The following is a 72,085-nucleotide window of genomic DNA, read 5'->3' as shown; positions in this document are numbered from 1 at the left end:
TACCATTTAGTTTTATTTTTTAAAAGTTGTAATATTTAGTAAGGCATAATAAAAGTGGTTGTTGGCTTGCATGCAAATTAATAAGCCACTAACTTGATTAAATTTTGTCAATGGAAGTCACATTATGAATAGGGACTCTTGGTATGCCTTTGGACTCCTATATGCATCTCACAAAGTTATGAACATTTGGATGAAATAAGAAATTAGCTCTGTACTAAGTGAGAGGGTGGTTCTTGTCTAGAATCCTAAATTCTTATCAAAGAATTTCTATTCTTTGTGATGAATTCTCCTCAACTTATGAGTCCCTAGGGATTGTGGTGGTATTCCTTTCCACTTTGTGCCTCAATTCAATTGTTCCTTTTCTTCTACAAAATTTACCTTTAATTTTGGGTCTATTGAAATGATGAAATTTGATTCATGAAAGGGAATTTTATCAGTAAGACTAACTGATAAGTTAACTAAGATTATCTAGATATAAAAAACTAGTTAAACCAAAAAAATCTAAAAAAATATATTATAGCAATTGAACTATTGTGAAACATCAAAGAAAAAGTCATATTTAGTTGTTAAATAAAAATATACCGATAAATGAAGAGGTGAAAGAAAGAGAGAAAATATAATAATGGTATAGAATTCTAATATGTAAAGGTCAATGGGTTATCTCATAAAAGGTAGTGTAATAAAGCATTAATCTAAATTAAGTCATATTTATACATGAATTAATTTATAACGTAAACACATTAAAAGTTCTAATCAATAAAAATTGAGATATTGATTAACAAAAAAACAAATCAATATTTTAAAAATTATTAATTTTTAGACATAAGAAAGGATCCATTGTCAAATTCAGACCTAACCATTAATTGATAAGTGATGAGAACAATAAAACCTACAAATACTCAAGACTTTCTTAAAAACAAATCTTAATGATTCATTAGGTGGGATGGCGGAAGAAACCAAAAGGCAATTTTTAGGAGTTACACTTTATACATTACATCTTAATTTGATAATAAAAGAGTAAATATTTGAAAGAGTAAATATCTGCTTAGAATTTGATTTTATTGAATTGTTTATTTCTTCCAATTCTATTTATTCTTTCTAATAATAAAAATATTCTAATAACTAACAATAAAAATAAAAATAAAGATTCATTAAAAAATTATAAAATAACAAATAATATAACAAAACAACATTCTTTAGTTACATACGCATAACAAAAGTTGTTTGATAAGAAGACATATTCAATTCTATATCAAAACAAGATATAAATTTTTTGAATACATTCTATGAAATCTTATAAAATCTCGCTATTCAAGTATCTTATCTTAAAGCAAGGACCGTCTCCACCTTTTTTCTTCGCTCAAACTTGCACCTTTAACGAGAAAATTATTTTGATATATATACATTAACTAAAGTCTACATTCTCAACTACATCTAGTAAACCTATTAATGATGAAACTCTTTGTAAACTGAGATAACTCTTTGGGCACACATTCCCAATTCATAGTCAATTGGCCAGGAATAATCTTGTGGCTCTTTGGCTCCAATCAACTACAATATTGATTGCACTGCCAAGACAACCAATTGAAGGAAATTGTGTTCTTCCATAAAATGCAACATTAAATTAAACCTCGGTTTTCTTCTAATTTTGTTTTTTCTATACTCCTCTATTCAAAGACAAAAGATTTATATTTGCATTTTTCGATTAATAGAGGCAAAAAGGAGAGAGAGAAGGACAAGAGAAGAGGAAAGATGTAGAGCAGCACCAACAACGAGAAAGGGAAAATTTTGTTCACTATGCGATGTGGCGATTGCTCTCCATAGCGTCATAGTGTAACAATTCACTGTGTAAATCGTTCGTAGTGAAACTCTGTTTTTCGATTTGTAAATGGGATCCACTTGGATCTTCTCTACATTACTTGGGTAAGACTCTACTTCGCTTGATTCATCTCTCCTTTGTTTTTCGATGAATCATTTTGAATTTATTATATGGTTGTTTATTTTTTTAATTGGATTTGACTCCATTTGAAGAGAGATGAGAAGGAGCAAATTGATGAGTGGTGACAGGTGATGATAGAAAGGTACCACACCTGGAATTTGGTGAGGTTGGATTTGTTTTCACCTTCTTAGGTAATTGTTCTCTTTGGATTTAAATTGTTATTGGGTTTACTTGACTCTTAACATTGTTTATTTTTTCATAGTTGAGATTTTTTTGTTCTTCAAATTCCAAAGTTATAGGTTTGAAAAAAATTACAATTTACTTAAATATTGAGTATGGTCTAAGGACACCAAAATATTTTTTATTTTAATTTCTAAATTGTTGTTTATATAAGTTAATTATTTTGTTGATGATAATGTTCTGAATTTTGTTTTCAGATAGTTATGTGCAGTCCCAGTAGCTCCTTGAAAGGGATTATAATGATTTGAAGAGCAAACTTCGAAAAGAGTATCAATCCAATAAGAATTGGGGTACGATTGACTTAAAGAGGTATGGTTGGCATATTAATTTTAATTTGTGGAAAAAATGTGGCAACCTGTTCTTTCTATCTTCACATTGTTCCTTTAAGTGAAAATTTTCTTCTTTCATATGTAACAGCGTTGTTATTTAATCCTCAAAAGGTATGGTCTTGATTGTTTTTGTGATTTAAATTTTCATAAAAATTTGTTGTATCTCTCTATTGTCATTTTATTTTATTAAAATTGCTCCTTTCATTTATATCAATGTTGTCATTTGGTCCTCAAAAAGGTATGGTTTTGATACTACTTTTTAAAAATAAAAATTGTGCTTTTTAAATATACAATGTAACACTCTATGTGATTTAAAAACTATCAACAAAGATACAATTATTTCTATTTTATTGTAGACAGTTCTAGGAAATCCTGCACCATAGGAATTGGCTTTAACAATGGTTGCCAAATACGAATAATACCAAAAGCGATGAATGTTTTGTCAACAAAATGGATCATATGGTCGGATTCGTTGGCATCCTTTCCTTTCGATTCTCTTTTTAGTGGGTTTACAATTTAAAGATGTCAAAATAATTTTTTTTTTCTTTTTTGTATTAAATTTTAACATTTTTAGAACTCCTTAATCACAGTTAGATGAAGAGTTTAAATATTTTAGTTTTTTGCTCTTCGAATTAATGCATTGAGTTTAACCTATTAAATAACTGAAATGATTATGTTGTAATGTGACATTAGCAAAATTCTTATCATTTGTTTTTTTCAAATGTAGTTGTTGATAATTGTTTTTTTGATATCGTAAGTATTGTGCAGATCATATCCTATTAAAGTTATTCTACCTTTCAAAAAATAATTAACGCTTAACATGAGTAAGTTAATTATTTGAGACTAAAAGAGTATTATCACTACTACAAAAAGCGGATTCAACATCGGTTGTTAAAAAAACCGATGTTAACATATGCGCGGTGGTATAATTGTAAATATCGTGTATACGTTAATATCGATTTTGTGAAAAACCAATGTTAACGAAGTTCATTAACATCGGTTATTGGAGAACCGATGTTAACATTTATTAATTAACATCGGTTTTTTAATAACCGATGTTAACATATGTTTATTAACATCGGGTTTTTAGAAAACCGATGTTAACGTTTGATATGTTAACATCGGTTTTTTCCAGAAAACCGAATATCGATTTTGTGAAAAATCGATGTTAACGAAGTTCATTAACATCGGTTATTGGAGAACCGATGTTAACATTTATTAATTAACATCGGTTTTTTAATAACCGATGTTAACATATGTTTATTAACATCGGGTTTTTAGAAAACCGATGTTAACATTTGATATGTTAACATCGGTTTTTTCCAGAAAACCGATGTTAACCTTAACATCATTTTGTTAACATCGGTTTTTTTTAAAAAAATCGATGTTAAACTTATATTTTAAAAAATATGGTGAGTCCTAAGAAGCTCGCGCTCTGTCTTCTTCTCCATCTAAGCTTTCGCGCTCTCTTCTTCTTCTAATCTCCGTCTAACTTCAAGGTCTCTGTCTACATTTGAGCATCGTGTTCGTCGCACTCGAGCATCGTCTTCATCGCACTCGAGCATCGTCACAAGTCTCTGCTTCTTCTCCTTCGCCACCATACCTAGGTATGTTTCGTCTCCTTCGCGTTGTCTTCTCCTTCTCTCTGTCTTCTTCTTCATCTAAGATTTCTTGCTCTCTTTGTTCTCCATCTACCTTGAAGCTGTATGTTCTCCATTTGACCATCGTTTTATCTAAGGTCGAGCATCGTGTTCGTCGCACTCGAACATCGTCAGAAGTCAGTGCTTCTTCTCCTTCGCCACCTCACGTAGGTATGTTTAGTCTAATCCTGTATAAATATTTGATTGCATTCATGTATCGCACAATTAGTGAACTAAACATGGCAAGGGTATCTCATATTTAACTAGAGCATCGTGACAACTCTGGGCTTCTTCTCCTTAGTGAAGTTTCTCTTACCCTTATTGTGTTCTTGTAACAGTTTAAGTGGATCTGTTACTGCCAACCTCTTGAGCAACCTCTTGAGCTTGTTCTTTATACACACAATAGCAACCTCTTAAGCTTGTTCTTTATACACAAAGAAAAGTGATTATGAATATAAAGAAGCTATGTTGATGGTCTGTACTTTAGTTTAGCTTATGATAAACTCGAATCATGGTTATAGGTATGTTGAAAAACTAAAAATTCAGGGTTGAGAATTGCACTTTGTATTTTAGGTTTATTGGACCACCATGTGTCATTTGTAGAGTAGGTGTTGTTTAATTTGAGAGAAAGTTAAGAATGCTATTGTGACATTTAGTAATTAGTATAGGCAAAACTATGCCACAACTAAGATTATACATATCTAGCATACCTTTGTTTGCTGTGCCTTTTTTGTCCTGTGTGTGGGTACATTACCCTTATAATTTTTTATTGATTTGGTAGGAGGATTTGTTGTACTTTGTTTCTAAAAGCACTACTGAATTGTGTGTGTCTCACTGCCTCATGATTGCAGGATTATAGGAATGTTGAACGAGTAATTTGGATTACTGTTAACTTGCCAGATGGTCGTCTCATTAGTTGTATCTTTTCCAAAAGAGAAAAACTTGAGGTATAATTAGTATGATTTTGGATATTGTGTATTTTACATTACTGTGAAAGGTTGCATACATGGCTAACCAATTGTCATTTTGTTACCTTGGTAGGAAGTGTTTGGGTTCGTAAGCATTGTTGGATTAGGAGAACCTTTGTCTAAGGCCTATAGACTTGTGAGTGCCTCTTTCCCTATCCACTTGATTTCTGGATTGAACCTTCATGTTTTTTTTTTGCACAGCAAAAATCAGATAATATTATAAATGATTCAGTACTAAGTGTACTGAAGATAAGCTGAAATAGATACAAAGGCAGAGAACTGCCGAACCCAACTACATAGGATAAAAGCATAGTAGCTGGAGGGTTAAGTCGATAGAATAATTCTGCTGAGTACTCACTTGGTACATAATGGGGTATTTGTCTTGGAGGGTTAAGTCATCCTCCCTCCACTTATCCTTGCCTACTTGATTTTGACCCCATCACTAGTTAGGAAACCTGACCAATTGATGAAAGAATTATATGTCTCATTCTTCCTCTCTCTTGTTTTTTTTTTTTTTGCACAGCAAATATCAATATATTATATATGAAATTCAGTACTAGGTGTACTGAAAATACAATGATAAAAACAAGGCTTATACAGTCTAAACCCCACTAGGACGAATCAATAGACAGGCCACAATACAATACAAACCCAGCCCCTCTAGGAAAAAGCATCCTTCAAGTTAGATGACCAGAAATTAAAATGCAGTTGGAAGCCCTTCTCCACACACTTAAGCCAAGACCAAGTGTGGAATAAGGCATCATCCATGACCTTTTCAGGATTAAAAGGCTGGTTATTGAAAACCATGTCATTTCTGTGATGCCAAATGGACAAAGACAGAGCTATCCATAGTAATTCCCATCTCTTGGTTGTAGAACTTTGCCTATTCCACTGAGAGAATTGCAAAAAGTGATTCTTTGGGTCTGTGGGGAGAGGACCCACTCTATTAACCCATCTCATTGGCTCCCACCAAAGACTCCTAGTCTGAGAGCAGTTGAACATAAGATGATTGACTGATTCTTCTTCATGCTCACATAGAGGGCAGCTGTATGAAGGCAATGTCACTTGCCTCCTTCTGAGATTATCCCTAGTAGGGAGCCTGTTCTTGAATAGTCTCCAAGAAAAAGCACTCACTCTTGGGGGAATTTTCAGTCTCCACATAATCTTGGAGGCCCTGTCTTCATCAGCATTATTATGAGCCTCCTGGAGTACTTTGTAGGCAAACTTTGTTGAAAATAGACCATTAGGGTCAGGCTTCCACCAAAGGAAATCCCTGCTGGATTGATGGATGTGGCCAGACTCAATCTCAACTAGGAGAGCAACTACATTGTCAATTTCATGATAAAAAAAATTCCTTCTCCATGTTAATTTCCATTCTCATCTGTCCTCCACAAAATCCCCCATGGAATTGATTGAAAAAGTCTGTTGTTTACTTATTAAATAATGATTAGGATATTTTGCTTGGAGATTACAATTGTCCCCCAGCCACTTATCCTTCCAGAAACTGATTTTGGAGCCACATCCCACCCTCCACTTTAGGTTATGAAGAAAGCAATTGTTGTGTTGCTGCTAAAAGATAGCCTTTAGGTCCTGCCACCATTGAGAAGAGAATTTACTCTTTCCACCAGAGATCAGCTCCTTCCACCCACCATATTTGGAGATTAAAATTCTAGTCCAAGGTTGATTGTGATTATTAGCCAGCTCCCACCCCCATTTGCCAAGTAGAGCCTCATTAAATTTAGATAAATCTTTAATCCTTATGCCCCCTTTGTTCTTAGGAAGGCAAACTATGTTCCACTTAACCCAAGGAATCTTACTGGCCTCTTGATGACTTCACCAAAGGAAATTTCTCTGGATGGAAAGAATCTTGTGCACCACTTTCTTGGGAATCTTAAAGAAAGATAGTAAGTAGATAGATAAGGCTGATAAGACTGAATTAATGAGAGTGATTCTGCCCCCCATAGATAAACTTCTTTGCTTCCATTTTGCAAGTTTGGCTTCAAACTTCCTTATAATAGGCTGCCACATGATCCAGCTCTTAGAAGACACCCCTTAGACATCTCTTTGGAGCAAATTCCTTAGAAGGGCTTCCATTAATTAGGATGGATATGGTTGCAGTGGACAGACAACCATTAATCCATTTCCTCCACCTTTCACAAAAGCTCATCCTCATGAGCATGTAGTCAAGAAAACCCCATGAAACCAAATCATATGCCTTTTCAAAATCCGCTTTGAAGACCATGCAAGGTTTATTTCTAGCCTTGGCCTCAGCTAAAGCCTCATTGGCAATCAAAACTCCATGAAGAATGTGCCTCCCCTTCATAAAAGCCGTCTGCCTTTCATCTATAAGATGAGGTAACACAAGGGCCAACCTCTTGGCCAAAACTTAAGCCACAATTTTATAGACACACCCTATAAGGGAGATGGGTCTATAATCATTGAAAGATTGAGGGTCATTAAGTTTTGGGATGAGGGCTATGAATGAAGCATTGGTTCTTGTTGGAAAGGATCCATTGATATAAAATTCACCCATGAACCTGATGAAATCTGGTTTCAAAATCTCCCAGAAATGCTTAATCAAATTGAAATTTAAGCCATCCGGGCCAGGACTTTTGTCCCCCCCCCACAATCCCAAACTGCTGATTTGATCTCCAATTCAGAAAATCTAGACACACGGCTTTCTTTATCTCTTAGATCAAGAGAAGAGAACTGGACACCATCCAAGGTTGGTCTACTAGAACATTCCTCCGAAAATTTGTTCTTGAAATAGAGGATAGCTGCATTTTTAACACTGCAAGGTTCATGTACCCACACACCATCTATGGAGATACCTTGAATAGCATTTTTTCTTCTTCTATGATTGATCAATCTATGGAAATAGGTAGAGTTGCTGTCCCCTTCTTTTAACCACTTAACTCTAGCCTTTTGTCTCAACATAGATTCATATGCATAAGTTGCATCCCACTATTGGACTTGAAGGGATTTCTTAAGAGTCACTTCCACTTGAGATAGAGGTCTGTCATTTAATCCGGTCTCCAAAGCATTCAGCTCCTTTTTAATATTCTGGACTTTTCTAGCATTAACTGCACCATTTGATCAGCTCCACTGCATTAACTTTCTAATAGCTGACCTTTTGACACCACTACCCAGCCCCCTAGAATTGAAAGATAAAATATTCATGAGGCAATATTATCCTTTCCCATCATAGTTGGTGAAGTTGCTGCATTCTCACTGATATCCTTGACAAACTTCGTGTTATCAGAAGAGGGCTTGTGCTCATCAAAGGACAGACCCAAATGTCTGGCTAATTCCTGGTGGAAGTCCTCCTCAGCCGATAAAAAAAACTTTGTTAAAACTGCTTGAAGGAGTGAGGCTGAGACAGGGTTGGACCTGATTTGGAGCCACCTCAGCTGCATCCACACCCCCTAACACGTCATCTTCCTTATGTATAGTGTCACTAACTGCAAGGTCCAGAGGTGGTGGCTTGTTGTCGTCCCTACTGGTCTTAGAAGCTCGTATTTTATTTATATGGGCCAAAGAATTTCCATCCTTTCTTCTAGAGTAAAATTTTAAGTTACAAGCATTTTCCTCTCTTGTTCTTGATGTCTATTCTCTAGTGGCATTGCTACTTCTAAACCTTTTATTTATCCTTGAAGTAGTTTAATTTTTTTTATTTGTGTTCAACTAGTGAAGAGTAAAAGGCTGAAGTTGTTCTGTCAGACTCATTGATTTTCCTTTCATTTCGACGGAAGCCTAAGCAATACACTGTCACTGAATTGCCAGTAAGAAAAATTGGTCATGAAACACACACACACACACACACACAAACCCTAATGGCACACACACACACAAACCCTAATGACACACACACACACACACGTATGATAGAAACACACAGACACACACTGATGACACACACACACACACTCATCATACAAACACACACACACACACACAAGTTTGATAACAAATTTGTTCAATTATACATGCAGAAATTTGTTCAGTTCTTACTTGTTAGCTGTGACAAGGTAGCTGGCCTCTTCATAAGGTACTTATCTAAGTTTAACTTAAATTCTACTGCAGTGGTGATGACTTACTAATATTAGTGAAAACAAATTTGCCTATTGTACCTTAGTTAATTTGTTCACAGTTGTAAAAAATGAATTGGTTTTAACTTGAGTTATTCGTATTTTAAGTTTTCAAATATGCTTGCATAATTGTATTTGTATGAGGATTATATTCTTTTTTATATAAATTTGGCAAGCTGAACAGTTGTTAGTGTAATGTTGGTATTTTTATTTTTTTTTAAAACAGCAAAAGTATATTTTATAGATAAAAGTACCAGAGGTACTAAAGATACAAGATAGTTATAGTTTTAAATAGACTAATAGCTATAAAAAAAATCAGGCTATATATCAGTCTGATCAGTCCAGAATTCTCAACATCCAATACAACACCTTGCCCCACAGGTTTTTGTTTCCTAATTACAAAAACCATCTATTAGGTTGCTAGACCACTAATTATAGTGCATAGAAAAATCTTTCTCCATAGCTCTGAGCCACGTCCAGTGCAAAAACACAGCATCCTCCAGCAGCTTGATTCCATTGAATTGTGCATTATGGAAAATGACCTCATTCCGATGCTTCCATATAGACCAAGTTAAGGCTATCCACCAAGTCTTCCATCAGTTATACCTCTGCGATCCTGGCTTCCCATGTACCTCTGCGATCCTGGCTTCCCCTGCAGCAATTTATATACAGTCCTAGTCGAATAAAGTCCATTAGGCTCATGTTTCCATACCCATCTATCAGGTACTTGTTATTCGTAAAAACATGGTCTATATTTACTTCTAAGATTGTTAGGGGTAAAAAAGACCATGTCCATAAGCCATAGCCTTATACTATTTATATTTACATATTAGCAAAAGGAAATAATAAAATCTGAAGGACAAATAGTTAAGAAAGTTGTTCATTAGCTGCAAATATCCTTCCCTCCTCAAGTGCAAGCTTCTTGCGTAGCCGCTCTTGGTGCTCAGAAAATCCCAAAGATAAATCCCTCTTATAACAAGCTATTTTGAATTCTTTAGTTCCTGAATGTACAACCTTCAAATTGTTGCTCGTTCCCCTCTTTGTTTTCTGCGAAAAAGAAAATCGATATCAAAGAAAACATGGATGAAGTCCTAAGGATGCCATGTACATGTGTATTTATGAAGATATAGTATTTATATTCCATCAAGCATACATTGACTGTTGATTACATGTAATAGACTTTTTATAACATGGTTGCCCCAAATCACAATTAAAAAGCACAACTACCAATCTTTCGGAGTCCTTTGGTTGATTTGTCTTGTCTCTTTCTGTGGTGGGGTTTTGTTTAATAATATTATACTTTTGCCTTCCAAAAAAAACTTATGACTGATCCTCTTTTCATTAATCCTATTTTGTATGTTATTGTATAAAAGATCATGGGTTCTCCACCTGCCTCCACTCCTCCTCTTCCTCCTCCTCCTCCTCCTCCTTCGGACGTAACGACTTCGCCATCTGCCGTGAAGCGGACATGCAAAGCCTCACGTCTACAATCGTTGTCCACTAGAACACCTGGTGCTGAGAGACCAGTGGTGCATGTTGATCCTGCTACCGGGAAGGCCGACGGTCCGCACAGGAAGAAATTAAGAACATATTTGGGGATTGTGGCGCGTGATAAGGTGGACATCACCTACGAGAACTGGAACGAGGTCCCTACTGCTCAGAAGGACCTGATTTGGGAGGATATTCAGGTATTTCTCTTTTCTTATTTGATTTTGTTTAATTAATAGCCAAAAAATACATTATTGTAACAAATAAACTTTATTTGATGTTGTCAGGCAGAATTTGATTTCCCAGAGGCTTCTGATAGTAGGACGAAAAGGAAGTTACTACAGACCGTGGGGGAGAGATGGAGGCAGTTTAAATCATACCTCACGAGGAAATGGGCCCTTGCAGCCGATCAGGACGGTGTCGAGGACACTGTCTGTGAGAAATACGGCATCAGCAAGGAAAAGTGGGCCTAGTTTTGCCAGACTTGTAGAGACCCTTCTAGGGAGGTATGTTCCTTACCATTTAAGTTGTTTTTCATATTAAACATGATGTTGTTATACTTCATTCTACCTATTTCAAACATTATTGTTTAATTTTTTCAGGATGTGCGCATCAAGGCACAGGCCATCCAGAAGCAGAATACTGCCCCCCACGTTATGTCTCGTGGGGGTTATGATTATTTGGAGCAGAAGCTCCAGGCTGAGAAGACGAAGAAGAAGCTGGAGGAAGCTGCACAGTCAGGAAGCGTTGATGGCGTCATCGACCCTCTATCCCCGGTCAGACGCCACGTGAAGTGGAAGATGACCCGCACGAAGAAGACAGAGGAGATGACGACTGAGGCCGCAAAGGAAATTGCTGAGAAGATTGTAAGTCATTTTCAACTAACCATTACAATTATGTTTCAATATTTTGAGAATTCCATGTACCACTGTGTGTTTTCTGTGCAGGATTCGTTTGAGGAGCAGGGCCACACAGGGATCGTCCGTCCCCTATGGACGTCAGGATGTTCTCGCCGCTGCTATTGGACGTCCAGAGCACCCTGGACGTGTCCGTGCTGCTGGAGCCGGTGTCACCATCAAACAATACTTTGGATCGGCTCCACGGATGTCCCGCAGTGCTTCCTCCCTGCCTCCTGACGAATTACAGCAGCTGACCCAACAGATCAGGGACCAGCTAGAGGAGTCCATCACAGAGAAAGTGACGAGGCAGGTCATGACATCCTTCAGCCAGCTTCAGTCGCAGATGCAATCTCAGGGACTTGCAGTGCCTCCTGAGCCTCTGGTTGGTCCCTCCGGTCCTCGAGTGAGCACGAAGGGGAGTTGTGCTGATCCCTTAGGAAACAATCCTAAGACGGGTGACTTTGACAGGTGCGGCTTGTACATAGAAGCAGATCCTGCCCGCCTGGTTGCCATGGGGAGAGTTTATGAGGGATCCACTGTTGTTCATAACACTCCTTTGTTGCCTAGCCAAGTAAAGGTGAGTGTGGAGGAGGTTAAAGATGCAGATGTTCCAGTTCCTGTACCCACTGATGAGGTTTCCTTAGTGGGGTAGGCACTTCACACCTTCCTTGCTTGACCGACACATCTGGTCAAGTCTTTATCACAGCAGGTACTTATTGTCCTTACTATATGTTTCTTCTTTTTAAATTAATTCATTAAGCATGCCTCAAATTAGGCTATTTAACTTTGTTTCATGAACAGGTAGCTGTGTCTCCGGCAAAACCACCTCCGAAGCCCGATCCGAGGTCGATGATCCGCTTTATCTGATGACATTGACCATCCTAGAGTTTTTCTTGAGGCCTTATCAGGTTAGATGGGATGCCACCGTGTTCGGGGTCTTTAATCCAGATTTCCCCCTCTACATAAAGCATGAAGACCTCTTCGAAATCGCACACGGTGGTCAATGTCTCAGTATATCAGTGTTACAATTGTGGATTCTGTAAGTCTTTATATAAAAGGCTTTTAATTACCTAAGTTATGGCTTTCAATTCATAAATATTTAACTTTGACTTAACATAAACAGGCATCTCACTGAAACATGTATGCGAGGGGGGAATTCTGATATCTATGGATTCCTCGAGCCATAGTCCATTCAGAGGTCTGGGCAATCGCAGTTTGAGTCTGAAAGTTACATAAAGAGTTGGATGCAGAGTTCACAACGCGATGTCTATCTTGGAGCCTACCTAAATGGGTAAGTCACAAAATAACTAAATTTAATTAATGTTTACTAATGTACTAACCCATTTTAGGTTCCACTGCAGCGGACACTAGCAGATGGTGGTCATCCTACCCAAGGAACACCTAGTTGTCAGGTTTTGTTCATTGCATAACAGGCCAGACAACTACCTTAAGGGGATTATTAACAGGTTAGCGTTCTTTTCAATAAATTTGCATTGTAATACCTCAACGTACAACACCAGTTTTTAATTGTTACTCATATGGAACAGTGCTATCAAGGGTCTTGATGATGCTCCACAGCCTAAATCAAAGGCTTCTGCTAGGTGGATTGTCGTCAAGGTATGTCATTTACATAAAACTTCCACTTATATATATTTCTTTATGTGTCTGTACACTAGTTGTTTAATTAATATCCAAATTTCATTATGTATTTAGTGTAATAGACAAAAAGGAAGTACTGAGTGCGACTACTATGTGATGCACTAGATGTCCACCATCATTTTAGGAACTTTTAGGAATAATTGGGAAGCGGTAAGTTTATTTCAAACAAAATCGATTTATTTATAATTTGTATTACATTATTAACTTATTATGATTTATTTCATCATGCAGTATTTTAACGATCCTAGACCATTGGAGCCAGAGAGATTAAAAGCATTGCGAATCCAGTGGGCACAGTTTTATCTCCGAGTTAGACATCAGGCCTAGGATTTAGGGACATTATCTTTAGCTTTAGTTTACTTTGGTTTAACATTTTTTACATTTTCTATGTAACATGAACATTGAATTCATTTGATAATTGTTCTTTATGATAAATCAATTATTTGATGTTTATTATCATTATAACTGCTTGAAAGCAGAATAAAATGTTTATTTACTGTGAATTGGGCCTGGAATTGCATTTGACAGGTACAATTTTGGGTTTACTGTAAAAACAAAAAATATATATAAAAAAAATACTTGAAAACAACATCGGTTATTAACAAAAACCGATGTTAATATCATAAACAACATCAGTTATTTACAAAAACCGATGTCGATATGAACCTTAACATCGGTTGTAATAGAAAACCGATGTTAACGTTTGTATATTAACATCGGTTATTTGTGTATAACCGATGTCAGCGTTTGTATTTTAACATCAGTTATCTGTAGATAACCGATGTCAACTCTTGTACATTAACATCGGTTAGTTATAAATAACCGATGTGAACATTTGAATATTAACATTGGTTATGTACACATAACCGATGTTATACACAAAGAACTACACCAAATAAGTGTATGCATCATCAACGCTGGCATCGGTTTTCTAGCAAAACCGATGTTAATGGAACATATTAACATCGGTTTTACTGGAAAACCGATATCAACGTTCATCATGCATACACTTTTTTTGTTGTTGTTCATTGTGTTTAACATCGAGTATTTAGAGAACCGATGTTGTCATATACATGTTAACATCGGTTTTCCAAAACCGATGTTAACATTGATACATTCAACATCGGCACTTTCAACATCGATTTTAGAACCGATGTAGAATGTTCTAAATAACCGATGTTGAAAGTGTATTTTCTAATAGTGACATGCAATAATGGAAATGATGCATTAGTTTAGATTTCTGAAAGCCAAATGGCGATCAATATAAAAGAAAATACGATGGGGAAGTGAATCATGTAACACCCTATCTATGCTACTAAGGTTTTCTACTAAATTCTAACTCCACTAAAACTCTTATTTAATTTATTATGAAATTATGAGTATTTTTTTTTCAAAAAATAATTGTAAATTGAAGAGATACATTAACATATGAATAATTTTAACAAGTCATGCACTAGATAAAAACACTAGATGAAACAACATCTACCTCATTTTTATCTAGATATAATGCAAGTTATGGTTATAAAAATATCTCAAAAGAAAAGTTAGGTGAAATGTGTGAAACCATCAATAGTGTACCCACTACCTATTGTAATACATCCAGAACAGGGAAGGGGATACATTATGCACTCACTATGTTGGTCGTACATTAATCCCAAAACATAAACATCGAGGGAGTTATAGAGAAATCTCCTCTACCATCAAACTCTAGAGATAGAAGACACCCGATATCATTCGAATAACTGTTGTAACCTCTTTGTCAGCATTTTCTCTTATACTACCATATGTCATCAAGCTAGACCAAAGACTCGAAAGTACTCATAGATTTGAAGTCCTTCACGTGAAGATGAAACCTCCTCTTGAGATACATATGTGACGAGTATGCCTCTTGTTTGTTGACCATCTCTCGTGGCAACATCTTGATACATTTGACCATTGATGAATGAGCAAATTGAGTATAATCGAAGAATAACCAAGGGTGGATCTTGAATCTCGTCCATCTACTCCCACAAATGCATTTTCCAAGATCATCACAAGCACAAAATCACATGTTCAATAATGCAACAAAAAACACCATAAAGCATGCCTAACCCACACAAGGTAGCTTTCCTTATGGGTTTCTCCTTAGCCAACTCAAACTAGCAACAAGCACAAGGTGGAAATGACCTCCTTTTGGCTTCTACTTCACTTAACCTCAACTAACCACGAGAGAATGGAAACATGAAAGCTTAGATAAAAAAATAAAGAGTCACTTGAGGTGTTAAAATGAAAAGGAAAAAGTAGGAATCAAGAGGAAATTGAGAGATTCAAGAGGAAATGAAAACTAGATCTAGGGTTTTCAACTTACCCTTCTTCCTTCTCTTCTTCTCTCTACACTTTGAGCTTGGAATTGAAATGAAATGAAATGGAAAGTGTGTGTGTGTGCGCCCAAACCACACATATAAGGGGAGAAAAGTGAGGGTAATTTAGGTAATAGCGTAATATTTTAAATTCTAAACCGAAAATATTGCTTAAAAACATTTTAATTTAATTTATTTTATAAATACGTGTCTTATTTCTTTTTTTAAAATGACTGCTACTTACAAATAATAAAAACATCTTCCTATATGTGATCAAGCACAAGAAAGGTAAGTCTAATGTGGTAGTGGATGCACTCTTAAGAAGGTATGCTTTGTTCTCTACTCCTGAAACTAAGTTCATTGGCTTTGAGCATATTAAGGAATTGTATGAACATAATCCAAATTTCTCTTCTAAATATCTTGCATGTGTGCATACTGCTCAAAATGGATACTTTAGGCATGATGATTATTTGTTCAAAGAAAAAAGGTTATCTGTGCCTAAAGGATCCATAACATAATTGCTTGTGAGAGAGGCACATGAAGGGGGTTTAATGGGAAATTCATGGATACAAAATACTTTAGATATGTTGCAAGAACATTTTTATTGGCCACACATGAAACATGATGTACATAGGTTTTGTGAACAATGAATTGTTTGTAAGAAGTATAAGGTAATGTCTCATGGACTTTATTCTCCTTTGCCTATTCCAGAGTTTCCCTGGATTGACTTGTCTTTGGACTTTGTTGTAGGATTTCCTCAGACAAGGAATGACAAGGATTCCATCTTTGTGGTGGTGGACAGGTTCTCTAAGATGGCACACTTCATACCATGTGTCATACCCTAATTTCGTTCGGGGACAATTGTTTGTCGACATGTGGATGTTTGCTGGTCACATTGAATTGCTTAAAGCCAATTGTCACGCAATCCGTAAGATTTTGTGACGTTTCAACAGGAAATGAGCAAAAAACTCAAAATGAGGGTGAACTGACCAACTTAGGGGGTGCCCTTCAGCATTGGGCCCATCTAGGCCCATCAAGAAGCTTCAACATGAAGCAACCAACTTGCCTGAGCGAGCTGAGCTTGCTTGGGTGAGCATGTTGCTTCTGGAGGAAGCCTCCAGCAAGCCTGGGAGAGCTGGGCAGCAACGTCCTCCCCTATTTTTTCTATAAATGGACATTGGAGGTTGAGGGGAATGGGTTCAACAAGCTGGGTATTCAGATTTCACTTAAAATTAGTGAAGAGAAGAAGAAAGGAGAAAATCAAGGCCGAGGCGCTTCTGTAATACTTCCGTGACATTTCCATGATCAAATTCCATGAACGTTCTTCGTCCGTTCTTCATCGTTCGTCGATCCTCAATGTATTAGTTTTTGATTTTGAAGTTTTGAATTCATTCTATGCACCGTTAGGGGTCCATTCTTGCCTTGTATGTCTTCATCTTCATCTCGTCTACTTTTGATATTCTTTTGCTTTGTTTTAAGCGAGTTTCGACCGATCGTTTAAGTCGTAATCTCACATAATAAATGTTAAAACGAATTTCGACCGATCGTTTGTGTTGTAAACTCATTTAATCGCCTTTAAAACAAAATTCAACTGATTGTTTATGTTGTAACCTCGGTTAATCATCAAAAAGGCAAGTTTCAATTAGATATTTACTTTGAAAGTTCTCTTTAAATGAGTTGAGAAATAACCAAGTGAAACTAAGGCAAAAATCAACTCGCAAATCCAACTTTGTTCGCAAAAAGGTCATTTGAGACCATTTCAAGGTCCAACACCTTAAACGGTCCTGTTACTTTTATCGGTTAAAATAAACCATTTTAAAAGTCTAAAATCAACACCTCGCGTAATTTTCTTGCTTTCTCAAAGAACTATGTAGGTCAGAGTTCCTCATCGCAATTGAGGATATTTAGGAGCAAAAGCCTCGCTTTTGTCGACCCCAAAAGATAAAAAACATAAAAAAGGAAAGATAAAATAAATTAAAAGTCATGATTTTGCACATTAGATTAAAGGTTGTCGTCCCTTGTGACGAACGCGTGGGGTGCTAATATCTTCCCCGTGCATAAAAACAACTCCTGAACCTTTTATTCTTAAAGTTTGTAGACCCGTGTTCGAACCTGGCAAGTGCATCGGATCGCACAAGTTGTATAAAACAGTAAGAACCGAGTATCGAACTCTCGGGGAACTTGTGTTACTTGGTAAAGCTATATTCAGTTAATAGGTGTCTTGTATGAAAAGATATGTGTGGACTATGAACAGGTATGTAAACTAACTATTAAAAAAGAAAATCACGTGAGTAATGATGTGTAAAGACAAGTAGACAACATGTTGGTCTTTCTATTAGGTGTCTAATGTTATAAGGATATTCTCTATTTAACAATGCTCATGTGTTCTATGGTGTCTCCTAAAATACTAAACCCTGATCCCTCGTGATAGTCTAGCCTAATCCTGATCAAGCATCATCCTCAGATTCCTCTTGTTGGACTAAACTTGACCAGAATTGCATTAAGACATACATACAAACAACTAGGTTACCATACCCCGATCCCTCGTGATGATACGATAAACTAGCCCTGTCCTATATCAAGTTCTAAGAATCAGACCAGTTCCCACTATTGAATGATCCTAACAAAGCATGCATCTACGTGATCAAGGCAAAAGCATACTAAAATGATATATTGATAGCACAGAGAACACATAAAACATCATTAAATAGATATAAAGGTATTTACATCAAGTACCTACAAGGAAGAACCAACAGAGGATTTAACTCTCCGTATCTGGGAAGTTTCCTTTACAACAAAGAGAAGAGAAAAATGAAGGATTGAAGAAATACAAGTAGTGGGGATGTCTCCTCCACCTTTAGAACCTCACAATCACTCATAGACTCATCTCATGCTCTCAGGATGGCTTCCCTTTCAAGCTCAGTTCTCTGCCAATCTTTGCACAACAAAAGTTCTCAAAACTCTCTCGAACTTGGACCTTTCTCTCTCTAGAAATCTCTAAACATGAAGAAGCTTCGAGAAATGCCCAAACTCCCTTCTCCATTTTTTATTTTAGGCTTAAATAGGTGGCCTCGTTGGTGCTTGCATGTTTAGCGCAACTCTAGCTCGCTTAGCGCACATAAGTGAATTTTGGCTTAGCGCGCATCTTCTCGCTTAGCGGATGCATGCAAGTGGTGCGCTTAGCGGGATAAGCCATCGCTTAGCGCATGTGTCCAGCTCATCCTTCTTCCAGATTCTTCCTCATGCTCAGCCATAGGAGTGGTGCGCTCAGCGGATGGCTCGCTAAGCTGGCAGATTGGCTTAGCGAGAAGCTAAAAATCAGCACTTCACAAACTTGCTTAATTAACCTGAAATTGAAAGGAAATAATTATTAAATACACAAAATGAGAATACTAAGTACTTATTACCTATATTTAACAAAAAGTAATTACAACATTACAAAATAACCATAAATGGGAAGAGTTAGATACAATTTGCATAGATTTCTTATACAAAAGTTAGTCTTATTCATCAACTAACAACCTGTTTTTGGTTTTTCCTAACATTTTCCTCGAATAAACGTTGATTGCGAATTCGTGTGTTTTCCTTCCTTGGAAGACGCACCCGTGAGCCTCGCGTCGCCCTCCCACCGAAGGGTAGGTCACAACACCATGTAATAAATATGATGTTGCTTGTCATATTGCTGACTTGTTCTTTAAGGAGGTGGTGCATCTCTATGGACTATTAAGAAGGACTGATTTTGATCATGATACAAAATTCCCAAGTCACTTTTGGAAAACCTTATCGGGTAAGCTTAGTATAAAGCTTCTTTTCTCCACTACATGTCATCCCTAAATTGATGGACAAACTTAGATAGTGAATGAAACTTTTTTTCTCTTCCTAGAGCAGTGATTAAAAAGAATATAAAGACTTGGGAAGAATGTTTACCTCAAGTTGAGTTTTCATATAATAAGGTTGTCCATAGCATTACACAACATTTTCCATTTCAAATAATGTATGGATTCAATCCATTAACTCCTCTTGACTTGTTGTCATTGCCTAACACTTTTGTCTTAAAGCATAAAGATGGCAAATCTAGGGCTGAATATGTAAGGAAGTTACATGAACAAGTGAAAGCTCAAATTGAGAACAAAATAGAAAGTTATGTTAAACATTCTAACAAAGGCAGAAAAAAGGTTGTATTTGAACCCAGTGATTGGGTTTGGGTGCATATGAGAAAAGAAAGGTTTCCTTCACAAAGGAAATCCAAGCTTCAACCACGAGAAGATGGTATTTTCCAAGTGCTGTCCAAAATCAATGATAATGCTTACAAGATAGATCTACCATGTGAGCATGGTGTTACCAATACTGTTAATGTATCTGACTTGTCTCCTTTTGATGTAGGTGATGAGGATTTCAATTCGAGGTCGAATTCACTCAAAGAAGAAGGGGATGACGAGAATCAAACAAGGAACGAGGACATTGAAGCAATACAAGGACTTGGTAGACCAATGACAAGGGCGCATTCTTATAAAGCAAAGGAAATCTTGAACCAAATGGTGTCAATTCTCATTGAAGCAATAAACATCTAGAAGGATTAAAGCCCAAGTTGGTCAACTACAAAAAGCAACTTGAGGAATGAAGATAATGGACTAATTTGAATGATGACCCATTAAGATATAATATCTAGTTTTATTTTATATTAAATAAGGATGTAATTAGATGCTTGGGTTGCTGTTGTGTTCAGTCTCTTGAGTGGCTTACATGTTAATTAATAAAGCTACTAACTTGACATAATTACCACCATTAGTAGTACATTATGATTAAAGACTTTTGGTATTTTATGGCCAAATTCTCAAATTTTTTGAATGAAAGGCAGAATCTTGGATATTTTCCAATTGAGAGACTATCTCTCTAGGGTTCTTCATAGAGCCACCTCTGATCTTTTAAAGGACCTTATCCTTGTGGCGATCTTGATCCTTGGCTTATCAATTCATTTGGAATTATGGTGCCTTTCCTAATTTTCTCCTTGATTCTCATCAAGTACCTTGTTGAACATCACTTGTGAGGATATAAAATAAGCTTATAAATGATTAAAAGTCCTGAGGTTGTAAGAAAGGACAACTCTGTGTAAAGACATTGGTTTTCACAATAAGTGGAAGCATTTGATTTAACAATGTGTTAGATGTTGGGTATATCTTTATAAAATTATTTTCCATTTTAAGTATGGACATAACTTAGAACTTGATGCAATCCTACCCCCCAAAGGTATTGGATAGTGTGGAAGCAATGCTTTCCAAGTTCATTTTGATGATGCCAAACACTCAAGTCAAGAATCAAGAGTCAAGCAAGTATCAAGAATCAAAGAGTCGTTCAATCAAGAATCAAGATTAAAGTGAAGATTCAAGAGAAGACTAAAGATATACAAGAACTTCAAGAAAAGCATCAAGATAAGTATAAAAAGATTTTTTCAAAAGAAAAGATTGAATAACACAATTTTGTTCAAGAGAATATTTCAAAGAAAAATCTTTTACCAAAATTTTTACTCTCTAGTAATCGATTACCAGAAGAGAGTAATCAATTACCAGTAGCCAACATTCTTTTCAAACTTATTTACAAAGCAGTAATCGATTACTATGAGTATGTAATCGATTACCAATGTTTTTGAACTTTGAGATTTCAAATTTCAAGAGTCACAACTTGTGATAAAACATTTTCAAATCATTTCAAACTTGTGTAATAGATTACACAATACTTGTAATCGATTACCAGTGTTTCTAAACATTTTGAATTTTAAATTCAAACATGAAGAGTCACATCTGTTGATGTGTAATCGATTACACTATGATGGTAATCGATTACCAATGACTTATTTTGAAAAATAAATTACCAAAAGTCACAATTCTTAAAGTGACTAGTTTCTGAAGATTTTTTTAAAAAGTCACGACTTTTAAAGTGACTAGTTTTAAAAAAGAGTCACAACTTTTAAGTAACTAGTTTTCAAAAGAGTCATAACTCTTCAAGTGACTAGTTTTGAAGAAATTGCCAAAAGTCACAAATCTTTTTCAAGAGCCATCAAATGGCTATAAATATGTGACCATGACACAAATTTCAAAGCATGCATAACAGATTTCTTTCATTCATTCATCTTTCTAAGAGTTTTTGTTCAATACTTTCTTTGTAAAGAAAAGTTCATTGGCCAAAAACTTGTGTTATTCTTCTTCTTTATTCCTTCTCTCTCTTGCCAAAAGATTCAAAGGACTAACTGCCTGAAAATTCTTTTGATTCTTCTTTCTTCCTCTTGCCAAAAGATTCAAAGGACTAACCGCCTGAGAATTCTTTTGATTCTTCCTCTTCCCTCTGAACAAAATATTTCAAAGGACTAACCGCTTGAGATATCTTTTATTTCCCCTTACAAAGATTCAAGGGACTAACCGCCTAAGAATTCTTTGTCTTAACACATTGGAGCGTACATCCTTTGTGGTACAAGTAGAGCGTACATCTACTTGGGTTGTAATATTGAGAACAAGAGAGGGTACATCTCTTGTGGATCAGTTCAGGTGGAGCGTACATCCACTTGGTTGTTCAAAGAGAACAAGGGAGGGTACATCACTTGAGGACTGGACGTAGGCACGGGTTGTGGCCGAACCAGTATAAATCTTATGTTTGCTTTCTTCTTCCCTACACTCTTTATTTTTCCGTTGTGCACTTTTTATTTCCGCTTTACTTTTGTCTAAGTTATTGTTTTTGTTATTTACTTTCTCATAACTTAGTAGTAAAGCCTAATTAAATCTAGTAACATTAAGAAGGATAAATTTTTAATTAGTCACGACACGTTCATAATTAATTCAACCCCCCTTCTTAATTATTCTGAGACCACTTGATCCAACAAATAGAAGACTCCAAGAGGATTGAGTTAGAGCTGCTAAAGAAGGCCCTAGGGTTCTCATAAACCTCAGGGTAGATTTCTGAGCCCATGGGCCAAGGTTGGGTCCACTCTTCTTTGTAAATATTAGAATAGGTTTTTCCTTCTTTTGGGCCTTGTATTTTGGCCATTCTAGTAGTATAGGGTTTTAGACTTGTATTTCAGGGCATTTTTAGTAGTCTTTGCAGTAGGGACTTTTTTGTATTTTCATGTATTTTGGCATGAGGTGAGCTTAGCTATTATAGGGGTGTGTGTAGCTAAGCTCTAGCTTCTTATCTCAAGGAGGTGAGCTTTGATATTAGAGGGGTATGTGTAGCTAAGCTCTAGCTTCTCTAGGAATCTTCTCAAGGAAGTTTCTTTAGGAAGCTTCTCAAGGAGGTGAGCTTAGTTATTAGAGGGGTATGTGTAGCTAAGCTCTAGCTTCTCAAGGAAGCTTCTCAAAGAAGCTTCTCAAGGAATTTTCTCAAGGAAGCTACCTAGGATATAAACAAAAGCATGTGTAACACTTGTTGTAACTTTGATGAATGAGAGTCTTATGAGACACACTTCAAAGTTCAACTTCTCTCCCTCTTTTCCTCCTTCAATTTAGTGCTCCCCCCTGTCTCTCTCTCTCTTTCTTTTCCTCCATTGAAGCTTTCTCTCTAAGCTTCTTATCCAAGGCACTCTCTTGGTGGTGAAGCTCCTTCTTCCATGGCATATTCCCTAGTGGATGGCGCCTCCTCTCACCTCTTCTCCTTTATCTTCCGTTGCATCTCCATGGTGGAAAATCACCATTGAAGGACCTCATTGAAGCTTAAAAATCCAGCCTCCATAGAAGCCTCATAAGCAAGCTTCCATCATGTGCTCCTTAAACCTCTATTAACTTCCATTGTTGTTTCCTCATTTTTTTCTTGTTTCTTTGTCTAACTCATTTGTTCACAAGTGTATGAAATTCTTTTAGCCTATTAATTGATTTGAGACAAATCTTGCATGTTAATTAGTCCTTAACATGTTCATGCAAAATTCTTAGAGAGTCTTTGATTGTGAACCTTTTCTTGAACTTTTAGGTTTCCTTATGATTGTGTCTATTGTGAATTTGAGTTTTGGTCATTGAATTGCTAGCAGAAATTTTGATCCTAAGTGAATATTGAACTCCTAAAACTATGGTAAACAAGCCTAGTGAGTTCAACATACATAGGGAGGTTGAAAGTAAGCCCAAGGCAATCAATATACCATGCTTAAAAATTTCGAAGTCTGAAATCGCTGGTGCTAGCAGCTTAGATATACGAACTTGTAAACATTACTGAGAATTGGTGACTATGAATTTTGAGCTAAAATTTTTATTGAATTTTCTAGATATCTGGAAAAAAATAGAAAAAAGAACCAAGTGATTTGGATAAAAACAAAAAATACGAAAAATCACACAAGTTTGCAGAAAAATTAATATCCAGGAAAAAAAGTGAAAGGAAAGTGTGCTTGTTGTTTTGGCTCAAAATTTGTTCTATAATTGGTACCTATTTTATACTAATCTTAGTTATGAAATTTCAATTGAAAATTAGTGTGAAAACAAGTGCCAAAACTAGAGGTTTTTTGATTCTTTTTTATATAGTTGTTTTTACTCTACTCTAGAGTCATTCTAAGTTTCTCTTTGAGTCCTAGCTTGCTACTATGTGCTTTTCATTGCTTTAATTGTTGAATAATCCTTGAAAATTTGTCTTGTTAAAACTCTATATTAGTTTAGCTTTCATTTCATTTTTTGGTCTTTGGTTATTGCTTGTCTCTTTGTTTCCTTGTTTGTGAGTTGCCATATAGGGAATTAGAAAGGAGGATTGGTGTCATCCATTGAAGAATTTGAGTCAAGAAGCAAGGGGCCAACCACCTTAAGAGCTATTGGACTAAGAAGCACTCCAAATTGAGTGAAACACCAAAGAGAGAATAGCCACCAAAATTGAGGACCTTTTTGTAATTGACAATTTATTTGTAATTGGACACTTGTACGTTTACCTTCATTACTTTCTAATTTTGTGACAAAAAGACCTTTCATTGGAAGTAAGTTGGGAGCCTCCAATAGGCCATCTGTTTGGCTTTCGGCAAGTGCACCGGATCGCACAAGTAGTATAAAACGGTAAGAACCGAGTATCGAACACTCAGGGAACTTGTGTTATTTGGTAAGCTATTTCAGCAAATAGGTGTCTGGTGTGTAAAGGTAAGTGTGAATATGAACAGGTGTATAAACTATCTATGCAAAAAGAAAGAAAATCACGCGAGAGAAATGATGTGTAAAAACAAGTAGAGAACACGTTGGCCTTCCTAATAGGTGCCTAATGCTAAAAAGATATTTTCTATCTAACAATGGTCATGTGTTCTTATGGTGTCTCCTGAGATACTAAACCCCGATTCCTCATGATAGTTTAGCCTAATCCTGATCAAGCATCATTCGCAGATTCCTCTTGTAAGACTAAACTCAACCAGGACCGCATTAAGACACACATACATAACTAAATTATCGCACCCAGATTCCTCGTGATGGTACGACAACTCAGCCCTGTACTATCAAGGACTTTAGAGTCAGACCAGTTTCCACTGTTGAATGACCCTAACAAAGCATGCATCTACCTGATCAAGGTAAAGGCATATAGTGGCCAAGGAGGGATATTCTGGAGTATTGGAGACTTCAGGCTTTTCCTATTCATTGGTCAATTGATGATGGATGGAGGTAACTTGACGAATGCTTTCTTGATGTATTTCAATCTCTGCACGCTCTTCCTCTTTCCTAGTCGCAGCATTAGTCATGTCATTCACCAACTTACTAATTTGAGTTTCAGTTCTTCTAAAGGCCTATTGTGTTGACTCTACAATATCTTTGAATTGCATTAACAGATCATCTAGATTAAGAATTCCTTCTACTTTATTGTGATAATCAAATTGTCGGTATGACTCCCATTGATAACCTGCAGAAGACTGGTTCCTTTCAAATTGAGTTCCTTGGTGTTGCATAAAATAACAATAACCTTTATAGCTAGCTTGGTATGTTATGAAGTCTGCCAAAATACTTTCAAGATCAGAGGCTCTTTCTTCCTCATGGTAATCGTACATGACCGGTTCCCATTTCCGGTCAAAGTTATTTATAGAATAAAAATAACAATTGTCCTTGTGATGCTCTCCTCCGGCTAAATCATAATTCATTAATGAAATTGAGATAATAATCTTCATGATATAGCGGTGAAAGAGTTGCCTTATTTAGGAATAACTAGATCACCTGCAGGAGAGTCTATACATGCAGAATACTAACAAAATAGCGGTTATCTATTTTAACAACAAAAGACAAATAGGAATTATGAACAAATATTCACAAAAACAATCAAAGAGTAACAACTAAAGAATAGACACCTAAAGACGAACTAACTTCCCAAATAAAAAGAAGTTCCCTGGCAACGGCGCCAAAAACTTGTTCGGCTTCCGGCAAGTGCACCGGATCACACAAGTAGTATAAAATGGTAAGAACCGAGTATCGAACACTCGGGGAACTTGTGTTATTTGGTAAGCTAACTTGGACCTTTCTCTCTCTAGAAACCCTAGAAATGGAAAGCTCTGAATCCCAATCCAAACTCCCTTCTAAAATTTGACTTTAGGCTTAAATAGGTGGCCTTGTTCGTGCTCGTTCGCTTAGCGCACTTATGGACCGCTTAGCGCACATTAGTGAATTCTGGCTTAGCGCATGCCTTTCTCGCTTAGTGGATGAAGTGAAGCGGTGCACTTAGTGAGATGAAACGGTGCGCTTAGAGAACCTGGACAACTCATCTTCTTCCAGAGTCTTCCTCGCGCTTGGCCTATGAGTGTTGCACTTAGCGGACGCTCGCTAAGCCAGCAGATTGGCTTAGGGAGAGGGTGAAAACAACACTTTTCAAAGCTTGCCTAATTAACCTTAAATTGAGAGAAAATGATTATTAAACATACAAAATGGAAGTACTAAGTATTTATTACCTATACTTAACAGAAAATACTTATAACACTACATAGTAACCATAAATTGGAAGAGTTTGATACAATTTATACAAGTTTTACACACAAAAGTTAGTCATTTTCACCGACTAACAACTTCTCCAAATTTACAGTTTTGCTTGTCCTCAAGCAAAAAGAGAACAACTCACTTGTCCTCAAGTGACAATGACATGCAGTGACTATGTACAAAGGTGTATGCAACAAAAGTTACTGGTTGCATGATAAGAGAATGGAGTAAAATGCCCTCATCACTTGTCTTTCACAAGGTATGCAGTTATCCAAAGAGAAAAATAAAATGTAACCTGAACAATTAGATGGAGTTAGGCATAAGATAGATATCAAGGAAAGTAGCTTAAACCACAGTCTCACGACTACTGTTTCACTCAAGCACAAGTGTTTAAGATATTCATTAATAACAACTAGCAAGAGGTCCAATCTTTGAATTTCATCTCATGCCATAGAGTAAAAAATGTATAAACATAATCAGAAGGACTTTCTCAGGCTTGTAGTGAGGCTTGGCTACAAAAATTCATTGGTTTTTCTAGGATTCAAAGGCTTAGATTCTAAGAGAGACAAATCCTAGACTTATCCCAATGGTCTTTTCCATGCAATTGGCTTGCTCACTAGCTTTTCACTTTCATTTGCTTTTGACCTTGTACATTTCCTTTTATTGCCTTTTTTTAACAGACAACTTGTGTGTTGTGTGTGCTGATGCTTTATCTCGTTCTTTGCATCCCAATTAGTTCCACTCCCCCAAATTTGGGGTAAATTTGCCTTGAACTATATGCTCTCCTAGAATCTAAACAAGGTATCTGGAGAGAATCATTCAGGTTCAGGGTTCAATTTATTGATAGACTCATTTAGCTCATAAAGGGTGCAAATGATAGAATTATAATTCAAAGTAAGCTTTTTGGTCAAAAGGTTTGTGTATGTACAATCATGGCCTTCATCATGTCCTCATTTATACATTTCATTCTAAAATTCAGAGATTGATGCAAAGATTACTACTCAAAGCTAGTCGTTCACTCGCAGTTTAAGGTCACACTCTCGCCGGTTTTGGTTCAAGCTTTTCTTTCTCAATCAATCTGTCTACTGACTAACAATTCTAATTGCAAGTTTACATTCTTGTTCTTTCTTTGTCTAGCATACGCACTTGCTCAAACTCATGAAAAGAAACACAAACTTCATCACAATCATGCACTCAATTCAAAATAAAAGTATACAACCATTTTCATAAGTCAATAAAAGTGCTTCACTGCTATATCATTAAAAACCAAGTTAAACTGTTCAAAATGCTTCAGAATAAGCAAACCAACTATTCATAAATAAAACTAGAAAAAAGGAATTACTGTACTAAAACCATGACCATAATAACAATAATCTAAAAGGCAGCAACAAAAGAACACAACAACATCAAGAATATCAACATTCTTGTCAGTATGAGCCACAGCTTCCTCAGCAGTCCATCCAGTCAGAAAAGTCAGAACCATTGTCTATGTTGCAAGATGGTGAATCAGGAGGAGCAGTAGCTTCATCAACTGAGTCATCGGGGATGATTATCAGAGGTGGTGCCGGAGGAGACAATGTCTCAAGTTCCAGAGAAGCAGGTGGATCTACTACAGGAGGTTGTGGTTCAACTGATGTCGGCTCAGTCTTAGCTGGTATAGGTCTGGGAGGAACAACCTTATGGGCTCTTTCGAGAGGGAGCTGAGCTTCAGGCCATGCCACTTTTTCCAGAAACTGCTCCATAGATATGATTGGCCTGTTGTGAGCCAACTCCTGCTAGTTGTATACGATCATCAACTGGCCCCTGAATAAGCTTTGCAACATAGGAATTAAAGAATGTGCTTGTTGGGCATCTGGTTCCATGGCATCTGTCAAAGCAGATGGGTTAGATGATGAAGGGATGTCCTCAGTTCTCACTCTCTTTCTTGATGCCATCTGCAAGAAAAGAATGTAGACAATTACAAGAGTTAAGTTGAAAGCAACATAAAGGCCGCTTAGCGAGATCGAATTCGCTTAGTAGACCTTCACAAAACAACACATACCACTTGGCGAAACATAGTTCGCTTAGCGTATCTTAAAAGAGAAAGATATACCCGCTTAGCGACCTATATAGCCCGCTAAGTCTAAAAGCAATCGCACGGATATGCGCTTAGCTTTGGTACGCACGACTTAGCGCTAGGCTTTCAACTCAAAATTTTCTAAGTTATTTTGGCTTAGTGATTCAGCCTCGCTTAGCCACAAGGATTTCAACAGGAGGATGAGTATTCATCCTCACAAGATGAACTCGCTTAGCGTGGTAGGTGCGCTTAGCGAGTTCATCTGGAAACACATGTTAGACAAGTGGCCTCAGATATCTTAAGAAGGGGGGGTTGAATTAAGATATTCCAAACTACTTCCCCAATTAAAAATCTATTTCACTTTCTTTTCAAGTTATAAATTCCCTTAACAATGAACTTCTTAAATATTAATTCAAATAAAACAATTTGAATATGAATATAAAGCAATAATAAACAAAGGAGATTAAGGGAAGAGAAAGTGCAAACTCAGATTTATACTGGTTCGGCCACACCCTTGTGCCTACGTCCAGTCCCCAAGTAACCCTCTTGAGAGTTCCACTATCTTGTAAATTCCTTTTACAAGTTCTAAACACACAAGGACAATCCTTCCTTTGTGTTTAGAATTCCTTTACAACAAGAGACTCACGGTCTCTTAATCCCTTAGAGAATGAGTAGAAGAAGAAGAATGAATCTCTCTAGAAAGAGATAGATTTTACAGATTGAGGACTCAAATAATTCCTTAATGAATTGCAATTGAATTGGCCAAGGAATTCTTAAGAGGATAAAAATGATTTTGCTCTTTTGAGAGAATAAACACTTTTGTTCTGAAAAACTCTGAGCAAATTCGTGTTATAAGTCACATATATATAGACCATTGGTGGTCATGAATAAAGCCTTTGAAAAGTTGTGACTCTTAGAAATATTTTCTAAAAATCCTGTCTGGTAATCGATTATAGGAATTATGTAATCGATTACGGCTTTTAAAATTTGAATTAAAAACGTTTATTAACTGCTGGTAATCGATTACCAAAATTGTGTAATCGATTACACAATCTAAAATTTCGAATTCAAATTTTAGTAGCTGTTATAAAACATATTTGGCCACTGGTAATCGATTACATCCTCTGGTAATCGATTACCAGAGAATAAACTCTTTGAAAAAAAAACTTTTTAATTTAAATTACTTGGCCAAACCTTTGCTAATTCAATTAGGAATTCCCTTCCTAATATACTAGTGATCATCTTGATGTTGTGACTTGTAATCTTGAAGTATTGTCTTGAATTTAATCTTGAAAAGCCCATTCACATCAATTGCAACACATCATCATGATCATCATCAAAACATCAAAGGCAATTGCATCTACAATCTCCCCGTTTTTGATGATGACAATACAATACCTGAAATCAAGATTCAAGCAAGCAACAAACAATTGTATATAGATAAAATGTGCGTTTACTCCCCCTATATTTCGGAATTTATGTATTTATGATCACTTGATTTCTAAGGTTGTTAAGCTTTTTCTACAACCTTTTCTCCCCCTTTGGCAACATCAAAAAGCCAAAGAACTCGGGAATCAACACAAATATAATAATGGAGTAGAAAGATATAACAATGGAGTATAAGGCATAACCCTCCAATTTCACAAACAAGAAATAATCAACCAGAATCCAAATAACTCAAAACATCAACAACCACATAATGTCAAAGCTGAAATTCAAATAACCACAAGATAAAATAAATAAAGTACTTATCGTAATAATTTAAACTCTAAGAAACGAAACAGCCAAACATATAATCAGAAACTAAAGTCTAAGAAGACGGAGGTGGTGTTGGAAGATCGAAACTCTGACGAATGTATCCGACATCCTCTTCAAGCTGTGTAAGGCGAATGTCCATACCGGCAAAACGTGTATCTAATGAGTCGAAGCGGTCACCAACATAAGAACGAAGTCCCCGTAATTCGGAGAGGACTTCATTCATGAGTGCGGAATCTTCGCGTGGAGGAGGAGGTGAAGGAGTACGTTCATCTTGAGGAGGGAGTGCATCCTTCTTCAGCCATTGACCATTCCGATCTTTACGATACCCAAAGGAGGTCACTGCACCAACACCAATTGCAAAGGAACGCTTGACTTGAACAAAGGGTTCATCATCAAGCGGAATTTGAAAATGACGCAAAAACAGAGTAATCAAATGTGGATAAGGAAGAGGTGCATTAGCCCGTAATGCCTTATGCATTCGGTACCGAACCAAATGGGCCCAGTCGATCTGACGACCGGTAAGAAAAGCCCACATAAGAATCAAATCCTCCTCAGAGGCTTGTGCTAAATTTGAAGACCGAGGAAGCAAAATCCTAACAATTATATAGTGCATGATGCGATTATCAAATGTTAATGACCCGGCCAGCAATCTACCGGTCATTTCAGCTTGATCATTGCAGACCATGCGACGAGCATCATGACTCGAATAATCAAATTTCCAGTCATCAACAATGGTGCCCTCAAAAGGTGCACCTTGACTGGGTAAATGAGTCAAAGAAAAGAACAGTGACTGATCAATGACCATAGAAATACCATGCACCTCAGAAATAATAATGCCATCCTGAATTTTTAAATTGCAGTAGAAGACCTTTACAAGTTTAGGATAATATGGCAATTTTAATGACATGAAATCAACAAGACCAGAATTTTGAAACACTTGATAGCAATCAAACGTTTCATCATTAAAGAATTCTACGTCTAGGTACTTAGGGTCTAAGATTATTCTAGAAGAAAACTGAGAAAGGTACCGTAGACGCTGATCATCGGATGAAAACAATGTTGATGATCTTGGAGATGACAAAGAAGGATTAATAGGTGATGTGGGTGCTCCGGATGGGCCGTGGCGGCGATGGGCAGCAGCAGCAGCGGTGGAGGATGATCCCTTTCTCTTCTTCGATGGCTCTGCCATTTGATGAAGTTTTTGTTGATTTTGATCGATGGAAGTGAAAGAGGAGTGAAAAAGAGGAAGATTGGGCTTTACGGGACGTGATTTGGTGAAGAATTGAGTGAGATTCGAAGATTTGAAGTTTTAGGTATGGAGGAAAACGTGGAGGAGGCTTTGGCTGCACAGCAGTTCTGATTTCGTGAGTATTTATAGAAGAGGACGTATTGTAATCGATTACAGGGATTGGTAATCGATTACATGACCAATAAGCCTACTGGTAATCGATTACAGGATGTTGTAATCGATTACAGGCTGCCTGTTCATGTGTAATCGATTACACTGGATGGTAATCGATTACCAGAGCCTATCCTAGGCTAGTTTCTTAAGAGAATATCTATGTTTATGCTAAAAACACATCCAATATGATTAATTATTACAACTAATGCACTTAATTCAATCATTCAATTATTATATACACAAGAAATCATAAATTCTATCATAATAACAAGAATTCAAACAAGATCAAACACAATAATCTACAAACAATAAATATGAGTAAATCAATCAATCAATCAATCAACCAATCAATCCCTATTTTTCTAAATCTCTTACATCTAAGAGGCCTAATTCTCTTCTAATAGAGAAGAACACTTCCTTGGGGAGAGGTTTTGTGAAAATATCAGCAAGTTGATTCTTAGTATCAACAAACTCTAATACACAATCTCCCTTTAGGACATGATCTCTAAGAAAGTGGTGTCTAATCTCTATATGTTTAGTTCTAGAGTGTTGAACTGGGTTTTTGGATAGATTTATGGCACTAGTATTATCACACTTAATAGGTATGCGATCAAGAATGATGCCATAGTCAGATAATTGTTGCTTCATCCATAAAATCTGTGCACAACAACTACCGGCAGAGATATACTCCGCTTCAGCAGTAGATAAAGCAACACTGTTTTGCTTCTTACTATGCCATGAGACAAGAGCCGATCCAATGAATTGACAAGTTCCACTTGTACTTTTTCTATCAGTTTTAGATCCGGCAAAATCAGAATCAGAATATCCTATTAAGTTACATGTTGAATTCTTAGGATACCATAATCCTAAATTGATTGTTCCTAATAGATATCTCATGATTCTCTTTATTGCACTTAAATGTGATTGTTTGGGGTTGGATTGAAACCTAGCACACATACATACACTAAACATAATATCAGGTCTACTAGCAGATAAATAAAGAAGAGATCCGATTATACCTCGATATTGTTTTATGTCTATGGACTGACCAGATTCATCTTTATCTAAGTAACAACTAGTGCTCATCGGTGTAGACATGTGTTTTGCACTATCCATCCCAAATCTTTTGATCAATTCCTTGCAGTACTTGGATTGATTGATGAATATACCTTCTTGAGTTTGCTTGATTTGTAATCCCAGAAAGTACTTTAGTTCTCCCATCATTGACATTTCAAATTCACTTTGCATATCAAGGGAAAACTCCTTGCACAATGAATCATTAGTGGATCCAAAAATTATATCATCAACATATATTTGAACCAACAAAATATCATTATGCTTTCTCTTTATGAACAATGTGGTATCCACTTTACCTCTAGAGAATTCTTTTTCTAGAAGAAAATTGCTTAAGCGTTCATACCACGCCCTAGGGGCTTGTTTCAAACCATAAAGAGCCTTTTGTAATTTATATACATGGTTTGGTTTATCAGGAATTTCAAAACCAGGGGGTTGTTCAACATATACCTCTTCTTGAATTAAACCAGTTAGAAAGGCACTCTTAACATCCATTTGATAAATTTTAAAATCCATTATGGATGCATATGCCAAAAGCATTCTAATGGCTTCTAATCTTGCAACAGGACCATATGTTTCTTCATAGTCTATTCCTTCTTCTTGATTATACCCTTTTGCTACTAACCTGGCTTTATTTCTAATAATTATACCATGTTCATCTAATTTATTTCTAAAAACCCATTTTGTTCCTATGACAGGATAATTTTCAGGTTTTTCTACTAATTTCCACACATTGTTTCTTTCAAATTGGTTCAGTTCTTCTTGCATGGCAATGATCCAGTTATCATCTACTATGGCTTCTTTTATATTTTTAGGTTCAATCATAGATACAAAAGCCATATTATTGCATAAATCTTTAAGAGAATGTCTAGTTGTTACCCCTTTTGAGATATCACCAATAATGTTGTCGAGGGGATGATCTCTTGAAGCTTTCCATTCTCTTGGAAGTTCATCATTGGATTTGACTTCTTCTGGAGGATCTTCATTGTTTCCTTTATCATTTCCTTTGGAATCTTGTTCATGAATATTCATATGTTCTAAAGAATCTGCAATATCATCTAGCATATTCTTTCTTGACAAGATAGCATTAGATTCATCAAAGGTAACATGAATGGATTCCTCGATATTCATAGTTCTTTTATTATATATCCTATATGCTTTGCTTTGTAATGAATATCCAAGAAAAATACCTTCATCAGATTTTGCATCGAATTTTCCTAGATTATCTTTACCATTATTAAGCACAAAGCACTTGCAACAAAAAACATGTAGATGAGAAATATTAGGTTTTCTACCATTATATAACTCATATGGGGTTTTCTTTAAAATGGGTCTTATCAAGGCCCTATTCATGATGTAACATGCAGTATTGACAGCTTCAGCCCAAAAATACTTTGGAAGAGAAGTATCATTTAATAAAGTTCTTGCAATTTCTTCCAATGACCTATTTTTCCTCTCAACAACTCCATTTTCAATACCATTGTGTTCAATACCATGTTCAATACCATGTTCATCACAAAATAATTCAAAATCTTTATTTTCAAATTCACCCCCATGATCACTTCTAATGGATGCAATCTTGAGATTTTTCTTGTTTTGTATGACTTTAGCAAGTTTTCTAAATGCTTGGAATGAATCACTTTTATGTGTAATAAATAATGTCCAAGTATATATCTAGAGAAATCATCAACTATAACTAGAGCATAGTAATTTCCTCCAAAACTCATGGTTCTAGATGGACCAAATAAATCCATATGCAATAATTGTAAGGGTTGTGATGTGAACCTGAAGAGGAGCGGATCGTTTGATATAGGCTACGAAGGTTTGGATGACGCCACTTCCAGTGAAGGAAGATAAGTCTGGGCAGACGCCACTTCCGGTGAAGGAAGATAAGTCAGGGTAGACGCCACTTCCAGTGAAGGAAGATAAGTCCGGGTAGACGCCACAAGGATTACCTTGATAAGTCTGAGATTGGTTCAACAAGGAACCTAGAGAGAAACTCTCACTAAATTTTATGAAAATGCCAAAAGTTTTTCTTTATTCAAAACAAAAACCAATACTTATAGTGTATCTGAACAAAAAGATAAAAATAGACATGGGCCTTCTAAACAGGTTGGGCCAAAATTACAATAAATAAAAATTATAACTAAAAACATATTTAACTTGGACCTTCAAATTAGTTTGGGCCTTCAGCAACAATTAATTGTCTTGATAGTGTCTCTGCCTCTGGGCCTTCATCCTTCTCCACTTAGGCCTTCATCCTTCTCCACTTGGGCCTTCATCCTTCTCCACTCGGGGGCTTTGTCCTTCTCCACTTAGGCCTTCGTCCTTCTCCACTTGGGCCTTTAGCCTGTATTTGGTCAGTTTCATGATTCTCATCATTCCCTCCTTCTTGGAAAACATTTGTCCTCAAATGTCCAAGATTATCACCAGGTTCAAGTACCACTTCCTTCCTTTTCTTGTTGGCTTGCTTAGTATAACTTTCATTCTTCTTTGCAATTTGCACCTTCACTTGGTCATACAATCTTTTCACATACTCAACTTTGACCTGTGCATCCTTATGCTGAGTCTCTTGGGGCTTGCTGTTGTAAGTTGGCTTGTTAGGCAATGAAGCTTCTAGAAGGAGATCAACTTGATGTTCTATGCTTCTTGAAGGTGGCAGTCCATGAGGAATCTCCTTGGAAAAGACATCTTTAAATTCCTGCAATAAGGGTTGAACACTAGGAGAAACATAAATAGTTAACTGATTAGAATTATCACTCTCTCTCTTTTGTGTATCACTCTTTTCCTCGGGTGTATCACTCTTCTTTTTCATATTCCTTTGTGGAGCCTCACTATTTTCTTTCTCTTGTTCTCTCTTTTCTCTCATTCTGATTTGGTCATCACACACTTCTCTAGGGGATAGAGGTTTAAGAGTAAACGAGGAAGATTTGACTATTCGTCTGTAGGGCTCTTCTTTGTTACGGTTCAACAAACGTTGCATTTGTGTAGTCCACGCGTCCAGAAATAAGCGCTGAGATTCGTCCAGTTGATGATATACTCCACCATTGTCACTAGCTCTTGCCATGATTAAGGAACAAAGAATTTTGCAGTAAATTAAAAAAAATAAAAATTCAGGACCTCACCACACTCTACTCACGTGTTTCTCTCTTTGATGGTAGTTCACGCGTGTTTGATGCTCTCAATATAGGCTTTTGTGTGATGTTTTCACTCTTGCCTTTTACCACTCACTCCCTCTTAAGTTCCTGGATGAATCAAATTAGACACACAAGGTATATAACAGGAAAGACAGTTTAATTATCACAGAATGTGTAGCAGATTTAATTTGGATAACAAATCAGATTTGAATTTGGTTAATGGATTAGACTTGATTTGGATTTAGATTTGATTTGGATAACAGATTAGACTTGATTTGGATAGCAGATTGGATTTGATTTGGATAACAGACTAGACTTGATTTGATTTGGATAACAGATCAGATTTGGATAACAAATTAAATTTAATTTGGATAACAGATATGATAACAAATAAGATAATAGATAGGATACCAAATAAGATAACAGATATGAGAAGTAAACTTCAAATGCTCATAACTTTTGCTACGGTTGTCTGTTTGAGGCCCACTATATATCAAAACGCTCAGAATTCAGAGGAGAATCTAGAAAAGGGGACTTGATCCACGATTTTCTTTCCAAAAAAACACCTCTAAATGCCTCAATTTCGTGTTCAAAGATCAAACACCCACTTTTTTTTTCTTCTTTTCTTCTCTTTTTTTTAAAAAAAATAAAATAAAAATTCTGCAACTTTTTTTTTTACTTGAAACAGAACTCAAACAACATTTTTTTAAAAACAAAGTCTGAAAGATACAAGAAACAAGAACAAAAACAAAAAACGTGACAAGAACAAGAACAAGAACGAAACAAAGACACAAACAAGAACGCAACAAGACGCAAACAAGGACAAATCACCAAAAAAAAGGATAGGATAGGATAGAACCTGAATCAAGAGCCGAAGCTCTGATACCAGATGATGCGAATCTTATGGGGCGGAACGTTTGATACAGGCTACGAAGGTTTGGATGACGCCACTTCCGGTGAAGGAAGATAAGTCAGGGTAGACGCCACTTCCGGTGAAGGAAGATAAGTCAGGGTAGACGCCACTTCCGGTGAAGGAAGATAAGTCTGGGTAGACGCCACTTCCAGTGAAGGAAGATAAGTCAAGGTAAACGCCACTTCCGGTGAAGGAAGATAAGTTAAGGTAAACGCCACTTCCGGTGAAGGAAGATAAGTCTGGGTAGACGCCACTTCCAGTGAAGGAAGATAAGTCCGGGTAGACGCCACAAGGATTACCTTGATAAGTCTAATAATTGGTTCAACAAGGAACCCGGAGAGAAGCTCTCACCAAATTTTATGAAAATGCCAAAAGTTTTTCTTTATTCAAAACAAAAACCAATACTTATAGTGTATCTGAACAAAAAGATAAAAATAGACATGGGCCTTCTAAACAGGTTGGGCCAAAATTACAATAAATAAAAATTATAACTAAAAACATATTTAACTTGGGCCTTCAAATTAGTTTGGGCCTTCAGCAACAATTAATTGTCTTGATAGTGTCTCTGCCTCTGGTCCTTCATCCTTCTCCACTTAGGCCTTCATCCTTCTCCACTTGGGCCTTCATCCTTCTCCACTCGGGGGCTTTGTCCTTCTCCACTTAGGCCTTCGTCCTTCTCCACTTGGGCCTTTAGCCTGTATTTGGCCAGTTTCATGATTCTCATCAGGTTGAGTGGTTGAAACAACATTTTTAGGTTTGAATGAGACTCTTGTTTGTTTGCCCTTTTGACATGCATCACATAGTTTATCTTTTTCAAATTTCAATTTAGGCAAACTAACTACTAAATCTTTTGAAATTAACTTATTTAAGTGATCCATGTTTATGTGAGCAATTCTTTTATGCCATAACCATGGATCATCATGTTTGCTAAGAAAGCAATGATTGTTTTCTAGTTTTATGCTTAAGTCTATCATGTAAACATTATTGACTCTATGTCCTACATGCTTTATATTAATGTCATGCTTATGTTCTATAAGACATTTTTTAGAATCAAATGATACTAGATAGCCTTTGTCGCATAATTGACTAACGCTAAGCAGGCTGTGCTTAAGGCCTTCAACAAGTAGAACATTTTCAATGGAGTTTGAAGAATTTGTACCTATTTTACCAACTCCAAGGATTCTACCTTTGTTGTTGTCACCATATGTTACATGCCCGCTTTTCTTTGGAGAGATGTATGTAAAATTTGATGCATCTCCAGTCATATGTTTTGAGCATCCGCTATCTATGTACCACTTCTTTCTCAAAGATACCTACATAATTAAGTTTTTGACTTAGGTACCCAAACTTTATTGGGTCCTTGCATGTTAGTATAAACTGAGGATCCTTTTGGAACCCATATCATTTTAATGTTACTGTAATTTTTCTTGAAGTAGCAAGTTGATATGCCATGTCCTCTTCTTCCACAGTAAAAACAAGTGATAGAATTATAATTACATTTTTGTGTGGAAGTGGAAACGTTTTTATGAAACTTTTGTTGTTTTTCAGATTTATACCCTAGTCCATTTTTATTAGACACATATCTTTGTTTACTTAATATAACATCTAAATTATTTTTACTATATGAAAATTTTGCAAGTGAATTTTTCAACTCTTTAATTTCTTTTACATATTTATCACAACAACTACAAGAATCTGATATTTTCTTGTCAGAAATAGTGGAGATATTAACTTTTTCATTTGTTTTAGAAATTGAGACTTCATTTCTAAGAAGATCTAATTCTTTGTTTAATTTTGAAATTTCATTTTCTAAATTTGAAATTGTTTTCTTTGAAGATGAAACTAATTTTGCAAGTTTAATTGACTCTTTATGCAGATCAGCAAATGCATCTTGCAATTCATCAAAAGAAATAGATAAGTTATTCGAAGATGTTACCTCTTCATCACTTTCGTAACTTTTAGCCATAAGGCAGAGATTTATCTCTTCATTTTCAAAATCTTCAGAAGATTCCATATCATTTTCATCCCATGTGATGTATGCTTTCTTTAGTTTCTTTTCACTATGATTTTTCTTTTCAGATTTTTCCATCTTTTTCTTGAAGATGGGACAATCAACCCTCAGATGTCCAGGTTGATTGCATTCAAAGCATTTTAGAGTAGAGGATGAATTTTCTGTCCTTCTCTTTGATTTAAAATTGGGTCGCCTCTGATTTCCTCTTACTTTAAGAAACTTGTTGAATCTTCTTACAAAGAAACTTAGATCATCATCATCATCTGGATCATTATCCTGATCACTTTCTTCTTGAATTGAGGATGATGCTTTAAGAGCAATTCCTTTCTTTTTCTTGTCATTTTCTTCATGTTGATGTAATCTCAATAGTTCCATCTCGTGTTCCTGCAACTTTCCAAATAAAGTGGCAAGGGACATATTAGACAAATCTCTTGACTCAGTAATGGCCGTTACTTTGGGTTGCCATTCTCTACTTAAACATCCTAACACCTTGTTTATGAGATCCTCATTTTGAAATTCTTTGCCTAAGGCTGCTAGATGATTTACTATATGTGTAAATCTCTTTTGCATGCTTTGAATATTTTCATTTGCATTCATTCTAAATAATTCATACTCATGAGTTAGTGCATTTATCCTAGATCTTTTAACATCTGTAGTTCCTTCATGTGTTAATCGAAGAGTGTCCCACATTTCCTTAGCACTCTTACAATTTGAAACCCTAAAATATTCATCCATTCCCAGGGCAGATGTTATTATATTTTTGGCTTTTAAGTTGTATTGTACTCGTTTTCTATCCTCTTCAGACCATCTATCTCTAGGTTTTTCTATAGTTATGCTTTCACTTGATGAACTACCATCTATTGAAACTCTTTCCACTGTGGTGGGTATATAAGGCCCTATTTCTATGGCTTCCCAAATATTTAGATCTATTGCCTCAATAAAAATTTGCATTCGGGTTTTCCAGTAATGGTAACCCTCTCCATTAAAGATTGGAGGTCTATTGATAGAATTCCCTTCTGGAAATAAGGAGTTTGCTGAGGCCATCTATTTCTTGAAGCTTCTAAACTTTATACAAGAATGAAGCTCTGATACCACTTGTTAGACAAGTGGCCTCAGATATCTTAAGAAGGGGGGGTTGAATTAAGATATTCCAAACTACTTCCCCAATTAAAAATCTATTTCACTTTCTTTTCAAGTTATAAATTCCCTTAACAATGAACTTCTTAAATATTAATTCAAATAAAACAATTTGAATATGAATATAAAGCAATAATAAACAAAGGAGATTAAGGGAAGAGAAAGTGCAAACTCGGATTTATACTGGTTCGGCCACACCCTTGTGCCTATGTCCAGTCCCCAAGCAACCCGCTTGAGAGTTCCACTATCTTGTAAATTCCTTTTACAAGTTCTAAACACACAAGGACAATCCTTCCTTTGTGTTTAGAATTCCTTTACAACAAGAGACCCACGGTCTCTTAATCCCTTAGAGAATGAGTAGAAGAAGAAGAATGAATCTCTCTAGAAAGAGATAGATTTTACAGATTGAGCACTCAAATAATTCCTTAATGAATTGCAATTGAATTGGCCAAGGAATTCTTAAGAGGATAAAAATGATTTTTCTCTTTTGAGAGAATAAACACTTTTGTTCTGAAAAACTCTGAGCAAATTCGTGTTATAAGTCACATATATATAGACCATTGGTGGTCATGAATAAAGCCTTGGAAAAGTTGTGACTCTTAAAAATATTTTCTGAAAATCCTGTCTGGTAATCGATTACAGGAATTGTGTAATCGATTACAGCTTTTAAAATTTGAATTAAAAACGTTTATTAACTGCTGGTAATCGATTACCAAAATTGTGTAATCGATTACACAGTCTAAAATTTTGAATTCAAATTTTAGTAGCTGTTATAAAACATATTTGGCCACTGGTAATCGATTACATCCTCTGGTAATCGATTACCAGAGAATAAAATCTTTGAAAAAAACACTTTTTAATTTAAATTACTTGGCCAAACCTTTGCTAATTCAATTAGGAATTCCCTTCCTAATATACTAGTGATCATCTTGATGTTGTGACTTGTAATCTTGAAGTATTGTCTTGAATTTAATCTTGAAAAGCCCATTTGCATCAATTGCAACACATCATCATGATCATCATCAAAACATCAAAGGCAATTGCATCTACAACACATATCTTCAATGAATTTTGATGAACTCGCTTAGCACAGCATGCTCGCTTAGCGAGTTCATCGCGTTTTCTAGAAAAAACACAGAAAACACAGTTCGTTTTCGTCCAAAATTAGAGCCTCTATCAGGCAGATTAGACATGCAGAATTCCCAACACAATTTACACTAGACAACCTATTCAAAAATCTAAACTCTAACTACTTTTAAACATACTGTAATCCTACAATTCTGGAAGCTAGATTTAAAGGTTGTCTATCCTAAGGTTGAGAAAAATAGTAGAGAAAAGGATCGTATGGAGCTTACTTGTATCACTGAAGCTAGAAACAATGCAGCAAACACAAATGCAAATGCAAAATTTGGAGATTTTTGGATGAGAGAGGAAGAAGGAAAAGAGAGTGTTTGTGCAGAATCCCACAATTGTCTTCTTCCTTGGGCATTTGTCTACTGAGGTTACACTTAACCAAGCTATTTTTGACGTTCTCGCTTAGCGAAATACCTTGCTAAGCGAGCGAGACGTTTGGTTTTCCAAGACCCATCGCTTAACGGACACTGTGCTTAGCCAAACTTCACATTCAAAATATTATTATACAATTTTTTTTATTTTTTTTACATAGGCTTGGCTTAGCACGAGGATCACACCGCTTAGCGAGGTTTGCAGATCCGAAAAGCTACAACTCTTGCTAAGCCAGGATCTGGCTAGCTTAGCTAAAATGATGCATCTTAAGTACAGGAGGAACATGCGCTTAGCTGATAAGGACATGCTTAGCGCTCACGTTTCCGCAATGAATTCAGCTTAGCTGCCATGAATGGCGCTTAGCTTCATGAACCTCCGATCTGGCCGTAAGGAATTTAGCTTGGCGACAATAGGTCACGCTTAGCCAAGGATAAGCTATCGCTTAGCGATCAGGCTAAAGCTTAGCCGAATTCAGATCGAATTGAAGTTAGCTTAGCTGAACCTTGGCCAGCTTAGCGGAATGAATCAGCCTCAGATGCAAGGGTTGGGCGCTAAGTGCTTGAGACTCATGGCTTAGCGCATGAACAGAGATGCGCTTAGCGCAAGGCTTGCGTTTAGCGAAAGGACTGTTTTTTTTTTTTCAGAAAAGTGTTTTCTAAGTTATTTTTCAGTCCTTTTTCCAAGAAATTGAAACCCTTGTGTTAAACATTCAAAGATAAGCTGATATACTCCTATGTACAAATTATACAGCAAGTTCCACATGATATAATGCATGAAAAAACAGAGATAACAAAAATTAAAACTGGGTTGCCTCCCAAGAAACGCTTCTTTAATGTCATGAGCTTGATGCTTTTATCTCACTGGGTGATCAAATGAACAGTGCCCTGTGTCCTTGTAAATTCTTCATCATGATACAATTTTAACCTCTGGTGATATGAACCCTCATGGCACAAGGGCTGACTTAGGATCGTCTAGGATTAAACCTTGATGGAAAATGCGGAAATTGATTAAGGAAAGGATGACGAATAAGGTGGTTAATTTCGTGGGTCTTAATAAGGTGGTTCTTGGCATAAAATGGAATAATGAGATGAGAAAACGTAGATTAAGTGGTGGCTGGACAGAAATATAGAAATGGAAAAAACTCAAGCTACAGGGCTCCAAATGAGGTGATTCTAAAATGAGGTGAAAGGTCTCGTCTTGAAATTCAATTTAGGCTCAAGAATCACTTAATTTGAGTGCGTAAAACGAGAGTTATGGCCACGAGATAATTCTGGGCAGAAGTGGATTTTCTGGAATTGTGATTTGAAAGAACAAGGTTGAAGATGAAAGGAAGGAAAGAATCACTCTTTCCAGCGAGGGCAACACACAAAGGTTGTGAAAGTCCTTTGATACAGCCAGGGTGTTCTTGAATCACTCTAGAATTTAGGAGAATCACTCTCACTAAGATAAAAGAGATAAACTCTAATTTTCTGAATAAAACTCAACTTGTCTTTATTAATAAAATGGTTCAGCTTATATAGAAGCTTTACAGCAGATTTTAGTAATGACCCACTAACCTAGAATTAAAATAACTTAATGCCATTAACCTAGGGAATTAAAAAAAACTTAATGGCTGAGTGTAACTGAAATTGTGGCAACCAAAAGTCACCCCCAACAGCCAACTAGTCAACCACCATTTGGTCTCCCAAAAGGCTGATGCCTAGGTTGCCAATTGGGCCCTTATTACAACTTGAACTAAACCTACTAAATCCCTTTTAGTTGATTAACCCAAAACATATTTTTGGTCAGCCAACTTTACAAGGATTGGGCCATTATTTAGACAAACTAAACACTCTAAAATTGAGACAAAGTGGTGCCATTTAGTCCTCCTCCATTTGGGCCATGATACAACTCACAACCTTGGACTTTTCTCCTTGAAACTTTGGCTTGTATTCAAATAGTATGGACAACACTTGTTGAAGAGCTTCCTTGGCTTTCCTTGCTCTAGCCCTTGTCATAGGCCCTCCAAGTCCTTCAAGTGGATCCTTGCCCTTGCTCTTGGTCATGTCCTCATCATTCTCTCCCTCTTGAGAAGGATTTGTCCTCAAATCGGATTCTCCATCTGCATCAAAAAGAGATAAATCAGAGACATTGAAGGTGGAACTAACATTATACTCACCGGGCAGCTCAACTTTGTAAGCATTGTCATTGATTCTTTCAAGCACTTGAAATGGTCCATCTCCCCTTGGTTGAAGCTTTGATTTCCTTTGTTCCGGAAACCTTTCTTTTCTCATGTGCACCCAAACCCAATCTCCGGGTTCAAAGACAACCTTCTTTCTCCCTTTGTTGGCTTGTTTAACATAGCTTTTATTTTTCCTCTCAATTTGATCTTTCACTCTCTCATGAAGCTTCTTCACATAGTCCGCCTTTGCTTGACCTTCTTTATGCTTAAAAACAGAAACATTAGGCATAGGCAAAAGATCAAGAGGAGTTAGTGGGTTAAAACCATAAACAACTTCAAAAGGAGAACAATTAGTGGTGCTATGAACAGCTCTATTGTAAGCAAATTCAACATGGGGTAAACAAGTTTCCCAAGTTTTTAAGTTCTTCCTCAAAATTGTCCTAAGCAAAGTTCCCAAAGTCCTATTAACAACTTCCGTTTGCCCATCGGTTTGTGGGTGACAAGTGGTTGAAAATAACAATTTAGTGCCCAACTTGCTCCACAAAGTCCTCCAAAAATGACTTAGGAACTTAGAGTCCCTATCACTAACAATGCTCTTTGGCAAACCATGGAGTCTCACAATCTCCTTGAAAAACAAATCAGCCACATAGGAAGCATCATCAACTTTTTTACATGGAATAAAATGAGCCATTTTAGAAAACCTATCAACAACCACAAAAATGGAATCTCTACCATTGCTTGTTTTTGGCAGCCCCAAAACAAAATCCATGGATAAATCAATCCAAGGATACTCCGGAATTGGCAATGGAGTATACAATCCATGAGGCTTTACCTTAGACTTTGCCTTTTTACATACAATGCAATGTTCACAAAATTTCTGCACATCCTTTTTCATATGAGGCCAATAAAAATGTTCTTGTAATGTTTCTAGAGTATTTTGGACCCCAAAATGCCCCATTAAACCTCCTTCATGTGCTTCATAAACAAGCAAATTTCTAGTAGAACATTTAGGCACACACAATTTGTTTTCTTTGAAAAGAAAGCCTTCATGTCTAAAGAAACCATTTTCTGAAAATTTTTCACAATTTTTAAAAATTTCTCCAAAAGTTTCATCATTTTCATACATGTTTTTCAAACATTCAAGACCAATCAATTTTGTTTCAAGCATAGAAAGTAATGCATGACGCCGAGACAGAGCATCGGCTACAATATTACCTTTTTTCCCTTTTTATGTTTGATAACATAAGGGAATTGCTCTAGGAATTCCACCCACTTCGCATGCCTTTTGTTAAGCTTGCCTTGCCCCTTGATATATTTGAGGGACTCATGGTCACTATGAATGACAAATTCCTTGGGATAAAGGTAGTATTGCCATGTTTTCAAAGCCCGTACTAAGGCATACAACTCCTTATCATAAGTTGAATAGTTAAGGGTAGGACCACTTAACTTTTCACTAAAATAAGCAATTTGATGGCCTTCTTGCATCAACACAACTCCAATCCCAACATTTGAAGCATCACACTCAATTTCAAAAGATTTTTGAAAGTTTGGCAACGCAAGTATGGGAGCATTAGTTAGCTTTTGCTTAAGAACATTGAAAGCTTCTTCTTGTTTCTCTCCCCATTTGAAACCAACATTTTTTTTAGCACTTCATTGAGAGGTGCTGCCAATGTGCTAAAATCCTTCACAAATCGTCTATAAAAACTTGCTAAGCCATGAAAACTCCTCACCTCGGTCACGGACTTAGGTGTAGGCCATTCTTGAATAGCCCTAACCTTCTCCTCATCAACTTGCACTCCTTTTGAACTCACAACAAAACCCAAGAAACACAACATGGTTAGTACAAAAGATGCATTTTTCAAGATTGGCATACAATTGTTCTTCTCTAAGCATAATCAAGACAGATTTTAAATGATCAATATGCAAATCAAGTGAAGTGCTATAGATAAGAATATCATCAAAGTACACCACAACGAACTTTCCTATGAACTCTCTCAAGATATGGTTCATTAATCTCATGAAAGTGCTAGGGGCGTTAGTTAGGCCAAAAGGCATAACCAACCATTCATACAAACCATATTTTGTTTTAAAAGCAGTTTTCCATTCATCCCCTTCTCTAATCCTAATTTGATTGTATCCACTTTTTAAATCGATTTTAGAGAAGTAACATGCACCATGCAATTCATCAAGCAAATCATCAAGCCTAGGTATAGGATGCCTATATTTAATGGTGATGTTATTAAGGGCTCTACAATCGGAACACATGCGCCATGTCCCCATCCTTTTTAGGGACCAAAATCACTGGGACAGCACAAGGACTCATACTATTTCTTACCCAACCTTTGCTAATGAGTTCATCCACTTGTCTTTGAATCTCTTTGGTTTCTTGTGGATTACTTCTATAGGCTGGCCTATTGGGCAAAGAAGCTCCCGGAATGAGACCAATTTGATGCTCAATTCCCCTCAAAGGTGGTAGTCCACTTGGCACATTTGGTGGAAACATGTCTTGAAAATCCTGCAAAAGAGTTTTAACACTAGAAGACACTTCAAAATCATCAAAAGTGTTAGTGGTCAAAATCTGATTTTTGCAAAACAAGATATATAGTGACTGTTTAGCACGAAACAACCTCTTGACCTCACTTTTTGTGGCTAAATAGCTCTCCCTCACTTCAAGTGTTTCACTCTTCTTTTGTTCACTCTTTTTCCTCTCAAGTGTTTTGCTCACCTTTTCTTTTTCTCTTTTCTCTTGAAGAAGTTTTTCTCTCATTTTCTTTTGATCCTCACACACTTGTTGTGGACTCAATGGCTTGAGCACAATCTTTTTGTCTTGGTGCATGAAAGAGATCTTGTTGGTGTAACCGTCATGATTGGCTCTTTTATCAAATTGCCATGGTCTCCCCAAAAGTAAGTGACTGACCTCTATAGGAACAACATCACAAAGTACCTTATCATTGTATTTCCCAATGGAAACGTCCACTTCAACTTGCTGCCTCACTTGCACCTCCCCATCCTTACTAAGCCATTGAAGTTTGTATGGCCTAGGATGTGGTTTAGTAGCTAGATTTAGCTTTGACACTAATCTAGCACTAGCCACATTGGTGCAACTACCTCCATCAATGATCACCATGCACACCTTGCCATTGATTAAACATCTAGTGTGAAAGATGTTTTCTCTTTGGCTCTCCACCAAGTAATCGCCTAATCATCAACAAATCTCCCTCCGGAGTCTCCTCTTCCTCTACGTACTCACTCTCCTCTTCCTCTTCAACATCAGATTCACTTATATATTCTCCATCTCTAAGAACCATGGACCTTATGTTAGGGCACTCATAAGCATAGTGTCCTAGGCCTTGGCACTTGAAACACTTCACATTTCTACTCCTTTTAGAGGGTTCCTCTTGGAACTTTGAGCGAGTTTTTGATGGGATAGGTGTGGAACTACTAGAAGTAGCAGCCCCATCTTTCTTACCTTTGTCTTTCCAACTAGAAGAACCAAAGTTGGTAAAACTCCTCTTAGCCACTCCTTTCCTTTTTAATTGTTGCTCTACTTGGATTTCTTTGTGAAGCAAATCATCCATTTCAATAAACTCCTACAGCTCAACAATATCACGGATATCATTAGTCAAACCATTAAGAAATCGAGCCATAGTTACCTCTTCATCTTCTTCAATCTTTGCTTGAATCATGAGCACATCCATTTCCTTGAAATACTCCTCAACCCCCTTGTTGCCTTGGGTTAGTTTTTGGAGCTTGAATTTCAAGTCCCTTGAGTAACTAGCCGGCACATACTGCTTCCTCATGATCTTTTTCATCTCCGTTCATGTATCAACCATTGGCTCTTCATTTCTTGCTCTCTCCTTTTGTAGCTTGTTCCACCACACAAGAGCATAGTCAGAAAACTTCGTGGCGGCAAGCTTCACCTTTTGGTCCTCCTCATAGTTGTTGCATGAGAAAAAATGCTCTATTTTCATCTCCCACTCCAAGTAGGCCTCTGGATCATTCTTTCCTTTAAATGGAGGAATGTTGAGTTTAATACCATCAATTCGGTTTTGTCTAGGAACACCATCATTCCCTCTTCTCCTCCTTTCTTCTTCATTATGATCTCTATTCTCCATTTGATTCAACCTCTCAAGGAGCGCATCATCTCGTTGTTTCATTAACCTCTCCAAATGTTGCATCAAAGCTTGCATTTGAAATTGCGAAAGCCCCACTCCATCATTAGGATTAGTACCTGACATCTCAAACAAACAAATCAAACATAACAAGACAATTATAGTTGCTGTTTGAATACCTCACCCACTCAAGTGTATCACACAATTATGGCTTTTCTCTAATGAAACACTCTTGCCTTTTACCACTCTAATTCCCCTTGAGTTCTTAGGCAATTCAAGAGATTATGGCCACAACAAAGAACAATTCACCAATATGTGTAAGGTAAGGCTAAAGAGACAAGGAAAAGGTTAACCAAGAAAAAGGCTAACAATGTTTTTAGGCACAAATGAAGGAAATAAAATTCAGAATTTAGGAATTCAAGTAACAATCCTTCATGCAACCAATATATTACCTTAAAGAGATTTTTTTTAAAGTTCTTCAAGCATGAACCATTCAGCCCAATTTTTTTTTTTTAAATTTTGCTTATACGAAATTCTGCTTCTTCTTTTTTTTATAACAAAGAGATCAAAAGGCTTAACTTTTGCAATGGTTCAACCTAAAAAAATATATGAATAAGGTAATATAAATGGCAAAGAGAATAAAGAAGGATGTTACCCAATATTTCCAGCAAAGGAAGTGTTCATCCTAGAACCGGAGCTCTGATTACCAAATGATATGAACCCTCATGGCACAAGGGCTGACTTAGGATCGTCTAGGATTAAACCTTGATGGAAAATGCGGAAATTGATTAAGGAAAGGATGACGAATAAGGTGGTTAATTTCATGGGTCTTAATAAGGTGGTTCTTGGCATAAAATGGAATAATGAGATGAGAAAACGTAGGTTAAGTGGTGGCTGGACAGAAATATAGAAATGGCAAAAACTCAAGCTACAGGGCTCCAAATGAGGTGATTCTAAAACGAGGTGAAAGGTCTCGTCTTGAAATTCAATTTAGGCTCAAGAATCGCTTAATTTGAGTGCGTAAAACAGGAGTTATGGCCACGAGATAATTCTGGGCAGAAGTGGATTTTCTGGAATTGTGATTTGAAAGAACAAGGTCGAAGATGAAAGGAAGGAAATAATCACTCTTTCCGATTGGGCCCTTATTACAACTTGAACTAAACCTAATAAAGCCCTTTTAGTTGATTAACCCAAAACATATTTTTGGTCAGCCAAATTTACAAGGATTGGGCCATTATTTAGACAAACTAAACACTCTAAAGTTGAGACAAAGTGGTGCCATTTAGTCCTCCTCCATTTGGGCCATGATACAACTCACAACCTTGGACTTTTCTCCTTGAAACTTCAGCTTGTATTCAAATAGTATGGACAACACTTGTTGAAGAGCTTCCTTGGCTTTCCTTGCTCTAGCCCTTGTCATAGGCCCTCCAAGTCCTTCAAGTGGATCCTTGCCCTTGCTCTTGGTCATGTCCTAATCATCTGGCCATTTACAACCCATGTTCTATCTGGATTATGAGATTGTGGGTCATATAGCTCTATTGCACCATAAGATCAAACTTTCTTAATAATAAAAGGTCCAGACCATTTGGATTTTAGCTTACCAGGAAATAATTTCAATCTTGAATTAAAAAGTAGCACCTCTTGTCCCAGTTTGAATTCTCTCTTTAACAATTTCTTATCATGATACATCTTGACTTTTTCTTTGTAAAGTCATGAGGATTCATAAGCTGTTAATCGCATTTCTTCTAGCTCCAACATTTGGATCCTTCTGTGCTCCTTGGATGCCTTCTCATCAAAGTTCAAAAATTTCAGAGCCCAATATGCCTTGTGTTCCATTTCAACCGGTAAATGACATGACTTGCCATAAACTAGTTGAAAAGGAGACAAACCAATTGGAGTTTTGTATGCAGTTCTGTAAGCTCACAATGAATCTTCTAATTTGGCTGACCAATCTTTCCTGGTTGATGCCACTGTTTTTTCTAATATCTTCTTTAATTCTCTGTTGGATACTTTGACTTGCCCATTAGTTTGCGGATGGTAGGGGATGCTACTCTATGATTCACATGGTATTGACCTAATACCTTTTGAAGCTGAGTATTACAGAAGTGTGAACCACCATCACTGATCAATATTCGAGGTACCCCAAATCGAGAAAAAATGTTCTTCTTGATAAATTTCACCACTGTCTTCGCATCATTCCTTGAAGTGGCCGTAGCTTCCACCCATTTAGACACATAATCAACAGCCACCAGAATATATTCATTCCCTGCGGATGAAGGGAATGGACCCATGAAATCAATACCCCAACAATCAAAAACTTCCACTTCCATGATGTTTTGCAGAGGCATCTCATTTCTCCGGGAAATTCCCCCCATTCTCTGACATTGGTCACACTTCAAGACATGATGATGGACATCTTTAAAAAGTGTTGGCCAAAAGAATCCTGACTGTAAGATCTTGGTTGCTGTTTTGCCTCCGCCATAATGCCCGCCACATGGTGAATAGTGACAATGCCACAATATGCCCTTTGCCTCCTCACTTGTCACACATCTCCGAAGGAGATTATCTGCACCTATTTCGAACAAGTGTGGGTCATCCTAAACATAATATCAAACATAATAGAAGAACCTCTTTCTCTGCTGCCAATTGAGATCTTTAGGTATAACCCCTACTGCTTTAAAATTTGCCATATCAGCAAACCAAGGTCTCCCTACAATCGAAAACAAAGGTTCATCAGGGAACTTATCTCTTATTTCAGCTTCCTTTGAAGTGACATCCTAATCGAGGTCGTACCCGAATCAAATAAACATGAAAATGCAGTAACTAGGAAGTGATCCTAGGTCGTTTCCCAACGAGCAATGATAAACCAAATGTTCATAATATACTTGCAGTAACAGTAACAATTGGGGGGGGGGGGTTATTTGTTTTGTGAAATAAAGAACAAGCGAACTAGAATGCGAAAGTAATAGTATTAAAAACGGGTTGTTTCCTCTGATTCAAAAGCCACTCTCTTGTCCTAGGTTATGGAGAATTCGTCCCTAACAGTTAACCACTTAATCCAACCCTATTTCAATTAACTAAGCGAAAACAAACTTAGGGCTGTCAATACGTGATTAGGCAACACATACACCAATTAACCCTTCGTCCATTAAGCATGAACGCAAGTTAGGCTCAGAGGCAATTAATCGAACACGAAGCGTGCACAGATTAATATTAACAAATGTGGGTTAATTGGTGAAGGAAAAACTTCTAGGAAGCTACATTATAAACAGAACCTCGAAGAGAGTTGAGCTTCGTCCTCAGAAGGAAACAACACCAGAAATCTTAGCCTTCCATAGATTCAATAAAAGCAGAAAACATAAATGAAAATAAAAGCAGAAACGTAAATGAAGCAGAAACGTAAATGAAAGCAGAAGAAGAAACAAGAACCAAATTGTAATTAGAAGCAGAAAATAGAAAATTGCATTACGTGAACAGTAACATTCAAACAGAAAAACGTAAAACATAAACCCTATGCTCTGAATAATAGTCTAATAGAATAGCCTTGCATGAATCCCAAGGCTGCTATTTTAAAGAGTCACTCAAAGTCACTCCACCCTATTACATTATTCTGGCCCAAAACGAAATAAACACAGAACTACATAAAATAAAATTGCAATCTCCTAATTAGAAATTAACTAAGGTAAGCGTTGCTTTATTTGCCCTCTTCAAGTCCACAACCAAAATTCGGATTAAGCCCAATGTTTCATTAATTCCTGAAATTAGATTAAAAACATCAAATTAGCTAAATGAGACCAAATAATAAAATTGCCTAATTAATTTGACAATTAAGACTAATCAGTAATTAAAATGGTGCAAAAAGGGTTTAAGAAATAGAAGAAAATGATGGCACATCACATTCACCAATCAGGATAGGTGATCTGCTACCACATTTTCAGACCATTTCTTGTACTTGATGACCAAATCAAATTCTTGAAGCAGCAGTATCCATCTGATCAATCATTGCTTGGAATCAGCTTTATGCAACAAATATTTAATTGTTGTGTGATCAGTGTAAATTACTATTTTTGATCCTACTAGATAAGACCAAAAGTTCTCAAGTGCAAACACAATTGCCAGTAATTCTTTTTCAGTTGTGGCATAGTTAATCTGAGCATCATTCAAAACTTTGCTAGCATAATAGATGGTATGGAATATTCTACCTTTCCACTGCCCAAGTACAGCACCTACTGCATAATCACTTGCATCACACATCAATTCAAACTCTTGCCCCCAGTCTGGTGACGTAATCAAAGGAGCAGAAACCAGTTTAGCTTTGAGAGTGTTAAAGGCTTCTAAACACTCTTCATTAAATACAAACACAACTTCCTTGTTCAATCGATTGCTTAAGGGTTTAGCAATTTTGGAGAAGTCTTTAATGAATCTCCGATAAAACCCTACATGTCCCAAAAAACTGCGTATGCCTTTCACATTGATTGGGGGTGGGAGCTTATCAATAACATTTAATTTAGCTTTATCCACCTCAATTCCTTTTTTAGAAATCTTGTGTCCCAACACAATGCCTTCTTGAACCATAAAGTGACATTTTTCCCAGTTAAGCACCAGATTGGATTCTTCACAGCGTTGTAACACTTTCTCTAGATTTGCTAAACAGTTCTCAAAAGATGCACCAAAAACTGAAAAATCATCCATAAAGACTTCAATACATTTCTCTACCATGTCAGCAAAAATAGCCATCATACATCTCTGGAAAGTAACGGGGGCATTACATAACCCGAATGGCATGCAGCGATAAGAAAAAACACCGAAGGGACATGTGAAAGCTGTCTTTTCTTGGTCCTGGGGATCTACTGCAATCTGATTGTAACCCGAATATCCATCCAAAAAATAGTAGAAAGACTGCCCTACAAGTCTCTCAAGCATTTGATCCATGAAGGGAAGTGGGTAGTGATATTTTCTTGTGGCTTCATTAAGCTTTCTATAATCAATGCACATTCTCCATCCTGTGACTGTTCTGGTAGGAATTAGTTCATTTCGATCATTTCTTATTACTGTCATTCCTTCTTTTTTTGGAACAACTTGAACAGGACTAACCCATGAGTTGTCTGAAATTGGATAGATAAGGCCTGCCTCTAATAACTTGAGCACTTCTTTTCTTATTTCCTCCTTCATTATAGGATTCAATCTTCTCTGGGTTGTCGCACAGGCTTATAATTGGCTTCCAAATTGATTTTGTGCATACAATATGATGGAGACTGATTCCTTTTATATCAGAAATGTGCCAACCAATAGCCATTTTTTGTCATTTTAGAATCTGCACCAGTTGATCTTCTTCTGCCTTCTTCAAAGAGTTGCTAATTATAATAGGTTTGGTCTCATCTTCTTCCAAGAATACATACTTTCAATGTGCTGGAAAGGTCTTTAATTCTGCTTTGGGCTTTTCTGTTGGTCTCAATTTTTCCAATTCTTCAAAAACCACCTGGTCAACACAACTGTCTTTTGAATCATCGAGCTCTTCATCACAAGCTAAACAATCTCTCCCATAGCCATGTTCTTTTTCCAAAAGGGACTGTAGTACCATGGTTGAGGCTAACAGTGCCATTTCCTTCTCCACCTATTCTTTTTTCGAAACAGGCATCACCGATGTCTGAGTGTTTCATGGCCTCAAAGAGGTCAAAAGAGATCTTTTGATCCTCCACACTGAGTTCCAATCTACCTTTATCTTTCCCTCCAACATAGCCAATAGTGGCCAAGGAGGGATATTCTAGAGTATTGGAGACTTCAGGCTTTTCCTCTTCATTGGTCAATTGATGATGGATGGAGGTAACTTGACGAATGCTTTCTTGATGTATTTCAATCTCTGCACGCTCTTCCTCTTTCTTGGTCACAGCATTAGTCATGTCATTCACCAACTTACTAATTTGAGTTTCAGTTCTTCTAAAGGCCTATTGTATTGACTCTACAGTATCTTTGAATTGCATTAACAGATCATCCAGATTAAGAATTCCTTCTGCTTTATTGTGATAATCAAATTGCCGGTATGACTCCCATTGATAACCTGCAGAAGACTGGTTCCTTTCAAATTGAGTTCCCTGGTGTTGCATAAAATAACAGTAACCTTTAGAGCTAGCTTGGTATGTTATGAAGTCTGCCAAAATACTTTCAAGATCAGGGGCTCTTTCTTCCTCATGGTAATCGTACATGACCGGTTCCTGTTTTCGGTCAAAGTTATTTATAGAATAAAAATAACAACTGTCCTTGTGATGCTCTCCTCCGGCTAAATCATAATTCATTAATGGAATTAATAACCGCTAAATATGAGTTATTTTGATAATAAAAATATATTGAAAATATCTTTAAAAATATTTATTTAGCAGTTATCTTTGGCTTAAATATTAAGATTTAATATTTTTCTTATTTATGGCTTGCAGATATGAAAATGAGAGATTAAAGGAGAAAAATATCGGAAAAATATCCAAAATATCAGGAAGTCTCAAGAAGATATGATAAAAACCAAAACAAATCCAAAAAATATCAAAAATATCAGAAAGGAAGATTTCTAGCATCAGGCCCAAGTCCACTACAACAACTATAAAAAGGGAGTCAAGCCAAGCAGAAAAAAAAAACAACACAGAACCCCCTCTCCTAGGGGTTTCATTTACTCCCTTTCTTTCACCCCCTCCTATCCCATCAATTATAACCCATCCATTGTAAAGCCCTCAATGGCCATGAGTGGCTAAACCCCTAGTTAGGGCCTGGCAGGCCTAAAAGTCAAGCGATGTATGATGTACTCACTATTTAACAATGCAAAGGTGTTTTCTATTCTATTATATTTTCTACTTTTATCTTGCATTATTCATCTTTATATTCTGTTAGGGGTTAGACGCTCGAGAGAGGGTAACTTCTAAATAAGATTTAAAGAAGGTATGCATGCATTGGTTTTAGGAGTTAGACGCTCGGAAGAGGGTAACTTCTAATAGAACAAAAAGAAAGGATTTCATAAGAAAGTCATTGTTAGGAATAAAATGATTATTTTATGCCCATGCATTCTTGCAAACATCTAGAATTCATACTTCATGCATTTTATTTGTTGAGTCTTTGCAAATGAATTTGGAAGATAGATAAATAAAATAGGCTTGTCATCATGAGGAATCAGGGGCAAGTAATTGAACAGATGTGGGTAGAACAGAGTCACCTAAATTGATAAAGAAAAATCATAAACTCATACATCCTAGGCAAACAAGGCAGGCTAGGTCCCAACCTTATCAAATTTTGATTTTATTCCTTTTATCTTCTATTTTTATCTTTTACTTTTCTTATCTTATCTTTTATCTTTATCATATCTTAATTTAAATATTTTATCTTCTATTTTGATCTTTAAATCTTTTATCTTTTCTTTTAAATCTTTATCTTATCTCCTATATTTTCTTATCTTTATTTTAAATTATTTATCTATTGCTTTTAAATTGGATTTGCATTAATCTAAGTACAAACAGAGTCTCTATGGATTCGACACTCGGACTTCCGAGTACTTTACTACTTGTGACAAATTTGGTACACTTGCCAACGAGTTAACAAGAATTGAGATAATAATCTTCACGATATAGCGGTGAAAGAGTTGCCTTATTTAGGAATAACTAGATCACCTGCAGGAGAGTCTATACATGCAGAATACTAACAAAACAACGGTTATCTATTTTAACAAGAAAAAGAAAAATAGGAATTATGAACAAATATTCACAAAAACAATCAAAGAGTAACAACTAAAGAATAGACACCTAAAGACGAACTAACTTCCCAAATAAAAAGAAGTTCCCTGGCAACGGTGCCAAAAACTTGTTCGGCTTCCGGCAAGTGCACCGGATCGCACAAGTAGTATAAAACGGTAAGAACCGAGTATCGAACACTCGGGGAACTTGTGTTATTTGGTAAGCTATTTCAGCAAATAAGTGTCTGGTGTGTAAAGGTAAGTGTGAATATGAACATGTGTATAAACTATCTGTGCAAAAAGAAAGAAAATCATGCAAGAGAAATGATGTGTAAAAACAAGTAGAGAACACGTTGGCCTTCCTAATAGGTTCCTAATGCTAAAAAGATATTCTCTATCTAACAATGGTCATGTGTTCTTATGGTGTCTCCTGAGATACTAAATCCCGATTCCTCATGATAGTTTAGCCTAATCTTGATCAAGCATCGTCCGCAGATTCCTCTTGTAAGACTAAACTCAACTAGGACCGCATTAAGACACACATACACAACTAAATTATCGCACCCCGATTCCTCGTGATAGTACGACAACTTAGCCCTATACTATCAAGGACTTTAGAGTCAGACCAGTTTCCACTGTTGAATGATCCTAACAAAGCATGCATCTACGTGATCAAGGTAAAGGCATACTGGAATGAAAAGCAGATAGCATAGAGAATACACAAAACATCATTAAATAGATTAAAATATATACACAAAACATCTCAAGCTCTCAAATCGGCTCCTGCTTCAAGCTCTGGTCTCTGCAGATCTTCACACAGCAAAATCTCTGAAAACTCTCTAGAACTTGGACCTTTCTCTCTCTAGAAACCCTAGACATGCAAAGCTCTGAATCCCAATCCAAACTCCCTTCTAAAATCTGATTTCAGGCTTAAATAGGTGGCCTTGTTCGTGCTCGTGCGCTTAGCGCACTTATGGACTGCTTAGCGCACATTAGTGAATTATGGCTTAGCGCGTGCCTTTCTCGCTTAGCAGATGAACTGAAGCAGTGCGCTTAGCAAACCTGTACAACTCATCTTTGTTAGTGCTTAGCTCTACTGAGTGTTTAAAAGGTTGGCTAAGATTTTGTTAAAACATAAGCACTTAGACAATGAAGGAAAGCTGGAGTTGCTGCACATGATGTCCAACGTTATGTCAAGGAATAAGATCGGGCTGCACAATGCACAAGGCAAGATAAAATGTCAAATGAAGAATTGAAGTTGCAGGATCCACGATGTCGGATACAATGTCCTGACATCCTGCTCGAGAATACTGGAGTTGCTGTGCAATGCAAGATAAAAGTCAAGTGCAGAAGTGAAGCTGCAGGATCCACGATGTCGGACACGATGTCCTGACATCCGGCCCGAAAATACTGGACATATAAATCTGTTATATCTTTAACAGATTATTGTGCAGTTAGCAAGAGATTAGAAGATCTATCTTTAGGAACGAATTAAAAGATCATTAAAGTTCGAATTTCAAAGTAGAAGAGTTCGTTCAGGGATTAAAGGTTAAAGATTAAAGATTCAAACTAAAAGATCAAAAGTTATCTTTTAGTTCTTTAACTGCAGATTTTTTCAGAAGAAGATAGATCTCCTCCAGCATCAAGCCGTTGCAGCCCAGAAACGCAAATTGCTATATAATCATGGAGGCTGCACGAGTTCTGTACCAAGTCCGGGATTGAAGAGTTATTTAGTGAGTTTTGGGACTTGAGTGATTTGTGAGCCACCTTGATGGTACCCTAACATCAAGTGTTGGACCTATGTGTGTAGAGTTGATCTCTTGTGTCTAGAGTTGATCTCTAGTGTGTAGAGTTGATCTCTTTTGTTCAGAGTTGATCTCTGGTGTGTCTTTGATTTGATTGTAAACACGGGAGTGTGAGTGAGAGGGAGTGAGCAGAGGTTCTCATATCTAAGAGTGGCTCTTAGGTAAAGATCGCACGGGTAGTGGTTAGGTGAGAAGGTTGTAAACAGGGGCTGTTAGACCTTGAACTAACACTATTGAGAGTGGATTTCCTCCCTGGCTTGGAAGCCCCCAGATGTAGGTGAGGTTGCACCGAACTGGGTAAACAATTCTCTTGTGTTATTTACTTGTTTAATCTGTTCATACGGACACATATAATCTGCATGTTCTGAAGCGTGATGTCGTGACATCCGGTACGACATCTGTCCCCTGGTATCAGAATTTCAATTGGTATCAGAGCCAACACTCGAAATCACAGAGTGAGATCTAGGGAGATAAATTCTGATGAACATGGAGAAAGAAGGCGGACCAGTGAACCGACCACCAATTCTTGATGGAAGCAACTATGAATATTGGAAAGCAAGAATGGTGGCCTTCCTCAAATCACTGGATAGCAGAACCTGGAAAGCTGTCATCAAAGGCTGGGAACATCCCAAGATGCTGGACACAGAAGGAAAGCCCACTGAAGAATTGAAGCCAGAAGAAGACTGGACTAAAGAAGAAGACGAATTGGCACTTGGAAACTCCAAAGCTTTGAATGCTCTATTCAATGGAGTTGACAAGAATATCTTCAGACTGATCAACACTTGCACAGTGGCCAAGGATGCGTGGGAGATCCTGAAAACCACTCATGAAGGAACCTCCAAGGTAAAGATGTCCAGACTGCAACTATTGGCTACAAAATTCGAAAATCTGAAGATGAAGGAGGAAGAGTGTATTCATGACTTCCACATGAACATTCTTGAAATTGCCAATGCTTGCACTGCCTTGGGTGAGAAGATGACAGATGAAAAGTTGGTGAGAAAGATCCTCAGATCCTTGCCTAAGAGATTTGACATGAAAGTCACTGCAATAGAGGAGGCCCAAGACATTTGCAACATGAGAGTAGATGAACTCATTGGTTCCCTTCAAACCTTTGAGCTAGGACTCTCGGATAGGGCTGAAAAGAAGAGCAAGAATCTGGCTTTCGTGTCCAATGATGAAGGAGAAGAAGATGAGTATGACCTGGATACTGATGAAGGTCTGACTAATGCAGTTGTGCTCCTTGGAAAGCAGTTCAACAAAGTGCTGAACAGAATGGACAAGAGGCAGAAACCACATGTCCAGAACATCCCTTTCGACATCAGGAAAGGCAGTAAATACCAGAAAAGATCAGATGTAAAGCCCAGTCACAGCAAAGGAATTCAATGCCATGGGTGTGAAGGCTATGGACACATCATAGCTGAATGTCCCACTCATCTCAAGAAGCAGAGGAAAGGACTTTCTGTATGTCGATCTGATACAGAGAGTGAACAAGAAAGTGACTCTGACAGAGATGTGAATGCACTCACTGGGAGATTTGAAACTGCTGAAGATTCAAGTGATACAGACAGTGAAATCACTTTTGATGAGCTTGCTACATCCTATAGAGAACTATGCATCAGAAGTGAGAAGATCCTTCAGCAAGAAGCACAACTGAAGAAGGTCATTGCAGATCTGGAGGCTGAGAAGAAGGCACATAAAGAGGAGATCTCTGAGCTTAAAGGAGAAGTCGGTTTTCTGAACTCTAAATTGGAAAACATGACCAAATCAATAAAGATGCTGAATAAAGGCTCAGATACGCTTGATGAGGTGCTGCTGCTTGGAAAGAATGCTGGAAACCAGAGAGGACTTGGATTTAATCCTAAGTCTGCTGGCAGAACGACCATGACAGAATTTGTTCCTGCCAAAAACAGGACTGGAGCCACGATGTCACAACATCGGTCTCGACATCATGGAACGCAGCAGAAAAAGAGCAAAAGAAAGAAGTGGAGGTGTCACTACTGTGGCAAGTATGGTCACATAAAGCCCTTTTGCTATCATCTACATGGCCATCCACATCATGGAACTCAAAGTAGCAACAGCAGAAAGAAGATGATGTGGGTTCCAAAACACAAGGCTGTCAGTCTTGTTGTTCATACTTCACTTAGAGCATCAGCTAAGGAAGATTGGTACCTAGATAGCGGCTGTTCCAGACACATGACAGGAGTTAAAGAATTCCTGGTGAACATTGAGCCCTGCTCCACTAGTTATGTGACATTTGGAGATGGCTCTAAAGGAAAGATCATTGGAATGGGAAAGCTAGTTCATGATGGACTTCCTAGTCTGAACAAAGTACTGCTGGTGAAGGGACTGACTGCAAACTTGATCAGCATCAGTCAGCTGTGTGATGAAGGATTCAATGTAAACTTCACAAAGTCAGAATGCTTGGTGACAAATGAGAAGAGTGAAGTTCTAATGAAGGGCAGCAGATCAAAGGACAATTGTTACCTATGGACACCCCAAGAAACCAGCTACTCCTCCACATGTCTATCCTCCAAAGAAGATGAAGTCAGAATATGGCATCAAAGATTTGGACATCTGCACTTAAGAGGCATGAAGAAAATCATTGACAAAGGTGCTGTTAGAGGCATTCCCAATCTGAAAATAGAAGAAGGCAGAATCTGTGGTGAATGTCAGATTGGAAAGCAAGTCAAGATGTCCCACCAGAAGCTTCAACATCAGACCACTTCCAGGGTGCTGGAACTACTTCACATGGATTTGATGGGGCCTATGCAGGTTGAAAGCCTTGGAGGAAAGAGGTATGCCTATGTTGTTGTGGATGATTTCTCCAGATTTACCTGGGTCAACTTTATCAGAGAGAAATCAGAAACCTTTGAAGTATTCAAAGAGTTGAGTCTAAGACTTCAAAGAGAAAAAGACTGGGTCATCAAGAGAATCAGGAGTGACCATGGCAGAGAATTTGAAAACAGCAGGTTCACTGAATTCTGCACATCTGAAGGCATCACTCATGAGTTCTCTGCAGCCATTACACCACAACAGAATGGGATAGTTGAGAGGAAAAACAGGACTTTGCAAGAGGCTGCTAGGGTCATGCTTCATGCCAAAGAACTTCCCTATAATCTCTGGGCTGAAGCCATGAACACAGCATGCTACATCCACAACAGAGTCACACTGAGAAGAGGGACTCCAACCACCCTGTATGAAATCTGGAAAGGGAGGAAGCCATCTGTCAAGCACTTCCACATCTTTGGAAGTCCATGTTACATCTTGGCAGATAGAGAGCAAAGGAGAAAGATGGATCCCAAGAGTGATGCAGGAATATTCCTGGGATACTCTACAAACAGCAGAGCATATAGAGTATTCAATTCCAGAACCAGAACAGTGATGGAATCCATCAATGTGGTTGTTGATGACCTGTCTCCAGCAAGAAAGAAGGATGTCGAAGAAGATGTCAGAACATCGGGAGACAATGTAGCAGATGCAGCTAAAAGTGGAGAAAATACAGAAAACTCTGATCCTGCTACAGATGATTCAAACATCAACCAACCTGACAAGAGACCCTCCATTAGAATCCAGAAGATGCACCCCAAGGAGCTGATTATAGGAGATCCAAACAGAGGGGTCACTACAAGATCAAGGGAGGTTGAGATCGTCTCAAACTCATGTTTTGTCTCCAAAATTGAGCCCAAGAATGTGAAAGAGGCACTGACAGATGAGTTCTGGATCAATGCTATGCAAGAAGAATTGGAGCAATTCAAAAGGAATGAAGTATGGGAGCTAGTTCCTAGGCCCGAGGGAACTAATGTGATTGGCACCAAGTGGATCTTCAAGAACAAAACCAATGAAGAAGGTGTCATAACCAGAAACAAGGCCAGACTGGTTGCTCAAGGCTACACTCAGATTGAAGGTGTAGACTTTGATGAGACTTTTGCCCCAGTTGCTAGACTTGAGTCCATCAGATTATTACTTGGTGTAGCTTGCATCCTCAAATTCAAGCTGTACCAGATGGATGTGAAGAGCGCATTTCTGAATGGATACCTGAATGAAGAAGTCTATGTGGAGCAGCCAAAGGGATTTGTAGACCCGACTCATCCAGATCATGTATACAGGCTCAAGAAGGCTCTCTATGGATTGAAGCAAGCTCCAAGAGCTTGGTATGAAAGGCTAACAGAGTTCCTTACTCAGCAAGGGTATAGGAAGGGAGGAATTGACAAGACTCTCTTTGTCAAACAAGATGCTGAAAACTTGATGATTGCACAGATATATGTTGATGACATTGTGTTTGGAGGGATGTCGAATGAGATGCTTCGACATTTTGTCCAACAGATGCAATCTGAATTTGAGATGAGTCTTGTTGGAGAGCTGACTTATTTTCTGGGACTCCAAGTGAAGCAGATGGAAGACTCCATATTCCTCTCTCAAAGCAAGTATGCAAAGAACATTGTCAAGAAGTTTGGGATGGAGAATGCCAGTCATAAAAGGACACCTGCACCTACTCACTTGAAGCTGTCAAAGGATGAAGCAGGCACCAGTGTTGATCAAAGTCTGTACAGAAGCATGATTGGGAACTTACTATATTTAACAGCTAGCAGACCCGACGTCACCTATGCAGTAGGTGTTTGTGCAAGATATCAAGCCAATCCCAAGATAAGTCACTTGACTCAAGTAAAGAGAATTCTGAAATATGTAAATGGCACCAGTGACTATGGGATTATGTACTGTCATTGTTCAGATTCAATGCTGGTTGGGTATTGTGATGCTGATTGGGCTGGAAGTGCAGATGACAGAAAAAGCACTTCTGGTGGATGCTTCTATTTGGGAAACAACCTTATTTCATGGTTCAGCAAGAAGCAGAACTGTGTGTCCTTATCTACAGCAGAAGCCGAGTATATTGCAGCAGGAAGCAGCTGTTCACAACTAGTTTGGATGAAGCAGATGCTGAAGGAGTACAATGTCGAACAAGATGTCATGACATTGTACTGTGACAACATGAGTGCTATTAATATTTCTAAGAATCCTGTTCAACACAGCAGAACCAAGCACATTGACATTAGACATCACTATATCAGAGATCTTGTTGATGATAAAGTGATCACACTGAAGCATGTTGACACTGAGGAACAAATAGCAGATATTTTCACAAAGGCTTTGGATGCAAATCAGTTTGAAAAACTGAGGGGCAAGCTGGGCATTTGTCTGCTAGAGGAATTATAGCAGCTACTGCAATCTGAACGTGCCCAAACGAATCACTTAACATTAATAGCACGTTCACTACAAAGCAAATTCGACCGTTGCTTCACACGCCCCTCTACATTCTTCATTCAAATTTATATCTGCTTGGCATTCGTGTTTTTACCAGCATTTCCCAATAGCCTTCTGAGATTTACGAAATCATTTCAAACGCTCTGCTTTTCCATGGCTACCTCACCAAAAGAAACTGCAGCTTCTGGTTCACCCGCAGTACCATCATCTCCGCACCAGGAACAACCTGAATTCCACATCCAACCCATCCAAATAATTCCTGGTCAAGCTTCTGTCCCTGAGAAACTGGTTCCCAGAAGACAACAGGGAGTGAAGATTTCTGAAAACCCTAGCCTTGCAACAAGTCCTAGGGAAGTAGATTCGGAGATGGACAAGAAAATCCGCAGTATTGTGAGTAGCATTCTGAAAGATGCTTCTGTGCCTGATGCTGAGAAAGATGTTCCAACATCTTCCACCCCGAATGTTTCTGTGCCGGATGTTGAGAAAGATGTTCCAACATCTTCCGGTCCAAATGCTGAAGCCCTCTCTTCACCCAGTGAAGAGGAATCAACAGAAGAAGAGGATCAAGCCTCAGAGGAGACTCCTGCACCACGGGCACCAGAAACTGCTCCAGGTGACCTCATTGACCTGGAAGAAGTCGAATCTGATGAAGAACCCATTGCCAACAGGTTGGCACCTGGCATTGCGGAAAGACTTCAAAACAGAAAGGGAAAAATCCCCCTTAAGAGGTCTGGAAGAATCAAGACTATGGCACAGAAGAAGAGTACTCCAATCACTCCTGCCACATCCAGAAGAAGCAAGGTTGCTATCCCCTCCAAGAAAAGGAAAGAAATTTCCTCATCCGATTCTGATGATGATGTCGAACTAGATGTCTCGACATCTAAGAGGGCCAAGAAATCTGGAAGAAAGGTGCCTGAAAATGTTCCTGATGCACCATTGGACAACATCTCTTTCCACTCCATTGGCAATGTTGAAAAGTGGAAATATGTGTATCAACGCAGACTTGCAGTTGAAAGAGAACTGGGAAGAGATGCCTTGGATTGCAAGGAGACCATGGACCTCATCAAGGCTGCTGGACTACTGAAGACAGTCACCAAGTTGGGAGACTGTTATGAAGGCCTAGTCAGGGAATTCATTGTCAACATTCCCTCTGACATATCAAACAGAAAAAGTGATGATTATCAAAGAGTGTTTGTCAGAGGAAAGTGTGTTAGATTCTCCCCTGCTGTGATCAACAAATATCTGGGCAGACCTACTGATGGAGTGATAGATATTGATGTTTCTGAGCATCAAATTGCCAAGGAAATCACTGCCAAACGAGTCCAGCATTGGCCAAAGAAAGGGAAGCTTTCAGCAGGGAAGCTAAGTGTGAAGTATGCAATTCTGCACAGGATTGGAGCTGCAAACTGGGTTCCCACCAATCATACTTCCACTGTTGCCACAGGTTTGGGTAAATTTCTGTATGCTGTTGGAACCAAATCCAAATTTAATTTTGGAAACTATATCTTTGATCAAACTGTTAAGCATTCAGAATCTTTTGCTATCAAATTACCCATTGCCTTCCCTACTGTATTGTGTGGCATTATGTTGAGTCAGCATCCCAATATGTTAAACTACACTGACTCGGTGATAAAGAGAGAATCTCCTCTATCCCTGCATTACAAACTGTTTGAGGGGACACATGTCCCAGACATTGTCTCGACATCAGGGAAAGCTGCTGCTTCAGGTGCTGTGTCCAAGGATGCTCTGATTGCTGAACTCAAGGACACATGCAAGGTGCTGGAAGCAACCATCAAAGCCACCACAGAGAAGAAAATGGAGCTGGAACGGCTGATCGAAAGGCTCTCAGAGAGTGGCATTGATGATGAAGAAGCAGCTGAGGAAGAAGGAGAAGCAGCTGAAGAAGAAGAAGAAGCTGCTGAGGAAGAGGAAGATGCAGCAGAAGAGACAGAATCAGATGATGATTCTGAAGCCACCCCATGATCATCAGACCTTTATGTTTTTTGCTTTTACTGTTATTAGCTAAAGGGGCATGTCCCTTTGAACAATTGTTTACTATGGGTCTGTAATATTCGCACATTAATTTCATGCATCCTACTTTTGCCAAATTCTGTCTAAAAAGGGGGAGTAATAGTATTATGCTTGCTATTATGCATGATTGATACGATGTATGGCAGTAGGAAACGATGTATGCATGATTCATGATTTTGAGGGGGAGTTGTATGAATATGATCTTGAGGGGGAGACTGCTGCTGCTGAGGATGACTGATGTAAGCTACTAGAAGCTGACTACTAGAAGATGTTGTAGTAAGAGCATGAAGACAGGGGGAGCAGATAGCGGATGTCACATGAGATGTCTCGACATCCTGGAAAAGACTAGTAGCTGATAGAAGATGCTGCAGTAAGCATGAAGACAGGGGGAGCAGAAGCAGAAAGCTGATGTCACGAGAGATGTCTTGACATCCTGGAGAAGACTTGTAGATTTGCAACTTGAAGAATTTCCGCTGTGCTTGATTACTCTGATAATGGAAGTTGCTGATCCCACTTGCATAACTGCTCGTACCTGCTCAGGAAGTGTCTAAGTATGTTTTAGACAAAATTTGCCAAAGGGGGAGATTGTTAGTGCTTAGCTCTACTGAGTGTTTAAAAGGTTGGCTAAGATTTTGTTAAAACATAAGCACTTAGACAATGAAGGAAAGCTGGAGTTGCTGCACATGATGTCCAACGTTATGTCAAGGAATAAGATCGGGCTGCACAATGCACAAGGCAAGATAAAATGTCAAATGAAGAATTGAAGTTGCAGGATCCACGATGTCGGATACAATGTCCTGACATCCTGCTCGAGAATACTGGAGTTGCTGTGCAATGCAAGATAAAAGTCAAGTGCAGAAGTGAAGCTGCAGGATCCACGATGTCGGACACGATGTCCTGACATCCGGCCCGAAAATACTGGACATATAAATCTGTTATATCTTTAACAGATTATTGTGCAGTTAGCAAGAGATTAGAAGATCTATCTTTAGGAACGAATTAAAAGATCATTAAAGTTCGAATTTCAAAGTAGAAGAGTTCGTTCAGGGATTAAAGGTTAAAGATTAAAGATTCAAACTAAAAGATCAAAAGTTATCTTTTAGTTCTTTAACTGCAGATTTTTTCAGAAGAAGATAGATCTCCTCCAGCATCAAGCCGTTGCAGCCCAGAAACGCAAATTGCTATATAATCATGGAGGCTGCACGAGTTCTGTACCAAGTCCGGGATTGAAGAGTTATTTAGTGAGTTTTGGGACTTGAGTGATTTGTGAGCCACCTTGATGGTACCCTAACATCAAGTGTTGGACCTATGTGTGTAGAGTTGATCTCTTGTGTCTAGAGTTGATCTCTAGTGTGTAGAGTTGATCTCTTTTGTTCAGAGTTGATCTCTGGTGTGTCTTTGATTTGATTGTAAACACGGGAGTGTGAGTGAGAGGGAGTGAGCAGAGGTTCTCATATCTAAGAGTGGCTCTTAGGTAGAGATCGCACGGGTAGTGGTTAGGTGAGAAGGTTGTAAACAGGGGCTGTTAGACCTTGAACTAACACTATTGAGAGTGGATTTCCTCCCTGGCTTGGAAGCCCCCAGATGTAGGTGAGGTTGCACCGAACTGGGTAAACAATTCTCTTGTGTTATTTACTTGTTTAATCTGTTCATACGGACACATATAATCTGCATGTTCTGAAGCGTGATGTCGTGACATCCGGTACGACATCTGTCCCCTGGTATCAGAATTTCAATCTTCTTCCAGAGTCTTCCTCGCGCTTAGCTTATGAGTGTTACGCTTAGTAGACGCTCACTAAACCAGCAGATTGGCTTAGTGAGAGGGTGAAAACAAAACTTTTCAAAGCTTGCCTAATTAACCTGAAATTGAGAGAAAATGATTATTAAACACACAAAATGGAAGTTCTAAGTATTTATTACCTATACTTAACAGAAAATACTTATAACACTACAAAATAACCATAAATTGGAAGATTTTGATACAATTTATACAAGTTTTATACACAAAAGTTAGTCGTTTTCACCGACTAACACCACCCTACTTCCATCTGTGTGTAATAATTTTAGGCAATTTTCCCTAAGGATAGTGAGTGCTTTTTTGGGAACCTTAAATGAGATCATCCAAACTCTCTTAGGATCCGCCTAGTTTACATTTCTTGCACTTTAATTTCTTGCTTATTTACATAGCTTATTTTCTTTACTAGTCTCGCCTAGTTTATCTTGTTGTTGCATAATACTTTCTTCTTGCCTATCATGCTTATCTTGAGTTCTTTTAAATACTATCTTTTACCTTTTGCAAACCCCCAACAAGAAAGAACCACAACTTAGGAACCAATATGAGTCATCATTCATCTAGTGTTAATGGTGAGGGTACTAGTCATAAGGAACCTCTATCTAGAATCTTAGATGAGTTGAGTTCCCTCAAGTTATGGAAAGAAAAACTAGAAAGAAAAGAAAAAGGAAAAGAGAGGGTAGAAATAAATCAATATGAAAGGGAACAAATAAGGGAAGAAGAAAGAACGAAAATACTAAAAAAGTTTAAAAAAAAAAGGAAAAACATGCCTCCTATAGTAGTCATGACTCTTGCAAGAGCCTAAGTGAAGAACTTCATGACTATTATGAAGGAAGGCATAGGTCATATCTTAGACCTCACTCCCATAGGAGAGAAAAGGAAAGAAAGCCTCAAAAGGCTAACATTAACCTCTCATACTTCCATGGGAAGGACAACATAAAGGCTTACTTAGATTGGGAAATAAGGGTAGAACAACAACTTAAAAGGAAGTATACTTCAAAATCTTATGGCTCTCACTCATATCCAAAGAAAGACCAAGGTCAAGGCATCTTAGGGGCAACACGTTCTAAGCCCAAAGATGATAAGGGGAAGACAATAGAAAAGCAACCCCCTAAGGCTAGTATGCAAGAGAAGACTAGCTCTATAAAGTGCTTTAAATGTATTGGAAAAGGACACATTACTTCTCAATGCCCCACCAAGAAAATCATGATTATGAGGGGTCAAGACATTTATAGTAGCCAAGATGAGGCTACTACTTCACCTTCATCTAGTGAAAGTGAAGAAGCAAAAGGGGAAGAATCTAGTGAAGAAATCTATCCCCAAGGAGAAGGACAACCTTTAATGGTTAAGGACGAGTGTAAGCAGGTAAGTGTCTCCTCCAAGAGGTTAGCTAAGAAGGAAAGTCATTTTGTAATGAAGACAAAAATTAAAGAAACTTCCTCTCTTAGACAACCTCTACATATTCTTCTTTGTAAAAAGACACTTGTTAGCATTGTCACACCTCTTGGGCTTGAGGTTATTCCTCAAGTAAAGAAGTTGTTGGATGAGGGTTTGGTTCGTAAGAGCTTAAATCCTTGTGCTTTGTTGGTGCCAAAAATAGGTATTATTAGGCACCAAATCCCTAAAATAAGTGATATGATGAATGTGTTGAGTGTTGCAACCCTCTTTTGTAAAATCACTCATGCACCCAACATCTTCATGATTCATGCACATAGGAACTCATTGGGTAGGTTTGTTCTTATTTTTGGTTTTAATACAAACCTAGGTGCTCATATGGGACATCTTAGGTTTGTCGTACTTTTTTGTAGGAATAATCTACATGAAAATATAGAAAAAAGTATGTTTTATTGCATTACTTTCCTTAATTTTTTAAATAGTGATCAAAGGGTTCCCATGAGCCCTAAGAGAATAAAGGTCGTCATTCTTGATTGACCCACTCCACCAAGTATAAGGGAAATCTAGGGTTTCCATGACTTAACAAACTTTTACAAAAGGTTTGTCCCATATTTTTCTATACTTGTAGCACCACTCATTGAGTTGGTGAGGAACCATGTTCCCTCATGGGAAAATTCCCAAGAAAGGGGTTTTCAGACCTTACCCTACTCTAACATACACAACACCACTAATATATATGTTTTTATTCTTTTTACAGGTGTCAAGGGAAGGAGCCTAGAGTATCAAGAACCTCAGGATTTGAGGTCAAATCCTTTCCAAGGGGGAGAGGATGATGCAATCCTACCTCCCAAGGGTAATGGATAGAAGACTCCAAGAGGATTGGGCTAGAGCTGCTAAAGAAGGCCCTAAGGTTCTCATGAACCTCAAAGTAGATTTTTAAGCTCATGGGCCAAGGTTGGGTCCACTCTTCTTTGTAAATATTGGAATATGTTTTTTCTTCTTTTGGGCCTTGTATTTTGGTCATTCTAGTAGTATAGGGTTTTAACCTTGTATTTCAGGGCATTTTGAGTAGTCTTTGTAGTAGAGACTTTTTGTATTTAAATGTATTTTTGGCATGAGGGTGAGCTTAACTATTATAGGGGGTGTAAGTTCCTAAGATCTAGCTTCTCATCTCAAGGAGGTGAGCTTAGATATTAGAGGGGTTTGTGTAGCTAAGCTCTAGCTTCTCTAGGAATCTTCTCAAGGAAGCTTATCAAGGAAGCTTCTCAAGGAGGTGAGCTTAGTTATTAGAGGGGTATGTGTAGCTAAGCTCTAACTTCTCAAGGAAACTTCTCAAAGAAGCTTCTCAAGGAAGTTTCTTAAGGAAGCTTCTCAAGGAAGCTACCTAGGCTATAAATAGAAGCATGTGTAACACTTGTTGTAACTTTGATGAATGAGAGTCTTGTGAGACACACTTCAAAGTTCAACTTCTCTCCCTCTTTTCCTCCTTCAATTTTGTGCTCCCCCCCTCTCTCTTTCTTTTCCTCCATTGAAGCTTCCTCTCTAAGCTTCTTATCCAAGACAATCTCGTGGTTGTGAAGCTCCTTCTTCCATGGCTTATTCCCTAGTGGATGACGCCTCCTCTCACCTCTTCTCCTTTATATTCCGTTGCATCTCCATGGTGGAAAATCACCATTGAAGGACCTCATTGAAGCTCAAAGCAAAGATCCAGTCTCCATAGAAGCTTCACAAGCAAGCTTCCATCAGAACTGTAGATGTCAATATAAAGACGCGTAATCTCTTTTACGAAGTTGGTCCTGGATGCTTAACAACAACTCATGAAATCATCAATAATTTATACTTTTGTAAACATCAAAATTCAAGGTATGGTAGGTCGTCCAATGATGAGTGGATCATCCTAACCTAACATGATTTAGTTTTCTTATTTTTGTGTTTTGTGATTCTGATTTTTGTAATTCCTTATTGATTTTGTTTTATGATTATCCCTAATTTGTTGTCTTGAAAATTGAAAATGTAGAGTTGAACTAGATTACTGGATACCCCTTATTGATTCTACAAGATTGACATTAGTGTTGTGAGGATTACTTGGCTCTTTTCTGCCTTTTGAGCATATGCATTCATGATTCAACTTTTAAGCATTTATTTATTTGATTATTGAATATAATTATCAAACTTGATCAAATTAGAAACATTGATCAAACTTCCCTTTGGTGCTGCAAATAATGTATTTTCTTCATTAGTTGGTTTACAATTTATGTGGAGCCTTTATGCCTGAAGCAAATGTATTTCATCATTAGTTGGCTTATTGTTTTTGTTTTTTGTTCTCATCTTTTCTTTATTATAAAATAGAATCTAAAACTTTGAAGATCCATTTTTCATTTTTTTCTTGTGATTTTGTGTTTTTATATTGTTCGAATCACTCATTGTCTAGAACACCCTCTTATATTCTTCAATCACTTTCAACGGGTCGAACACTTGAACTTCACGAGATTCTCCATCTGGGTCTGCTTAATTGTTCTTCATAACATGGAATCTTGTGTTTTTTTTATTTTATTGTAATTGTGATATGAGATAGCATGGTATCCATTGATTAATTTTCTTGAAATTGATTGCGATATGGTAAAGTTTCTAATGTGTCAAGCTATTGGATAACTATAGTTTCCATTAATTGGTTTGTTTGAAGTTTGATTGTGAAATGGTAAAGTTTCTCATGTGTGCAACTATGTGAGATAGCAATAGTATCCATCAATGAAAACAGATTTTAATGAATGTTAGTGCATTAGTTTAATTTGAATGCATATTTAATAATTACTTGTTGTCATACATAGGAAAATGCTACATAGAAAAGTTGGATCAAGCTCATGACACTCATTGATGAGAATCATGAAACTGGCCAAATACAGGCTAAAGGCCCAAGTGGAGAAGGACGAAGACCCAAGTGGAGAAGGACAAAGCCCCCGAGTGGAGAAGGATGAAGGCCCAAGTGGAGAAGGATGAAGGCCCAGAGGCAGAGACACTAGCAAGACTATTAATTGTTGCTGAAGGCCCAAACTAATTTAAAAAGCCCCCGAGTGGAGAAGGATGAAGGCCCAGAGGCAGAGACACTATCAAGACTATTAATTGTTGCTGAAGGCCCAAACTAATTTGAAGGCCCAAGTTAAATAAGTTTTTAGTTATAATTTATTTTTATTGTAATTTTGGCCCAAACTGTTTAGAAGACCCATGTCTATTTTCATCTTTTTGTTCAACTACACTATAAGTATTGGTTTTTGTTTTGAATAAAAAAGAAACTTTTGGCATTTTGATAAATTTTGGTGAGAGTTTCTCTCTGGGTTCCTTGTTGAACCAATTATCAGACTTATCAAGGTAATCCTTGTGGCGTCTACCCAGACTTATCTTCCTTCACGGGAAGTGGCGTCTACCCAGACTTATCTTCCTTCACCGGAAGTGGCGTCTACCCGGACTTATCTTCCTTCATTGGAAGTGGCGTCATCCAAAACCTCCGTAGCCTGTATCAAACGATCCGCTCCTACTCAGTTTCACATCATCTGGTATAAGAGCTTCAGCTCTTGATACAAGTTCTATCCTATCCTATTATTTTTCTTTGTAATTTATCTAGGTTCGTGTTTAGTCCTTGTTTTGTTATTTGCGTTTTTGTTTACATCTTGTTTCGTTCTTGTTTGTGTCTTGTGTTCTGTTATTTGCGTTCTTGTTCTTGTCACGTTCTTGTTCTTGTTTCTTGTGTCTTTCACACTTTGTGTAAAAAAAAAAGGTTGCAGAAATTTTGAAAAAAAAAAAGTGGGCGTTTGATCTTTGAACACGAAATTGAGGCATTTAGAGATGTTTTTTTGGAAAGAAAATCATGGAACAAATCCCCTTATCTAGATTCTCCTCTGAATTCTGAGCGTTTTGATATATAGTGGGCCTCAAACGGACAACCGTAGCAAAAGTTATGAGCATTTGAAGTTTACTTGTCATATCTGTTATCTTATCTGTTATCCTATCTGTTATCTTATTTGTTATCATATCTGTTATCCAAATTAAATCTAATTTGTTATCCAAATCTGATCTATTAACCAAATCAAATCAAATCAAATTTTTTTATCCAAATCAGATTCAGACATCCGAATAAAAAGTTATTGTCATTGGAAAGTGCTCAGAGCTTCTGTTCTGAATTTCGAGCGTCTCGATACACTACGAGACACAATCGGACATCCGAGTAAAAAGTAATTGTCATTTGATTTTGCTCAGAGCTTCTTTTCTGAATTTCGAGCGTCTCGATACACTAAGGAACACAATTGGACATCTGAAATAAAATTTATTGTCGTTTTATTTTGCTTAGAGCTT

The 72,085-nt window shown here is 37.4% G+C and overlaps 1 protein-coding gene across 1 annotated transcript; it reads right to left on the bottom strand.

Moving 5' to 3' along the window:
• Window positions 1-28,256: 28,256 nt before the first annotated feature.
• On the bottom strand, window positions 28,257-50,123 carry LOC121175193 (uncharacterized). Its single transcript, XM_041017511.1, has 2 exons — window positions 49,830-50,123; window positions 28,257-28,415 (listed from the first exon to the last, which is right to left on the bottom strand). Exons 1-2 carry the CDS (start codon window positions 50,121-50,123, stop codon window positions 28,257-28,259), a joined length of 453 nt encoding a protein of 150 aa, XP_040873445.1.
• Window positions 50,124-72,085: the final 21,962 nt, after the last annotated feature.

This window comes from Glycine max, chromosome 7 (genome assembly GCF_000004515.6).
Source record: "Glycine max cultivar Williams 82 chromosome 7, Glycine_max_v4.0, whole genome shotgun sequence".
Classification (NCBI taxonomy): domain Eukaryota; kingdom Viridiplantae; phylum Streptophyta; class Magnoliopsida; order Fabales; family Fabaceae; genus Glycine; species Glycine max.
This window is presented reverse-complemented; position numbering and strand designations above follow the sequence as displayed.

What these genes read in the sequence shown, in the direction of transcription:
- LOC121175193 (XM_041017511.1), bottom strand. Translation starts at nt 50,123, where the DNA reads ATGGGGGGAATTTCCCGGAGAAATGAGATGCCTCTGCAAAACATCATG. An exon ending in GTAATACTCAGCTTCAAAAG is followed by an intron (nt 28,416 to 49,829) that starts GTATTAGGTCAA and finishes CTTTTCTTGCAG; the next exon opens with ATGGCATCAAGAAAGAGAGT.